Below are 72,089 nucleotides of genomic sequence, written 5' to 3' on the forward strand. Positions count from 1 at the left end.
CAGGGATAAGTATTTGATCACCTGTAATACATTGGTCAACAATCAATAACTGTTGAGTAAGGCTTGAAAGAGAGTTAGAGAAAGTGCAGCATGCGGACTGAATCTTCACTAGTTTATGGTGTATCTCAAATGGTGTCACCTTTCATCTTTTGTCAGAAACACTTGTAAATCCTGATGGAGATACAAAAGGACTTCGTGGCATCTTGCTGCTGACTCTTGAATATGGTACAGCTTCTCAATGTTGTAGTCACCTGGACGTTCAAGACCACTTGATACACAAGGTAAAAGGTCATATTACAGTTCTTGAGCTTTGCTTTTAAATAACATGCTTCTTCTTACTGAGTCTGTAGCTAACATCCTTAAATCAGGAAGAAGTACGTGGGTGATTATTTTCACACGTTAAAGCATCACAAGCCTTCCAGTCTGTGACTACAATTCTTTCCCAAGAAAAGTCCAATTCCAGCACAATTTAGAGAAAGGGTGGTTGTCACCATGCAGGAGGGTCCAAAATTATTTCAGGCATGTGTCACATGGGGTATAGGTGCCACTGATCCAAACAGAAAGGTAAGGAGTAATACACTGACATTTAAGTTCATTTTTAAGTGAAAATAACACAACTTTTGAACTGTAATGTTGATTAGGCAGTTGGAGATATTTGGAGCTTGGAGGAAACAGCTGTGTTTGAAATTAAAATTTAGAATTGGTCAACATAAATATAATTTGAGTTGAAGGTATAAGATTCTCACTTTGAGGCTAACCACAAGATGCCATTTCCAAAGCTGGAGTTACAAGTACAAGAGAAAGATAGAAAACCTCAAAGTTAAGAAAAGGAAAGAAAACCTTCCTTATTTTGATGACCCAAAATCTTAGGAACCCCCGCCAAAAAAATCTTGTGAAAACTCATAGTTACTGAAGAACTTGATTATCATTAGCACAAATATTGGTCTTTATATTACTTCTTTTTAAGTTAAAGCTAAGTAAACATATTTGAAAATGGTGATGGAATGGTTTCACATTTGGGGAAAATATGGATTTGTTAATTGTTTATAAAATGTAAATATACTTAAACATATTTAATTTAGAGAATACCAAACGCCTTTGTAAAATATTAGGATGTTAAAAACAGGAAATATTTCTATTAACTTATCCCTGAGATAAAGTATTTACCATCATAGTCTCAACTTCTTCTAAAAGTAAATTTTATGCAGAGGGTTGAAATAATTTTAAAGATTCACTGCAAAAATCAGAACCTTTTCATGATACCCTTGCACAGTTACAATTAAACTTATATTTAACTTTTGAAAATGTGTAAAATAATTAATTAAAAAATCTAAAAGTGGGTATTCTCTCTTTCCTTTTGCCTCCTTCCCTTCCCTGCTTCCCTCCAGCACTTCCTTCAACAAATATGTGTGTATGTATGTTCAATGTACTAAACTAGGTTCTTTGGCTGATGAAAATGAGATAGAGTAATATAAAACATGTACAAAGATAATTATAATACACGTGAGAATATTTTCTGGTTCATTAGATATGAATTATTGAATGGTGGTTATAATTGTTGAATGAGCAAATTCTCTGTGCGTTTCTGATTGATTATGTTTTGGTAGTAATGAAAGACAAGTTAGGATGGAATGATGGAATTTCATCATTCCACCAAATTAGGATGGAATTTCAAAAATCACAATGCTATAATTTAAAAATGGTAAATAGGTATATTATGAAGCAAATAAGCTTGCTGTGCACTTTTGAATTCCATATTGATTTACCGTCCTGCAGAATATTTGCAGCAATGAATTAGTTTTGAATGTTCAGATAATGTTATTGTCAGGCCATACAAATTTAATTCATAGCAAGCTCTTAGAAGCAAGAAATACATAAAATCCAAGCTGTTGACTGTTAGTTTCAGTGAGTGCATTAGGGCAATTTTTAACAAGTGCTCTTTAGGTAATTCAGATTTTCAGGCTTGATTATGAACCTTTCTAGAGCATTTCTAGCCAGATAAAATTTAAACACCAACATTTGTAGGCCAGTACGTCAATAAAGTCTAGTTCGGCATGTTAAGGAAAAAAATAAACATTTGTTGAGATTTTAAAAGCTAAAACATTGCTTACGATGCACTAGTCATAACTGAAAAGAATTCCTAAAGATTATGAATTCACTTAGCAGTGCACACACATCTTAATTGCATAATTACTTGAAGCAACCACTCTAATCCATCTTGTTCGTTTTACACTGTATAAAGGAAACAAACTAATTACGGCTTTTCATTCAAGAAAAATACAAACCAGTACCACATTTACTGGGTTCATTCAGTCTCATACACTCTGCTGCCTAGACAGGCAGGAAATAGAGAAAAAAACCCAAAAGTGGTCATTAAGCTGCTGGCTATCAGCGTTCTTAAAATTGAACCAACCCTCATGGAAGGTGGAAGGCATGCTGGTTTTCTTCCATGTTGGAAACTGACAGCAATGTGTTGATCAGGGAGCCACACTCGAGGAGAACAACTTGAAATGGGCTAATTTGAACAGGGTGAAGATTTACGTGCAGTGACAAAAAAATGAAGGAATTGTTAGCACAAAGCACAGGCCAAGCCTGGTGACAAGGGAAACATTAGTGTGTTAACAAGGAGTACGACAGAGAGGAAATATTTGAATATCTACTTATGCAGGCTCATTCTAAAGAAAGGCAACTTTGCCTCTACAAAGTCTTTCAATTGAACTGTAATGACCTGGTATGTGGTCCCTTAAACATATGCTTGGAAAGGAATAGACAAATCGGGAGCACAGGAGCTAAAGGAAACTATTAGAGTTTGGAGTTTTTAGAGCCTTGAAACCATGGATACAGTCCTGGATAATAGCATGGAGCTCAGGTGGCCCAAAAGGTTCAATCCAGTCTGACGCCCACCAGATGTGGCCTTGGATCAGGTTCATGCCGGATTAGCAACTGGCGTATCACTCAAATAATGTACAGCAATTCTATGGCGGCTCCTAAAAATGCCTCTCTTGTTTAGGGTCCCTATATGAGATGCCAACCTAGGGAAGATAAGACCTTGAAGTTATAGGGGAAGGCAGGGACCAATTTGTGCCTGAAGTGAGAGATGAGGGCCCTGCATGAGCAGAAGTAAGTTTGGAAGTGAGGTCATCGCCTGTTCCACAGTGGTAAGCACAGCCTCTGTGTGAGTCATGTGCATGGTAATGGCATTTTACACACCTGACAAGTTTATAGTAAAAATATTGGAATTACTTCAATCACTCTATTAAGTGACTGAAGGGGAGTGCGGGTCAGATTTTATTTCTAGTTAGCTGTAGCATACTTTTAAACTACTATTGATTATAGATTTACGTTATAAAATCTGAAGTGAGCTGTCATTTGAGGGCATAAATATATGATGCTTATTTTAGTCAGTTACCTATTTTATCTAAAATAAAGCTGGCTTTCTGGGTCACAAATAATTAAAATAAAAATATTTTTTACACATTTGTCACAAAGGCAAACCAATGTACTACACCATCTTTAAATGGTTGATTTCAGATTGATGAAGCTGCTGCTCTAATTATAAAATTCTTCCCGGATTGTTTTCAATGTGCGTTCCACTCTTGGAATAAGATAGGGATAAAATGGCCACTACTTCCTTTTGAAATTTGATTTTCTGAATTTATACATTGACAGTATTTTTTACCATTACATGACAATAATCAGTTAATATTATTACATTCAGAAATTCTCAATGAGAACATTTATCATGAAATCTATTGATCATTATTAATTTAATTGGACTTCTATGACTTTTAATATAATCAACCCATATTGACTTAACAAATAAGAATCTGTTGTACACATCTGTTGAGAGATAATTTTCCATGTGTCTCATTTTTACATGTCTTGTGAGCAGAGGCATTGACTGCTATTGTTCTTGTACTGTTTTTCTAAGGATTTTAAAAATATTAACTAGCCTTGGAAGATACAGATAGTGTCTCTAGAGCAAAAGGCAGATTTGCTTAATATAATAATAATAATAATAATAATAAAGATACTATGTATACCATATTATATTATACCATACCATACCATACCATAATATATTCCTGTAGCACAAATGGGCAGACACGTTTACTGCCCATTATAAAAGACTTGAATTCCCTAAACCCAGTTTTCTTCTCCTCTAATACAACCCACTGCAGGTACAAATGTCACTTGAACCTCTTTGAGTTGCCCTTCGGGAGTTAGGCTTGTGGAACTGGAGCAGGAAAATGCGGTTATTCTGGCTACTGTTATTTCTTGAATAACAAAGTCGTTTGTCACTGACCTATGAGTCTCATGACTTTTGACAGAATCCATGGAACTTTGGTGAGCTACCTAATTAGCTTCTAGTTAGGATAAAATCTCAGGCCCTTCATTGTTCTTGACAACTTCGTGAGAAAGACAAAGAACAATGGGACTTCTTTAGGAGGGGAAAAAGGAGACGAGGTTTTCACTCCATGCACACTTTCTGGATTTCCACTTTTGGTATAAATGTGTGTATGTGCCTTAAATTAAATTAATATGATTTCCTTAGTTTGTCATAGTCGTGTGTGTGTGTGGGGTGTGTGTGGGATATGTGTGTATGTGGGGTGTGTGTGTGGGTGTGTGTGGGTGTGTGGGGAGGGGGTGGGGTGGGGTGTGGGGGTGGGGGTGTGGGTGTAGGGGTGTGGGGTGTGTGTGTGGGGTGTGTGTGTGTATATGTATGTGTGTGTGTGTGTGTGTGTGTGTTTAAGTGTAAGAGAACAGTCTCCCGACAGTTGTTGCAAGGATTCAGGAGCTTAGCTTTTAGAAGCAGCTGGTTGATATCCCCCCACCCCTACCTTGGCTAAGAGAAATCAGAGAATGTACCAGGTAGAAAAAATACATATTATTTTTAACTTTAGGTCTATAGAATATTGAGGAATATTGAAATCAGGTTTGACAGATTTCTGAACTATTCTATAAAATGAACTGCGGGCAGTTCATTTAATAAACCAGGTCAAACTTTCTCTCAAATTCTCTTTGTCTAGAGTGGGCCTGGTGGGTGGAATAGAGGTGGTATGACTTCCGAAAAGGGGGGATTAGCCCCAAACACATGGTGGGCTTTCAGGAACTCTGGGAAAAAGTCTTCCTGAAATAACTCTTCCATTTGCTCTCAGATGCCTGAAATTCTTTATCACCAAAAGGAAATCCTTTCATCCAATGTTTGTAGTAAAGGATTAAAATGCACATACATTGGGAAAGGTGACCCCTTGCTTAAAATGACACTATGGAATACATGAATAATAGATTCCTGAAAGCAGGCTTTCTGTCTTAAACTGATAGTAAGGTTTAACTTTATAGAGAAGAGAGAAAAGGGGTCATAATGATTTTATTAAGATAATTATCACTAACCTAATCCAGGCTGGCAAGTAGATTTTATCTTGCATGCAAACTCTACTTAATTGTCAGTGGCTTCCTAGAGAGCTGTTCATGAAGAATTCTAGGGCACATCCAGGTTTAGTAAAATTCTGTTGTCAGCTAGCCATGCCTGCCCAAAGTATGGAGGGAGAGTTGACACACATGCTAGATATTTGGAATCTCTGACCTACATTCTTAGTTGCAAATGACTTTCTAAGAGTAAATGTGTCCATTTAGGATATGATAACATCCATCTGTTGGCCAGGAACGGACGTTAAAAATTTATGAAACTTCTTCATTTCTTCCCTTTTCAGTTCCCCTTTCACAGCACATACACATTGTTCTTGCTTCTGAGTTTAATATCCACGTTCTAGCCAAACCAGAAGGTCATAGATATCAGGTGACTGATAAATTGTGATGCAGCAAATAAGCCAGCAAGTATCTACTAGTGACTGCTTAAACTGGCTAACTCTACTACTGTTAGAAATATTTTGCCACAAGTGACAGAAATTCAACTTTAGCCAGCTTCACCCAAAAGAGGAAATTAGGCTTCCATTACCAAGAGGGGCAGGGTGTGGCCTCGGAGCTTGCTGGAACCATGGATTTGAATACCATCAGGATGCCCCTCGTTTCTTACTGCTGCCAGTTTTTGCTTTTCTACTTAATTTTCGTAAACAGACATTCTCTATGACACCGGCACCAATAAAATTAGTGACTTTTGGATTACCTTATCTTTTCAGTTTTACCATCAAACAGAAAGGGGATCTCATTTCTTAGTCCCAATTAGAGAAAAAAAAATAGTGACAAAGGACCAAAGACTTTGGACCGTGTCATGGTTACTATGATTGACTTTACTTGGCTTAAGAATATCCCTGGATATACCTGTGGCCAGGAAGGTTTGTCTGTAAGATTATATTGGCTCCCTCTTGAACCGCAAAATTAAAAGAAATCTTTCCCAGAAAGTGGAAGAGTTCTGCTCTTCTTACTTATTCAATTGATGAGCAGTCAAAATCAGTGTCTTATAGTAAGTGTCTTATTAATTCCTAGATTCCGTAGACAATTTTGATCAGAGACGGAAATCTTATCTAGAAGAGTTGTGTTTTATTTCTCTAAAACAAAAAGGAGTATGCTAATTTTCTTAAGAAAAACTTTAATAGCGTTCTGTCAAATACAAAGAAATGTATCTCTTTTTTTTTAGCATGGCCTAAAGGGCTTTAAGGAGTCCTGTTCTCTGCCTGTCTTTTGAGTCTATTTTCTACCATTCCCTATCACTCCAAATGCCTTTCCTCCCATAAGTCTCTCTGTCCTCCCGCTACTCAATCATTCATCAAATAAACTATGGTTTTTTCCTGTGTTCATGCTTTCGCCTCTCTGTCTAACATGACAAATGTTCTCAACTTAGAGAATTTCTACTAATTCTTCAAGATCTGGCTTAAAAATGTTCTCTTCTGGGAAACCTCGAATATTCCGTTTCATCCCTTGCCCTACCACACAAGGAATTACTTATTCTCTTTTCCATCCTCAGGAGTGCTTTACTTTTTATTTTTATTTTATAACATATTGCCTTGTATTTTAATAGCTTTATTGATACATGATCTATAAGATGTGTACTATAACATTTACCTGTTTAAATGTATATTCACAGAATTGTGCAGCCGTATCATTTAGATTTAGAACATTTTTATTGCCCCCAAACCCTACTGCTCATTCTCAGTGACTCTGCACCCTCCCCTCCACCTCCACCTGCCGCTTCTTCCCCCTAGACAACCACTAATCTACTTTCTTTCTCTGTAGATTTGCCTATCCTGGGCATTTCGTAAAAACAGATAAATATATGTGGTCTTTTGTCACTGACTTCTTTCAGTTAGAATGCTTTTGAGGTTTAGCTATCTTGTAGCATGTATCAGTAATTCATTTTTTTTCTTGATGAGTAATAGTCCATTGTATGAATATATCACGTTTAATTTATTCATTTATCAGTAGATGGACATTTGGATTGTTTCCATTTTCAGCTATTATGAATAAAAGCTGCTATGTGTACAAGTTTTTGTATAGATATAAGCTTTTATTTCTCTTGGGTGATACCTGGATAGTGTGGTAATTCTATATTTCACATTTTGAGGAACTGCCAAAATCTTTTCCAATCTGGCTGCACCATTTTATATTCCCACCAGCAATGTATGAGGGCTACACTTTCCACATATCATAGCTCGTATCTTTATTATTATTCACATATATCTCTTCCAATAGACTGAAGAATGGGCTCTATTATGAGCTGGCTTTCATTCATCTTTATATCATCAGGATTCTCTAAAAATATGTAAAAATTAGAGGAGAGAAGAAAGACTGAGTCTGGATATAACTCAATAATTTAAAATTAATCTAAAATTTTTTGTTGTTTTCCATGAACTAATTTTTCCTGACATTCTTAACAGGGTGGGTTTCAGTGTGCTATTTAACCAGATTGCCACACATATTATTATTTGTATTTAATATCTTAAAATAATAACTTTGTCAATATTTTCTCAGGATTTTGACCAAGGTGTCATGAGAATGTGAAGTTGCAATATCATTTCTGGACTTGGTTTTTTTTTTTTTTTTTTTTAAGTAAGTCATATTCAAATGACTGTGTCCTTAGAAGTGATTTCATTAAGGAAAGGCAAATTTACGTTCAGCAGTGGTTGTGAGAAAGAAACACAAGAGAATTTAGAAAATATAAATAATGTAAACTATTTAATTTTTCTCAATTAAAAGCTTTTTTTTTTACATCTTTATTGGAGTATAATTGCTTTACAATGGTATGTTAGTTTCTGCTTTATAACAAAGTGAATCAGTTATACATATACATATGTTCCCATATCTCTTCCCTCTTGCATCTCCCTCCCTCCCACCCTCCCTATCCCACCCCTCCAGGCGGTCACAAAGCACCGAGCTGATCTCCCTGTGCTATGCGGCTGCTTCCCACTAGCTATCTATTTTACGTTTGGTAGTGTATATATGTCTATGCCACTCTCTCACTTCGTCACAGCTTACCCTTCCCCCTCCCCGTGTCCTCGAGTCCATTCTCTAGTAGGTCTGCGTCTTTATTCCCGTCTTACCCCTAGGTTCTTCATGACATTTTATTTTTTCTCAAATTCCATATATATGTGTTAGCATACAGTATTTGTCTTTCTCTTTCTGACTTACTTCACTCTGTATGACAGACTCTAGGTCCATCCACCTCATTACAAATAGCTCAATTTCGTTTCTTTTTATGGCTGAGTAATATTCCATTGTATATATGTGCCACATCTTCTTTATCCATTCATCCAATGATGGACACTTAGGTTGTTTCCATCTCCGGGCTATTGTAAATAGAGCTGCAATGAACATTTTGGTACATGACTCTTTTTGAATTATGGTTTTCTCAGGGTATATGCCCAGCAGTGGGATTGCTGGGTCATATGGTAGTTTTTTTTGTAGTTTTTTAAGGAACCTCCATACTGTTCTCCATAGTGGCTGTACCAATTCACATTTCCACCAGCAGTGCAAGAGTGCTCCCTTTTCTCCACACCCTCTCCAGCATTTATTGTAAAAGCTTTTAAATAATATTCTCTTGCACAATATACATTGAACTTAGCCATGGCCTTGTCTGTTTTACAGAAAATTTTCAGAATTTACATAGATGGTATGAATTACACACAAGTTCAGAGGGGTGACTTTATAATATGTACAGTTCCGTACTGCAATCTTCGTCTTGCAAGAAGGCACAGGTGACTTACAAACTCTTCTGTCCAGGACCAAGACATCAATCAGTCAATCATCAGCATTTATTGATCACGTCACAGAGTATTGGTGCACTTTATAAGCATCTTTGGGAAAATAACTAAAACAAATTTTTAGTGCAGTGAAAAAGAGGCTCAGAAATTGTTGTGACTACAAATTTGGTTTTAAAAATATTTCAAAATGCTTTACATTGTAATGACTGAATACTTGACTGTACTAGATGTATATCTACAAGTCTCCATGTTGTTTCACGATAAATTGTTCTAATTTTGTGTCATTGATTTTAACAAATTGACACTTAACTTTTATAGGTTTAATATTTTCCCAAACCTTCAGCTGTGTAAGGACGTGCTCTTGATAGTAAATCTTCAATGTAATCCTATGGAATTCCAGCACGGCTATGTCAGATTTTCAGAATCAGTTTTTCTTGGAGGTCTGACTTGAATGATATTACAGTATAGAAAGAGAATTAATTATCTTTACAGTGAAAAAAAAAGATTCTAGGTTAGCAAATCCACATTCCCCCACATCTGTCCACCTCTTATAGTAAAATGAACCCTGGTTCTGAAATTTCCTTATTATATTTTAATCTAATTTTCTTTTTTTTTTTTTTTGAGTACAGATATTGAAATGAATCACATAGCTCTTCATCACTGGGGTTTAACATAAAACAAAAATTTCCCCAGTGGCAAGACCAAGGAAAGGTGTAGAGTTTACAAAACATAATTTTTATATACTGTTTTTTTCTCTTAATACAGAATGAATTCAGACAGCTTTGTTCTATCCAAAATATATGAAAATGCCTATTGTTAATCTACAAGTGAATTTTTCTAGCTTGCTACCTAACGTTCTTAAAAATACGGAGAAAAATAATGTGTTTTAGGCAAGTACTCTTGAGACATAATTTGAAACATAATTCAATCAAAATCCTTTCAAACAATCATTTCCTTTAGTTATATTATGGTTTTGAATCATATAATAATTTATCACACTTTTAATAGCAAAAAGTGGATTAGCCAGGAAAAGTACTTTAAGAGTCATGCAACTCAGATTTTGATTTTATGGCTAAGAAAATACCATTCATTTTTTAAGGTCTTCTTTTCAATGAGAATTCAAAATCATATTGTGCAGCAACATTTAACACAATTAGAACATAGATCAAAATGAATGATTCCTGTTCTTTTGTATTATATTGCTTAATTCGTTGTTCATAGGTGACCTACCTATGTGGGAACTAGGTTATGAGTTTTTATTGCTCTCATCTACTTTGATCAATTTATAATTGCTATGTTTCATGAGTTTACAATGTGGATAGAGTTAGTGTGTCTCAATCTGCAAATTCATTTTTAAAAAAAACAGGTAACAACTCTAAATCAATTACTTAGGAATTTACCTTTGAGCCAGTTGTCACACAGAGAAGCCATTTTACCTCACTGTAATACTGTGCGTTTGCCATTGTTATGTGTGGGTCCTTTGCATATTCTCCACACTTACAAAGATGGTTATTATATGTACAATTCCAGGAAGATTAATACAGGTCTGAAAATTCAAGTGTGTAATAAGTACTGCCTGGTAAACTACAAATACTTCTATGTAAAATTAGTCTTGGCGCTTGGTTTGCAGTTGGTCACCTTTTCATTTCTATATAATCCTTTACAACAAAAACATGAGCATTTCATTTGTTCATTCGTTCACTGATTGGATATTCATGAGTACCTACTATATGCCAAGCATGATTCTAGGCACTGGAAATAGTGAGGTGAATCAGAAAGGCAAGTTCTCAGCTCTCATGGAGCTTACAGGCTAATGAGAGAGACAGACAGTCAATTAACAAAAGAACAATAAATTAAAAAGTGCTGTAAGAACTAAACAAGGTAATGTGGAAAAGGGAGTTTGGGGTGTTTCATGAAAGGCGATAGTTAAGAATGGCCATTCTCAGTAGATGTCATCTGAACTGAGCCCTCAAAAATGAGAAGAAAGCTGGCAAAGATCTTAGGAAATTTCCTTCCAGAGGAAACAGCAAAGTAAAGATTCTGTGCCTGTGATTTACCATCATTTGCATTTACTTAGCTAAGGTTCTTTCCATAAACATTTTACTCATGCTAATAGAGCATAATTGTGTCTGTAATTATTAATTTTACTCAGAGGATTGTGTAGTTTGGAGGAAAGATTAATTGATGATCTTTATGTATATTTATTTGCAAGGATAACATGCTGTCTTTTACTGGTACAAATAGCAGGTAGGGTTGAACTTACCTGAGTTTTCAAACTAGATCGCCTGGAGATTTGTGGTGCTGAGAGGCATCATATAGAGAGCAGTAGGAGAAAATGGCTTTGAGGGATGAAAAGAGAAACCAGAAGAAAGGCCAGGCTCTGGTCTAAAACAACAACATCTACTTTTTTTTTCCTTTACTCTCCTACTTTGATGATTTTTTTCTTGCCATAGTAGTAAGTAGGATATTTTGACAGGCGCTTAAAAAGAGGGGTGCCAGCTAAAAATGAGTGAGTCAGTGGGTGACTCACTGCAGGACTGGTGAGGAAGCAGGTATTGACCACGTTTAGAGGCAGAAAGGGCCGTGGCTTCGTGAGCCCAGTGCTGCTGATAACCCTGACCTTCTTGTTTCTCTGTTGGAAAAAAATTGTAGGGCTGAATTGCTCTCAACCATGTTCTAAGGGGGAAAAAAGATAGTGTTTGAAGCACTGTACTTTTTCTTTTGCTTTATTTTATTTTTAAATTTCTCCTTATTGGGCTTCCCTGGTGGCGCAGTGGTTGAGAGTCCGCCTGCCAATGCAGGGGACATGGGTTCGTGCCCCGGTCCGAGAAGATCCCACGTGCCGCAGAGCGGCTGGGCCCGTGAGCCATGCCATGGCCGCTGAGCCTGCGCGTCCGGAGCCTGTGCTCCGTAACGGGAGAGGCCCCAACAGTGAGAGGCCCGTGTACCGCAAAAAAAAAAAAAAAAAAAAAATTTCTCCTTATTGGTACAGCTTTTTACATCATGGTTGTGAAAATTGTTCCATAATGTCAGGCTTCTCTGTATGTTTTCTTATCTTGAAAAATAGTAATGAATAATGACAATTTTTTCCAGTGTCTTATCACTCTATTACAACCAATTATATGTAGTCACAAACCACTCTTTTTAATGCATAATGCTTTTGAATAGTGTTAGTCTTAAACTAGATATCTTGTTCCATAGCTGGAATTGTAGGGACTGTTTTTGAATGTTCTCTGGAACATTTCTTACAATTCAAATAAGGCTAGCCAATACCACTGTTTCCTCAAATCTTCCTTGTATTGAGATTCCTTTTCAGCCTCCTGAACTTCAATATTGCTAGTAACTGGCAAATTCTAAGAGGTATAAAAATATATGTATGCTCTGTATGAAGGACCTGAGAGGATTATGCATGCATTTTCAAAATTTATACTCTGTAAAGTATTTCTTTGTCATAGGGTTCCTTGCTCTAGGTGATTATTTATTAATCTGGGACAGTGTAAACTCCTGGAGAAAGGGTCTGTGGGTTATTCATCTTTCAATGCCCAATGGATAGCCCAGATTCTGGCTCAAGGGCAGATTCTTAATAAATGTTTATGTGATTCATAATCATACATGTTCTGCCATCTTCTTATAGAACAACTTTCATCAACCAAAGTATATATATATCTTTGTAAGTGAAGTATCTCATAAAATCAATTATCTGATGCATAGTTTTGCTGTGTATTCCTCTTTTTGTAACTGAATTGTTGCAAGTGATAAGCACTAAGGTCACTGAAATGACATTAATGACTGCCTCATTGTTTCAGTTATATAGTCTCCAATACGTGCATTTTATTTACAACACCATTCAGAGGTCTTATAATAATTGGCAAAAGACCACAAATATGGTTCCCATTACCCTGAATATCTTTCAGAACTCACCTTGTGAGTGACTCCTTAAACATGGATCCTCCTCTGCCTTTCCCCACCAGCCAGAGCCCTCTCAGTTTCACCCAGACTAATTTTACCAAAAAAAAAAAAAAAAAAAAAAGACTCAATCAATTGGCAAGTGATTACAGGTCATTAGCTTCTTGCTGGGTTAATTAGAAGTCATTAACTTTAAGGGTTAAGACACACCGAATATCCTTGCCTTGAGTTTCTGAACTCAATTTGAAGCTATACATGAAAGAGAACTTTTAAATATCCTTAGGAGAATATATTTAAAAAGTAATACAAGTTAAATCCTGAAAAGTCCCAGTGGAGTTCCAAAATAAATAAATAAACATACAAAATTAAAAACTCGTTTTTGAAAAATGTGACCTCCTATTGAGCTGGATGCTAGCCAAAAAGACTGTTGGATCAATTCCTGTTAACCAAGGTAGTTTTCCCAGAGGCAACCAGGTACTAAAGTTCCAGCTCCTTTGCCCTAGAAATGTCTTGGCTATGGAGCACTTGTAGAATCACCCAGTGTTACCTGCAGAACACACACCCAAACACACACACACACACACACATTCACACTCACAAATACCCATACACACCTAATTTCTTTACTTGATAACATGAAAATAAAAGGCAGAATAGAGCTAAAGATGGAAAGACAATCTTTGGAAGGTATTTGCTTTATTCTACATACTTAAGTCTGTACTTAGCATTTGATAACTTATATACTCATTCCTAGTATAGTTAAGCTAACTTTGTTAGGCATTCACTGGGCATTTGAATTATTAGATTTAATAGTTCTATAATAGTATTAATGTCTGTATGCTAAGAAATTTATTCATTCAGAGAAGAAGTTAGTATGAAAATTTGATAAAGAGATTTGAAACTGTAGTGATTTTAGACATTAAAACCATGTTATGAAAATTTACAATTTTGGTTCAAAGCCTACCTACAATTAGAATTTGAATCTCACTCTCACTCATTGTATGTATCTACCTCAAAAAAAGTATGTATTGAACACATGCTATGTTTTCATTAGCTGAAAATAATTATAGATTATTGATTAAAATGATAAACTAAGGGACTTCCCTGGTGGTGCAGTGGTTGAGAGTCCGCCTGCCAATGCAGGGGACCACGGGTTCATGACCCGGTCCGGGAAGATCCCACATGCCGCGGAGTGGCTGGGCCCGTGAGCCATGGCCGCTGAGCCTGCACGTCCGGAGCCTGTGCTCCGCAGCGGGAGAGGCCACGGCAGTGAGAGGCCCGCATACTGCAAAAAAAAAGATAAACTAGGGAATTGGACAATCCTGGTTTTGAAGAATCTCCCAACCAAGCATTGGATTTTCTACATATACAGTCCTGACGTGATTTAAGTTTACTTTCTTTCCAATCTTTATAACTTCATTTATTTTCCTTGCTTAAGTGAACTGGATAACACCTCTGGTACGATGCTGACTGGTAGTGGTGTTAGTGAACATCTTAGTCTTATTCCCAAATTCATGGAGAAAGTGTTCAAATTTTCTCCAATAAAAATGATGTTGCCACCATAGTTTTTTGTAGATGATCTTTTTCAGATTGAGAAAGATAATTGAAAATTACCTAGAATAGAAGTTACCAGAGTGTGTTGCTATTGGTGTGGTACCATTTTGTAAACATTCTCTTTCATTTTCTATATATACCTAAGTAAGTATAAACACACACACACAATGTGAGTTTTTGGCTTTAAAAGAGTTTGAAAGCTATTGCCCTAGAAAAACTGAATTCAAAACAATTATCTCTGTAACCTTGCTGTTGTTGCCCTTTCTTGCCAATTCATCATTGTACCTACACCTTCTGTTCTACCAAACTTCATGTTTAGTAAGATGCTTCTTGTATCAAAGCACAGTATGCTTATACACAAACATACAACCAGAAAACAGGGCTCAAAGACTGTTCATGTTATAAACTTCTGTAACCTTTATCCGGGTCAAAAATATTAGAACCTTAGACATTTCCTCTTTATTCCTTCCCAGTCTCTGATTCTCTTTCCACATAACCACTATCCTGACCTCTAACACCACTGATTACTTTTGCCTGTTTCGATCTTCATGTAAATTTATATACATAAGTGCTCTTGTATGCCTGATTCTCTCTGTCATCTTTTGCTCAATATTAGATTTATGAGATCCATCCACGTTATAGTGAGTAGCATGATTTTGTTCATTTTCATTGTTGGATGGTATTCTTTTGTATAACTATCTGTAAGTCTAATTATCTGTTATACTATTGATGTGCATTTGGGTTGATTACATTTTTGGTTATTATAAATAATGTTACTATAAATATTCTTGTACATATCTTTTAATAAATGTAGGTGTACATTTTTCTTAGACATATATTAGAAGTGGAATTTCTCAGTTTTAGATGTTTCACTAATATTAGCTTTAATAGACCCTGCCAAATTGTTCCTTAAAGTGGTGTCACTAATTTACTCTCCTATCAAAAAATATGAGTCTTTGTTCCTACATAACCTTGACAACACTTAACTACTATAATTTTTTATATTAAATTTAAATAAATTATATTTATTCTGATAGGTGTTTAGCCCTATCTCTATCCTTAACTGTGGCAAAACGAAACCAAAACCAAAACAAAAGCTAAACACGATTTTCACTCTGTAGTTTCACTGTTATTGGTGTTGTTTGATTTACTGGTGTTGAACAGAATATTATAATTTTAATGTAATTTAATTTTAAAATATTTTCCTTTATCTTTAATGCTTTTTGTGTTCAGTTTAAGTAGTCTTTGCCTAGACCAAGATCATTCAAATATCCTCCTGTGTTCTAGAAACTCTATTATTTTATAATTAACATTTAGATCTATAATTCATCTAAACTTATTCTTGCATATAATGTGAATTAGGTGTACAGATTATATATATTTTTTTTTTTTTTTTTTTCCAATTTCAGTTTTTGAAAGGTCTGTATATTTTCCTCTGAGATCAAGTGCTACCTTTGCCATAAATTTAGTTCCATCTACGTGTGTCTATTCTGGACTCTATTATGTTCAGTTTGTGTATTTTTTTGTCCTTACATCAAGCCATATTGTTTTAACTGCTGTAACTTTGTAATGTCTGGAAATACAAAGTTAAGCTCCTTAGCTTTGGTTTCCTCCTTAAAGGTTGCTTGGCTGACTTATTGTTTCAGCCATGACTGACTAGCTTGTAAGACTCTCTTGCTGACAACAAAGTGAAACCTTGACAAAATATAGAAAACAGCTCTTTGAATACATTGCAGAGCAAAGGCACAGAGAGTACTTGAGAAAAAGAAATCAGAGAATTACCTTGGTTTATTACCAAGGTAATTCTGAGAATTACCTCAGGGCAATAGCCCCAGGAGATAATAAGAGCTTCACTGTGCTCTGGAGGCAAAGGTAGGTAACTGAAATTATTAAAACCTGAGGGTCAGAGACAGAAAACCACAACAGCCCCTGAATTTGAAGACACATTTCTCTTAAATCTTTTCTACTTACCCACATCTTTACCATTTCAGGTATTTGCTCTTGTTTCCTTTCAAGTTTTCCTTAGGTGTTATTTTCCTTTATTCTGAAGAATTCCTTTACTGTTTCTTGTGGTGAAGATTTACTGGCAATGGATTCTCTCAGGTTTTGTTTATTTGAATCTCTAACTCATAATTTGAAGGATACTTTTATTAGAAAAAAGAATATTATAATTCTGGTAGTTTTTTTTTTTTTCTTAAAACCTTTTAAAGATGCCATTCCATTGTCTTCCGGACTTTATTGTTTTTGATGAGAAGTAAGCTCTCAATTAAATCATTGTTCCTCTCTATAAAAAATTGTCTTTTTCTCTGGCTGCTTTTAAGATATTTTGTTTATTTTTGATTTTCAGCAGTTTGATTAAATGTGCCTAGATGTGGCTGTCTTTGCATTAATCTTGTTCTGGGTTTGCTGCAGTTCTTGGATCTGTGTTGATGGTTTCTATCAAATATGAAGAAAATTTGAGATATCATTTTTTTCAAGAATTTTTTTGACTTCTCTCTGGCACAAAACATACATGAATATTATATTGCTTAATGTCATTCCACAAGTAACTGCACTTTAAAAAAATATTCTATTCTCTGTTCTTCAAATTGGATAATTTCTAATTCTTTGTCTTTAATTTCATTGTCCTTTCTTTCTGGTCTCCAGTCTACTGTAAAGTTCATCTGATGAATTTTTATTTCAGATAGTGTAATTTTCAGTTCTAGACTTTTCCATTTGATTCTTTATAATAGATTTAATCACTGTGCTGAGACTCCTCATATATTTACTTACTATGCCACCTTTTCCTTTAAAGTCTTAAAAATATATATTATACTTGGTTTAAAATTATTGTTTGCTAATTTCAGTATTTCATATTAAATATTACACATCTTCTGTCTATGAAAGGATAGACTACTATTTACATTTATTTTGTGCATTCATGACATTTTTCTTAAGTTTTTCAATATTTCTGGGCCACAAATTTCACCTGAGAGTTTTTTCAAATTGTAACAAATCTCAAAAAAAATTCCAATATATTTATTGAAAAAAATCTGCATATAAGTGGACCGGCACAGTTCAAACTCATGTTGTTCAAGGATCAACCGTATACTAAAGTAAACATGTTGACTTTTTGGTATGCTTAGAATCCTTGCTTCTCACTGAAAATGTTCATAAAGGCACCCATATCATCAAATGAAAATGGAAAGCAATGTTCTAGAGCTTTGTTAAAAAATTCTGTCTTCCTCTTCATAAACAATGATAATTTAGAGAGCAGGCAGACAATAAATTTCCAAAACAAAAAACTAATTTGGTGTCATAAAAATATAATTGAGCTCTGGATCAGAAGTTTTGAGTTCTACTAAAAATGAACTATAATCCTGTAGGCTTCAGTTTTGTTATCTATAAAGTGAATGGATTAGATTAAACCATTTTGAAGATCTAATTTAGACTCAAAATACCATGATTCTATAATAATTATGTTTTCATTTTTTAAGTTGGGTCCAAAGACAGGTGAAAAATAGGAAGGAATCACCAGAAGCAAGAATGGGGATCTCACAGTGAGTTTCATAAGCCAGAGGAGATCCTGCAACCCATAGGTATTTTTTCTTGCCTAAAGGTATAAGACATGTGGATGAATCAGAACAGAGTATCTTAATTCCTGTTATATTGAATACAGGATCTGTGAATGCAACCATGTATACTGTTTTCTGGGTAGTTTCTGTGGTTGCCTCATGATCAGTAGCATGTGTGGATTAGCATAAAGGGATTTCGTTTTTTTGAGAGCTTGGAGACATTATCTGATTATTTAACACTTCTTTGATTGATGCTGAAACCAGATAATAGTAACCTGGTATTTGTCACTATCCAAATCTTACTTCAAGTGCTCAGTGTAATCCTCATAATCTTAGCAAAGAGTTACAATAAAGATCAAGCTAACACCTGACAACGGTTCAACATTTCATTTGTTTTTAAAATACAAAGCAAACATTCAGATTGAATTATTGCCTTAATCCACATGGATCACTTCAGTCATGGGCAAACTAGATGAAAGTCAGCAAGACTCAAAACTATAGCTCTCAAAAGATTTTGCTACTCTAATGTTTAATAATATAACTTCAGACTGCACACATTTTTTTTTTTTTTTTTATTCACAAGGTTTAAAAAAAGCCACTGCCAACATGTGGACCCTTTAGTCATCCTGTAAAGGTAACTGGGAGGGATGTATCAGACAGAGATTAAGTATTTGTCCTGGAGTCTCTCATTGACTGAAAAGTGAAATTCCCAAGGAGTTATTTTGGCTCCAAGATAGGTTTTTTAGCAATTATCACAGAGCTGGCTGCACTTAGCCCCAAGTAGGCCAATTAATTGTCATGACCCAGAAGGGAGCATGGAAATGGAAATATTAGAAAGCAAACCCCTCAATTTTCACATCCTAATCACAGCAGTCTGATTTCTAGAAAGACTTTTATAAAAGCAGTTTTGTATTTCTCCAGATCCTTTCAGGCAAATAACCCCAGGGCTCTGATTTCTGCATCCATTTTCTGTAGCCACTGTGGAATGTACCGTCTTTTAACAAGCCCAAGTAGAGCTGTACTGTTTTTTATGAAACAAACTTTCATTTGTAAAACAAAATATAATCTTAGAAATGGGGAGTTTGCAGGACACCCAGATCACAGCCTTGCAACTCTCCCTACATGGTGAAGATTTTTCCATAGTGGTGTTCAAGCGGCTATCTGAAACAAAAAGTACCATTTCATTTTCCCCTGTGACACCAGGTCGTGGAGTTATTCTAATGTGCTCTGAGAATTAAAGGAGAGAAATTAGAGCCTCTTTCTTTTTTCTATCTACTCCTGTGGGCTGGACTCATGGTACAGTGAACTGGGCCTTGAAATACAGTTCAGATAACTTTAGGATCAAAAATATCACGGTATTGGGCTTCCCTGGTGGCGCAGTGGTTGGGAGTCTGCCTGCCGATGCAGGGGGCGCGGGTTCGTGCCCCGGTCCGGGAGGATCCCACGTGCCGCGGAGCGGCTGGGCCCGTGAGCCATGGCCGCTGGGCCTGCACGTCCGGAGCCTGTGCTCCGCAACGGGAGAGGCCACAGCAGTGAGAGTCCCGTGTACCGCAAAAAAAAAAAAAAAAAAAAAAAATCACGGTATTAAGCACATCTATAAAAATGGCATGTGGCAAAAAGGCATATAGGTTGGTTATAAGTGTCTGTAAGTGGACTAAGTATTATAGAAGTCAAATATTTCCAGAGACAATGGCCTAACTTGGTGACTTCCCCATTATTCTCTGGGTTTATCAGAATGGTATAAGCCCATGCTAGTGCATGAGATTATTTGTTGTATAGACTGACATTAATTTTTATTTTATTTTTAAAAATTAATTTATTAATTAATTTATTTTTGGGCCACATTGGGTCTTCATTGCTGCGCGTGGGCTTTCTCTAGTTGCGGTGAGGGGGGCTACTCTTTGTTGCGGTGCGTGGGCTTCTCATTGCAGTGGCTTCTCGTTGCGGAGCACGGGCTTTAGGCACGTGGGCTGCAGTAGTTGTGGCACATGGGCTCAGTAGTTGTCGCTCACAGGCTCTAGAGCGCAGGCTCAGTAGTTGTGGTGCACTGGCTTAGTTGCTCTGTGGCATGTGGGATCTTCCTGGACCAGGACTCGAACCCGTGTCCCTCCATTGGCAGGCGGATTCTTAATCACCGAGCCACCAGGGAAGTCCCTAGACTGACATTAATTTTAGATAAAGAAAAGTCTCTACAGTTATTCCAATCTGGTTAAAACTTTTCAGAGAGATTATTCTTAAGGCTCTATTCCTTTCCTTCTTTTGTTTGCTGGAACATTGCTAGATTTAGTTTTCTCTCAAAATATGGATTTATAATAATTAAAAATGTATTTTATGTTATGTAGTGACTCACAGTGAATTAATCATTAAATTTATGGCAAGAGAAACAGTAAGTTGATCAGCATAGATTGGCATTTTTAATCAATTAAAGCATGTATATATTAGCCTGGGTTAGTCCACTATATAACAGAATTACTCACAAATTTATGAAGTACAAGGCTGTCAAAATTTACCCTCCCCCAGTAAATCAGGCTGGCCCTGAGCATGTGTTTTTCTTTTAATTATCACTTAATAGTAATTTTGGGCTTTGCTTTTAAAGAATATTGGCAACATAACTTGGCATAGAAGTTGGCATACTTTATTTATTGGCAAGTTCCATCTAGCTTCTTTCCTGTATTGTTGTTTCTTTAAACAAATCTCTCAATATTCACAGAATTAGATCAATTAGAATTGGAAAAATTTTCATGGATGATTGAGACTTTCCTCTGACTCATGACAGATTACTGTCTACAGATTTTTTTCTTATTGTTTGGCCTGGTTTTATGACAACACTAAGAGTAATGTATGTGACATCACTTTCTTTTTTCAAACTCATGTCAATCCAGGATTCCCTAGTTAAGTAATGACTATTTTTAATATTTCTGTTTTGTTTCTCATTACATATTTTTCCAAATTGGAGTCTGTTAAAATTACATTAAATAACTGTTTCCTTTTTGGTTTCTAGGTTTTCACATTCCACCAAAGAAATTGCATATGGTAGTGTTGCTGGGGAGCCCATCCAATTTATGGGCTTATGGAAAGATCTACAGAATCATTTCATTGTAAATTATTAAGTTGCCAGAATTTCTTTCTAGAGCAAAGTGGAATAGAAATGCATAAACAGATGAAACTTTTTTACCTCTAAGATGAACCAAAGTTTTAGGACTGATCTTTCCACTCTGCTGTCCTTTCTTTCTTCATGGGTCCTCCTCCCACACCTATACTGATGTCACATTGAAATTTATGCTAATTGAGGGACCCGGAACTCCTCTCTCAAGCTTCCATGGCTTTGCACATTCCTTTCTCTCTTCCTGAGACAGTCTTCCCGTTATTTTTAAAAAAGAATTTACTTATTCATTTTTAACAATTTTATTGAGGTATAATCGGCACACAATAAACCGCACATATTTAATGTATGCAATTTGATGAGTTTTTGTTTTCCAATTTTATTGATATATAATTGACATATAACATTGTGTAAGTTTAAGATGTACAAACAGAATGATTTGATATATGTATTTACTACAAACTGATTAGCACAATAAGGTTAGTTAACACATCCATAACCTCACGTAATTGCCACTGTTTTCTGGTGAGGAATTTTGAGATTTACTCTTTACTCTCTCACAACTTTGAAATATGCAATACAGTAGTGTTAACTATGGTCACCATGCTCTATATGACATCCCTAAAGTTTATCTAATAACTAGAAGTTGGTGCCCTTTGGCTATCTTTACCCATTGCTCCCACATCCCTCCCTGCCTCTGGTAACCACCAAACTGTTCTCTTTTTCTGTGAGTTTGGCTTTTTTAGATTCCATATGTTAAGTGAGATAATACAATATTTATCTCAATGTGTGACTTATTTCACTTAGCACAATGCCCCTTAGTTTCATCTGCGCTGTCTCAAATGGCAGGATTTCCTTTTTTATGGCTGAGTAATATTCCATTATATATATATTTTTATATATATATATATATATATATATATCACATTTTCTTTATCAATTTGTTCATCAGTGAACACTTAGGTTATTTCCATGTCTTGGCTATTGTAAAAAATGTTGCAGTGAACATGGAGGTGCAGATATCTCTTCAAGATGGTGATTTCATTTCCTTCAAATATATACCCAGAAGTGAGATTGCTGGATCATATGTAATTTTATCTTTAATTTTTTGAGGACCCTACATACTGTTTTCCATAGTGGCTGCACCAGTTCACATTCCCACCAACAGATAAGGGTTCCCTTTTCTCCACATCCTCATCAGTACTTTTTCTCTCTTGTCTTTTTTTTTTTTTTGCGGTACGCGGGCCTCTCACTGTTGCAGGCTCTCCCGTTGTGGAGCGCAGGCTCAGCGGCCATGGCTCACGGGCCCAGCCGCTCCGCGGCATGTGGGATCTTCCCGGACCGGGGCACGAACCCGTGTCCCCTGCATCGGCAGGCGGACTCCCAACCACTGCGCCACCAGGGATGCCCCTCTCTTGTCTTTTTGATCATAACCATTCTAACAGGTATAAAGTGCTATCTCACTGTGACTTTAATTTGCATTTCCCTGATGATTACTGGTATTGAGCATTTTTTCATATAGCTGTTGGCCATTCAGATATCTTCTTTGGAAAAATGTCTATTAAGGTCCTTTGTCCATCTTACTATTTGTGGACTTTTTGTTTGTTTTTTGCCATTGAGAAGTATGATCTCCTTATCTATTTTGGATATTAGCCTGTTATTGGATATATAGTCTGCAAATATTGATATTTTCTTCTCTTTTGTAGGTTCATTTAGTTGATTGCTTCTTTTGTTGTGTAACTTTTTCATTTGATGTAATCCCACTTGTTTATTTTTGCTTTTGGTGTCATATCCATTACATCTTTGCAAAGAGTAATGTCGAGGAGATTTCCCCTATGTTTTCTTCTAGGAGGTTTTTGGTTCCAGACCTTGCATTTAAGTCTTTGATCCATTTTGAGTTAATTTCTGTGAGTGGTGTAAGATAAGGGTCTAGTTTCATTCTTTTGTGTGTTAAGATGTAGTTTTCCCAGCATCATTTATTGAAGAGACTATCATTTTCCAATACAGTATTTTTGGCTTCCTTGTCAAATTAATTGACCATATATGTTTGGGTTTGTCTCTGGGCTCTCAACTCTGTTCTTTTGGTCTATGTGTCTGTTTTTATGCTAGTATTGTACTGTTTTGATTACTGTAGATTTGTAAATAGTTTGAAATCAGGGAGCATGATACCTCCAGCTTTGTTCTTCTTTCTCAAGATAACTTTGACTATTCAAGATCTTATGTTTATCTCCATATAATTTTTAGGATTGTTTTTGCTTCTGTAAATAATACCATTGGATTCTTGATAGAAATTGCATTGAAACTATAGATAGCCTTGGGTAGTATGGGCATTTTAACAATATTAATTCTTCTAATACATGTACACAGAATATCTTTCCATTTATTTGTGCCTTTTTCAATTTCTTTCTTATAGTTTTTTTGTGTACAGATCTTTTATCTCCTTGTTTAAATTTATTCTTAATTATTTTACTGTTTTTGATGCTATTGTAAATGAGATTGTTTTATTTCTTTTTCAGATAGTTCATTGTTAGTGTACAGAAACACAACTGATTTTTGTATGTTGGTTTGGTATCCTGCAACTTCACTGAATTCTGGTATTAGTTCTAAAAATTGTTGGTGGATTCTTTAGGATTTTCTATATTTAAGATCATGTCATCTGCAAACAGGGACAATTTCACTTTTTCCTTCTCAATTTGGGTACGTTTTATTTCTTTTTCTTGCCTAATTGCTCTGACTAGTACTTCCATTTCTATGTTGAGTAGGAGTGGTGAGAGTGGGCTCCTTTATCTTGTTCCTGATTTTAGAGGAAAAGCTTTTAATCTTTCACTGTTGAGTATGATGTCAGCTGGGGGCTTGTCTTACATGGCCTTTATTATGTTGAGGTACGTTTCTTCTATACCTAAATTGTTAAGAATTTTTATCATGAATGGATGTTGAATTTTGTCAGATGCTTTTTTTGCATCCATTGAGGTGATCGTATGATTTTTATTTCATTCTATTAATGTGGTATAACACACTGGGTGATTTGCATCCTGACATCCCAGGGATAAATCCCACTTGACAATGGTGTATGATCTTTTAAATATGCTATTAAATTCAGTTTGCTACAATTTTGTTGAGAATTTTTGGATCTATATTAGGCAAATTGCTGCAATTTTATTTTCTTTTAGTGTGCTAATCTGGCTTTAGTATAATGGTAATTCTGGCCTCATAAAATGTGTATGAAAATGTTTCTGTTCAATTTTTTGGAAGAGTTTAAGAAGGACAGACATTAATTCTTCTTTAAATGTTTTGTAGAATTGTATAGTGAATCTATCTGGTCCTGGGCTTTTCTTTTTTTTTTTTTTTTTTTTTTTTTTCGGTACGCGGACCTCTCACTGCTCTGGCCTCTCCCGTTGCGGAGCACAGGCTCCGGACGCGCAGGCCCAGCAGCCATGGCTCACGGGCCCAGCCGCTCCGCGGCACGTGGGATCTTCCCGGACCGGGGCACGAACCTGCGTCCCCTGCATCAGCAGGCAGACTCTCAACCGCTGTGCCACCAGGGAAGCCCCTGGGCTTTTCTTTATTAGCAGGTTTTTGGTTACTCCTTCACTCCTTACTCATTGATCTTTTCAGATTTTCTATTTCATCATGATTCAGTCTTGGTAGGTTGTATATTTCTAGGAATTCATCCATTTCTTCTAGGTTGTCCAGTTTGTTGGGGTAGAATTGTTCATAGTAGTCTCTTATGATCTTTTGTGTTTCTGTGGTATCAGTTGTCTCCTTTTCCATTTATAATTTTATATACTTGGATCATCTTTTATTCTTGTCTACTCTAGCTAACAGTTTGTCAGTTTTGTTTATATTTTCAAAGAACCAACTCTTAGTTTTGTTAATATTTTGTATTGTTTTTCTGTTTTCTTTTCCATTAGTCTCTGCTCTAATCTTTATTATTTTCTTCCATCTGGTAACTTGGCACAATGACATTGACTCCTTCTTTTCTTTTCTTCTTTTTTATTTATTTTTTATTTTATTTATTTATTTATTTTTTGTGGACTCTCAAGAGTCCAAGAAAGACTCTCAAGCACCGTGCCACCAGGGAAGCCCCTATTTTTATATTTTTTAGTGCTGCAGAATACAGTCACTTATCTTTCTCCTAGGTCTACATATGTCAATCTGAACAGTTAATAACAAGTGCCACGAAACTCTTAAGTGAATATAAAATTTAGGGAAATACTGTATTCCCTATACAACAATACAGATAAAAACAGGTTAAAATAAATTATAAGGGTTTATTTGATGGAGAATAGATGTTTTAAACAGGTGAAGTGTATCTTGATGGTTGTTTATAGAAAAAAATAAAACTGCTCCTATAGTCTCTCCTTTGTGATAATATATGGAGGTTTAAGAATAATAGTTTTATCAGTTTCGTATCCTACAAGTTAATGTCTCTACCTCCTTCTCCCTAACCAGCTACTCTTCTAAGAGACTTTGTATCAATAAATAAACTTTTAAGGTAATATTCTAAAATTGTTATAGTCTGGATAAACTCCACTAACAACACATACCAAATAAAGTTCTTAAAATAAAACTTGAAAAGAAACATCAGTAATGGAATCTGCATGGTCCTTAGCTAATCTTTTTATACTGTTCTTGTGACATGTGCCCTCCTGTACTTTGAATTATCATTAACTGTACATTTATCTCTCCCTACTGATTATAAAGCACCCTGTGAGCAGGGACTGCTCAATCTTTGATGCTTATCAGAATGCTGGACAGTTAGCAAATAATCAGTAAACATTTAGCTAAACTGAGAGTTAGGCCCAGGGTAAAAGCATACAGATCATGCTGACGGCACTAGCTGAATGGAACTGAACTAAGGAAATAGTACTGATTCTAGAATTAGACTCACCTCTTCTCACTCTGCCATGGAGTTAGGTCTTAAATTAAGGTTATTTTGAAAAATTTTAAAAGGTGTTACTTCATTTTATTAGGTAGTAGATTTTCTGGATTAGATCCATGTTTTTCATATTATTCCTGTACAAAAATATTTTCCAGTTGATAATGTAATTGGGCGTAATCCAACTAAATTCTTCAGTGTTTCTAAAAATTTTTCGTGGTTGTTATTAGTTAATACTGCAGTGCTATTTTCACTGTTATTCTTAAACATTTAAGGTAATATCATATGAATGATTTTTTCATGATACAACCACTATGATATTTTGAGAAAAAAATGTTTGTGGTTGAATACCTCATGCCTTCAAGAGCAGACTTTGCAGCTGTGTTCAACCACCCTTATGGGAAGAGTGTTTCACAGTGGTGAGAATCCTGATACAGACATCTAGAGAAGGACTGACATTGGCTGCTTTAGGTTCCGCTACGACTTCTGATGTCGCCTGTGGTTAAAAGGATAATTCAGTTTCACCAAGTGTTTTCTTCTTTTGGACCCGATTGTAAAGCCACTCATTTGCTATATAATGAGGAAACATTTTTTTTGGCAAAGCCTCTATTCGTTATCCAGCCTCTCTCTCTGCACCTTGTCCACCCTCAAGGCCTGTGGAAGGAAGCGGAACAAATGTACCTTGAGAAAGAAGAGGATGTGATATAGTGTGAAATCCTTCTAAACCAGAAGACAAAAGAGAGGGGAAATCTGCTCCTTAAATAATGGTGAAATGGTGACGAGGAAAAGGATAAGAAAAGAAAGTAGGTATGTTTCTCTTTCAACTCTCTCTTCTAGAATGAAAGGGAAGGCCGGGGCTCTTAGATCATTTGAAGGGGAAACAAATCAAAGGGACTTACGCTCCTTTTTCTAACTCGAACTTTGGGAGAAGGCTGTTCACAGGCAGGTCCCATATTAACAATGGAGACCGCAGAGGAACTGCCACCAGCATAATAAAAAGCGTGAAGCCCCAGGGCCCATCTGCCAAGGGGCAGCTGTATCAGGGCCACTGAGCTGTGGAAGCAGCATTGTTGACTGAGGCAGAAAGTGGGTCTGAGTTGGCATTTTCAAGCTTCTGTGTGTCATGGAAAGGATTCAGAAGCAGGAGGTCCCTGAGCTAAGGGCCAGCAAGTCTGCCAATGAAGCACCATGGTGAGAGATCCACTGCTGGGCAGAGGCCCATGAGGTGCCACAGCATGGCTGAGGCTCAGACTCAGAGGCATCAACAGCACCAGTCACCAAGGGATGTCCTTCCAGAGTAAATAGAACAAGCCACAGTTTCAACTGGTACTTCGGAACAAAGACAAGTGAAGCTGCAAATAAAAGCTTGTGGACTGAAGTCTCTCTCTCCCCTTTGCTAAAAAGGCACCCAATTTCCTCTTCACTCACCTGGACACCATCTTGTGGAGGAGCTATGTGTATGTATCTGTGTGCACATATGTGTGCTGTGTACATGCTTGTGGGAGGGTGGCATGAGCTGCAATCGAAAAGACCGAGTCTTTATCTGAAGTAGGGGCAGTTAGTGCAGTTACTCTTTAAATACTAGAAGAATGACATGCACTCTTAATGAACAAGTGAAAGTATTCTTTTCTTCTACTTCCCAGTTGAATGGTGTAGAAGAAATATTAGCCTATTATAGAAAAAAATTTTTTTACTTCCAAACATGTATAACTGTGGTTGTCACCCTGCAACCCTGAGGTTAAATATACAATTTATTTTGGGAAATAAGAGTAAAATTATATTTAAAAAATTTTTTTACATTTTAAATTATTTATTTACTGGCTGTGTTGGGTCTTCGTTGCTGTGGGCGGGCTTTCTCTAGTTGCGGTGAGTGGGGGCTACTCTTTATTGCCGTGTGTGGGCTTCTAGTTGCAGTGTGTGGCCTTCTCATTGTGGTGGCTTCTCATTGCGGTGGCTTCTCATTGCGGATCACAGGCTGTAGGCACACGGGCTGCAATAGTTGTGGCACATGGGCTTAGTTGCTCTGCAGCATGTGGGATCTTCCCGGACCAGGGCTCGAACCAGTGTGCCCTGCATTGGCAGGTGGATTCTTAACCCCTGTGCCACCAGGGAAGTCCCAATATATTAAAAATTTTATGTGTTTGTTTCTAAAAATGGAATCCATTACTATGGCCACATCCATCCAATTTTCTGTCAGGATGTTTCAGGATATATCCTGAAATAGTCATCAGTGTCTGAGAAGGAGAAGTCATCAGTGTCTGAGAAGGAGAAGATGAAGTGCATTTCTCTGTGACGTGATTTTGTTTTCTTCGGGCTGTGCTTTCGTGGATCCAGTTTATCTTGCCATCTCTGGTCCTCCTTTGGGATCTATCACAGATCCAGTTTATCTTGCCATCTCTGGTCCTCCTTTGGGATCTATCACACTTTGAAGGAGACAAGTTGAATAAGACAGGATCCCTGTGCTCAAGAATTTTATGCCTTATTAAGGGAAATAAGACAAATCTATAAAATCAGGAAGTAAGGCAGTGTGACAAGTGCCAGGTGAACAGAGCAAACGAAGTATATGCCTCAGGCAGGGGCGACCGAATCTTCCTGAATTTATTTTCACTTAAGTTACATCCCAAGCACTCTACCTGTATATCGTGAAGAGAAAAATAAATGATAAAGGAAGATTTCTAAGGCCAGATGATTTATCGACCCTTTAAAAGAATTAGTAAAAAACATATTTTGGTTCACAGCATTAGCTGTATAGAGAAACTAGGTTTTCCCAGTTTTTCTATATTTGATTTTACATGTTCCAGAATAAATTGGGTTTTCTTTTGACTTTCATTTTGATTTTCTTCTCTATTCTTTCCACTTCTGCTGACCTATGCAAATACCCCTTCTTTCTATCTGATCCACAAGCCCTCTGGGTCACCTCTGAAAAAGACTGGCCTTTAGAGCAGCATCAAAGCCACTGGCTTCCCTCAAAGAAGAGGAAGCAAGCTGGCATGGGACTATGGTCCCTGGTGGCAAAATTTTTGACCCTGGGATTCCCATAGTCATAAAATTCTTATTTTTGGAATACTACGTAGCTATTTCAAGAGCAGGCTGAGTTCTTTCTAGGAGTTGTAATACACAGCATTACTTCTTCCGTGAGAAAGTAAGCTAAGCCCCTCAGGGAAGCTGTGGGAATAATAGCCACAGTGTTATAACTAATCTGCTTTAAAAGTCAAATTCTTAAAAGATGCATTTTACAATTTTTAAGTCATATTATTTTCACAGTTGAAGCACTCAGGGTAAAGGGGCATCCAGGATATTTTGAAAAGATTATACACTGTATTTTGTCAGAACATTTTTTCCCTATGATTTCATAGCCTCTCCTTCATAGAAGGGTAAATTTTTTTTCCTCTTCTCCCCCTTTTCTTGCTCTTGTAACTGTACTCAGCGGTCTTGGGGAGAGGACGGAGTTTAAAGATGCTCCAGCAATTTGCTGGTCTATAGTTAGATTTTGTGTTTCCTATTTAAAGTGTGTAATACTTTGTAAATGCACTGATATCTAGGCTAGATGCCCAGTGGAAATTTCAGAAACAGAAGACAGTGTGTCTCTGTACCTTGTTTCAAATAACTCTCCTCGCTTCTTTAGGGAGATATAATAGGCATTCACATTAGGCCAGGAGGTTATTAGATCTCCACGAGGCTCTGTCCAGCTACATGCCATGAATATTATTCTGTCAACACAAATGTCATTAGAATCTGCTAAAACTGAATTACTCTTAGCAGTTTTACAGCTGTCTCACAACATTTGACAACCACCAAGAAACGCATGTTGGTATCAGTGAGAATTCTTCACTGGGCTGATTTATATTTCAAAACCATGGGAAATGAAGTGGAATAATGGTATCACTGTTTCAATGTATAATGTTTACAAAATAAGTATTGAGTTTTTTCTCTCCAAGTCTGGGGTTGATTTTTCTATGCCCCCCACACCCCTCTCCCAGCACCTTTATAGCCCTGGCTACTCTAAGTAAGTTGCAGGAAAATTACTTCTCTACTGTTTCACAATACTTTTCTTATCTGACTGCCACAGCTGTCACGTATCAAATGCTCTTATTTAAGATGTCTATGGCTGGAAACATTATTGCTTGTGTTCTTCAGCAGCTGAAGAACATTATCATAGTATTTTGTGAATTTAATTCATTTCTTCTCTTTTGCTTCACTACGCTTTTAATGTCTAGTTCTCTCTCAAACAAACTAACATAGATGACCTTCAGTCTCCTCCATTTGATTCCTCCGTCTACTGTTAATATTAAATCCCAAAGAAAAATTGAATTTGGGATTTTAAAAGAATCTGAGCTTCACAACTTGCTCTTAGATTTCAATATTCCTAATGTGAACCCACAAATAATGCCACCTTTTCATTATTAGTAATGAATCTTCAAGGTCAGTATTCCAGCTCCCAAGATACTCAGCAGTAAACATCTCGACATATTCTCCATGTAGCTCTGTTTGCTTTCTTCAAAATTAGATGCCCTTAAAATGCACATAGAAAGTGACATATTGCATACAATGAAACAGAATGGTATCCATTTGAAAACACTTAAGATTAAAGACTTTGCATGCGGTTAAATTCTGTATACTTATATTTCCTTTAAAAATTACTACAGTTCAGTTTTCCCTTTAGCCAATATTATTTATTCCATCTGAGGGTTCTTTTTGTCCAAAGTATACATTCTGAGATTAAATAAAACAGAATGCAGTCAAACTATCGCATAGAAGACAGTAAATTAGTATTTTAAAGTATGTTGTTCCAGATCTAGAAGGATCTACACCAGTACAAATTTTATTAAATATTCTTGTTTAATATATGTAATCAACTCTGTTCACATTATTTTTAGAATGTGACTCGGGTATCTAGCATACTTTGATAACATTCTCAGGTAAATTAAACTTATTTTTAACATCATTTTATCTTGTTATTGAGTCTTAGAATGAGGTAAAAGTTAATTTCTCACAAGAATCAGGGCAGACTATTAGTGAAGGTTATGGAAATATCCGAACTTTACATGGAGCACTGCAAGTTTTCTGCTTCATAAAATTTCCCCCAAAATTATTTGTGTGAGAAATAGATCATCAATTAAGTAAATGATAAATATCAGGTGAGGGTCAAAGTTATTACAGAAAGAAAACACCCAAAGCCATGGTGAAAAACACTGCAAATCTTATAATGGACAAGAATGCATTACTAAATTATTTCCCACAATGCTTCAAAGACTACAAAAAAGCCCATGGTGTCAGGTAGAAAGAAATAGAAAACCCAGCCATTATTTTGAGGATTTGATCAAACTAGACACTCAACTGGGATAATTTTAGCCAAATTTCTCCCACTTTCTCCACTGTAGAACTATTCTTTAGTTAAGTTCCTTTTCCTGTCTAAGTTGTCAGAATAATTGGTTCAGCTCAAGGCTTTCCCTTTTCCAGCTCAACAGTGGATTATTCCTAACACTTAACTTCTGAGTATCTGGGTGTCATGTTGTGATTGGTTTAAAAAGACTTTCTATTCACAACACCTATGTCAAACAGCATAAAAATATTATCAAGTGTCTTTCAAAATATATAATTGCTGGTATTACTAGAGAAGATCCTGTTAATTTTGGAGGAAGATATTGGATTAGTTCTGAAAGTGAGGAAGTAATTAAAAGAATTGGCATCGGGTTTGGAGTGTCACAGAATTAAATTTTTCTTTATTTGGAGGGAGGAGTCTTGGTTTATAAGTAATAACAGAGATTATAGAAATGTAGAATAAATGGTTGGGAGGACCAAATTCAATTAGATTTCATACTACAGGTTAACTGGAAGCTACTAGAAGGTCTACACTAAAACAAGAGAAAGGAAATGTAAAGAGATGGTTTTTATAAGACAAATAAAAAATGTGTAGCACTTACAAGATTTTCAAAATATGTGTTCACATCAGAATGACTTTAGAACATACTACACACTCTGTTTATTCTTAGAGATGTATTTTAAAGTTAAAAAATGTAGGGGAGGCTTCCCTGGTGGCGCAGTAGTTAAGGATCTGCCAGCCAATGCAGGGGACACGGGTTCGAGCCCTGGTCTTGGAAGATCCCACATGCCATGGAGCAACTAAGCCCGTGTGTCACAACTATTGAGCCTGTACTCTAGAGCCCACGAGCCACAACTACTGAGCCCTCGCGCCTAGAGCCTGTGCTCTGCAGCAAGAGAAGCCACTGCAATGAGAAGCCTGCTCACCACAACGAAGAGTAGCTCCTGCTCACCGCAATTAGAGAAAGCCTGAGTACAGCAACAAAGACCCAACACAGCCAAAAATAAAAATAAATTAATATTTTTAAAATGCAGGGGAATCTTAAAATTATCTTGGTTGTTTTGTGTTCATAGTAATTGTTGTATTATTTAAGACCCAAGAGTTGCAATAAAATAGAAAAGAGATATATGTATAAAATTTTTTAGGGGCTTCCCTGGTGGTGCAGTGGTTGAGAGTCCTCCTGCCAATGCAGGGGACACGGGTTCGTGCCCCGGTCCAGGAAGATCCCACATGCCGCGGAGCAGCTGGGCCCGTGAGCCATGGCCGCTGAGCCTGCACGTCTGGAGCCTGTGCTCTGCAATGGGAGAGGCCACAACAGTGAGAGGCCCGCATACCCCAAAAAAAAAAAAAAAAAAAAAAAAATTTTAAAGTCAAATAAAACCATGTAATGTTAAAAGTTGAAAATACCAAATAAAAATATAATTTTACAAGATAAATTTTCTAGCTCTCTCCACTGAAAAACATCCAGAAAAAATAATGTTCCTTGTGGAAATCAGCACTCCTCACACCCAGATTTCATTTTCTAATTATTATTCACACTGAAGGAAGCAGAGACCCTTAGGAAATGGCTGGTTCTAAAGGAGGGAGTGGGAGGGAGGTGGCAGGGTGCGGTGACAGCCTGAGCCTTTAACACCATGAGTGTTTTACATATTCTGAGAAAGAACTATTCAAGGACAAATGGGTTGTGTTAAAAGGATGCAGTTGCCAGCCTGAAGTGACCCTTCCTGATCCAAACTGGGAGAGTTCAAACATCAATAATAATAACAATAACTATAATTCATTGGAATCTATTATATAAATACATATCATTGAGTTAATAGTAATACTAAGAAAAGACACTATAAATCAAACAAACTGATTTATCACCACTGGAGATGAATAATATACCAATTCCTTACTTTGAAGATTGGTAATTAAAAGATGAGAACAAAATAGAATATCCTGTTTTTTCAATAAGAACTGTAGGTTCAAGGATTTTAAAAAAGTGACCCTAGTTGATTAAAAAAAAAGCTTTTACTTATTTACAGAATAATAATAATAAATGTAAAAAAACGCAGAATTGGAAAATCACCATTTGCTAATCTTAATGAAAAACCTAAGGGAAGAGACTTCAATGGATGCTAACACTTTTCGGGGAAATGTTGGTAAAAAAATATTCACATAATGCTAAGTATCTCTCCACAGATTACTTGTTAATTGCAAAGGAGAAAGCATACATTTATGGTGGAAAGATCTGACTAATGACATTAATTCAGTGGCACCACTTAATCATGAACAACTCAGACATTCTGTAAATTAAATGCAACAAGAAAACCAATTTTCTTCATGAAATTTTTTTTTTTTGCGGTATGCGGGCCTCTGACTGTTGTAGCCTCTCCCGTTGCGGAGCACAGGCTCTGGATGCGCAGGCTCAGCGGCCATGGTTCATGGGCCCAGCCGCTCCGCGGCATGTGGGATCTTCCCAGACCAGGGCACGAACTCGTGTCCCCTGCATCGGCAGGCGGACTCTCAACCACTGCGCCACCAGGGAAGCCCTCCATGAACTATTTTTCACAAAAGTATTTAACTTGTATCTAATCATGATGTTAGTTTTAAATTTCAGCTTATAGAAAATACAGGTGATAGAGAAACATAAATCATAGATGAAAACACAAACACAGAATGTAAGACATTCTATAGGACATTGGGTTTGATGTCTTAAAAAAGTTAATAGCTTGGGGAGAAAAAAGAGGGAGAAACTACTTGATTTAGAAAGACTTAAGAGACAAACGTATTGAGTACTTATTCAACGGATTGAATCCTGGTGGACAGACATTTGGGAAAATTGGAATATAGAACAGGTATTTGATGTTATTAGGGAATTGTTGATTTTGTTAGGTATATGATCATACTAGGAGAGCATTTCTTCTCATACTAAAGAATTTAGGGGAAAGAATCATGATATCTGTAAATTATTTTAAATGATATAGCCAAAAAGATAAACATAAGTAATGATACAAGCATAGATTTGGATATAGAGTATAGATCTAGATTAACAGAAAAGACAAAATGTTAACAGGTGTTGAATCTGGATGATAAGTATATGTCTTTTTTGCATATTTTTTTCTGTTTTTCTGTATGTTTTAAAATTGTTATGATACAATAGTTTTTGTTTCTTTAAGAATGTGTCTAGAGTAATGAAAATAAAAACAAAAATAAACAAATGAGACCTAATTAAATTTAAAAGCTTTTGCACAGCAAAGTAAACCATAAACAAAACAAAAAGACAACCCTCAGAATGGGAGAAAATATTTGCAAATGAAGCAACTGACAAGGGATTAATCTCCAAAATATACAAGCAGCTCATGCAGCTCAATATCAAAAAAACAAACAACTGAATCAAGAAATGGGCAGAAGACCTAAATAGACATTTCTCCAAAGAAGATATACAGATTGCCAACAAACACATGAAAGGATGCTCAACATCACTAATTACTAGAGAAATGCAAATCAAAACTACAATGAGTCAGAATTCTCCCACCAGTCAGAATGGCCATCATCAAAAAATCTACAAACAATAAATGCTGGAGAGGGTGTGGAGAAAAGGGAACCCTCCTACACTGTTGGTGGGAATGTAAATTGATAAAGCCACTATGGAGAACAGCATGGAGGTTCCTTACAAAACTAAAAATAGAGCTACTGTATAACCCAGCAATGCCACTACTGGGCATATACCCAGAGAAAACCATAATTCAAAAAGATACATGCATCCCAATGTTCACTGCACCACTATTTACAATAGCCAGGACATGGAAGCAACATAAATGTCCATCGACAGAGGAATGGCTAAAGAAGATGTGGTACCTATACACAATGGAGTATTACTCAGTCATAAAAAGAACTAAATAGTACCTTTTGCAGAGATGTGGATGGACGCAGAGACTGTCATACAGAGTGAAGTAAGTCAGAAAGAGAAAAACAAGTATATAATATCGCTTATATGTGGAATCTGGAAAATGGTAGAGATGAACTTACTTGCAAAATAAATAGAGTCACAGATGTAGAGAACAAACTTACAGTTACCAAGGGGAGAAGGGGGGGAGGGATGAACTGGGATATTGGGATTGACATATATATATATACACAACTATGTATAGAATATATAGCTAATGAGAACTTACTGTATAGCACAGGGAACTCTACTCAGTGCTCTATAGTGATCTAAATGGGAAGGAAATCGAAAAAAGAGTAGATATATGTATACATATGACTGATTCATTTTGTTGTACAGCAAGAAACTAACAAAACATTGTAAAGCACATAGACTCCAATAAAAATTAATTAAAAAATTAAAAATTAAAAAGTATAATTGACCTACAGCATGTTAGTTATGTTAGTTCTTGTTACACAACATAGTGATTCACTGTTTCTACACATTTCAAAATTATCTCCACAATAACTATAGTTACAATATGTCACCATACAAAGATATTACATAGTTATTGACTCTATTCCCCACAGGGTATATTTCATGCCCTGACTCATTTATTTTGCAACTGGAAGTCTGTACTTCTTAATCTCTCTCATCTATTTCTTTCCTCCCCTGACTCCCCTCCAAAAAAAAAAAAGTGTGTAATCACAAAGCCCCAGAAGTTACTATAAAAGGTACAATAGCTCCATTCTCTGAAAGCCTTTGCATTAGTGATTTAAATAGTCTGCTTCTAGGATTGAAGTTCAAAGAGATAAACATTTGACTTGGGCAAATCAGTAGCTCTAAAGGGAGCTCTGTATTGGAAACACTGGAATGCATACCTGTAAAATGAACAGTATGTAATTGCTTCAACACTTATCTGTAGGACTTTAGAATATCCTGAAGGATTCTTGACTCTAGAAGTTCTCTGGGTGTAGTTTAAAAATGGGATGGCCCCAGATGAGTCTGCACTCTCTCCCTGGGCCTTCCTGGAGCCATGCTGTCCCAGTGCAAGTCCTCCAGGCTAGCACATGTCTGGGATCCTACCTGCCAACCCAGATATTCCTAAACCAAAGGGAAAGCACTAACTGTCTTGGAATTTGCTTTTGCTTCCAAGAGAGTGGGAGGAGAGCTTCTAAAGGTCTCATAGCCAGGCTATCCAGTGCCCCACATGGAAATTCCCTGGGATGTAGGTCAGTCAGATTCTTCAACTCAGTAACACTTGACTAGTCTGTAAATGCCCTGTCATTGGGAAAATACATGACAGAAAGTGTCTTGTCCATAAACTTCCACCTCGAGTCCATGCACTATAAATCAGCTGTGCTTTCAGCAGCCTCCTTTTAACCATTCCAGACTTATGACTGATTCTCTGCTTCCTAGTTCTTTGAATAGTAATTTCAGTGAGGGTCAATTATTTTATTGGGAAACATGTTTTTTACTAGACAGGAAATTCTTTTTATCTTACTAAAGTTGGAACATCATAGTCTAGATATTTCCATTCTCTAAAACATAAAACACCTAGTACATAGCTGTTACCCTAACTACTAAATCAAAATGCTCCTCTAAGGTAGAATATATTAGTACTTAGAAAACTCACTAGGTCAGAAAATATTCACTAACCTCCTACAGCCTGAAGAGTACAGTGGCGGTCACTTAGGGGACTGTCAGTAGTAGCTTGATTCCGTGTCCTAAGGGAGTTACAAACATTTGTGGGAGAGAAGGTAATCAATCTAATAAGGTCTTTCTTGAATTTCTCCATAAAATATTAATTTTGCTCATAGATTTTTAAAAATAAATTTATTGATTTACTTATTTTTGGCTGCGTTGGGTCTTCGTTGTGGCATGCAGGTTTTCTCTAGTTGTGGTGAGCAGGGGCTACTCTTCGTTGCGGTGTGCGGGCTTCTCATTGCGGTGGCTTCTCTTATTGCAGAGCACAGGCTCAGTAGTTGTGGTGCACGGGCTCTAGAGCGCAGGCTCAGTAGTTGTGGTGCACGGGCTCTAGAGCGCAGACTCAGTAGTTGTGGCGCACGGACTCTAAAGCACAGGCTCAGTAGTTGTGGCGCGCGGGCTTAGCTGCTCCGCGGCATGTGGGATCTTCCCGGACTAGGGCTCGAACCTGTGTCCCCTGCATCGGCAGGCGGATTCTTAATCACTGCACCACCAGGGAAGTCCGCTCATATAGATTTTGTTTGGTTTCTTCAAAACTTCAATTCTGAAAGTTCAAAACATGAATGTAATTTTTGATAATGGTATGTATACATACACTTTCTGTAATCTTTGATTCTTAAATGTCATGAAAGAAATCTTACAGGTGTCATATTTAGTCACTAAGAGTTTGGGGCATGCTGGTACATGTATTAAGAAGTAAAATCTGATTCTTCTAGGCCCAAGCAGTTGAATTTAGTTGGCAGTTTCAGAAAATGAATTGCCTAGTCATTACCTGTTGCTTTTCAAATTATATATATATATTTCAAATTGTATATATCAGTGTTTAGTAGTTCATATTTATCAAAGCTTCTAAGAAATCTCTATTCAGTATCCAGTGTAATAATTTCTGAATAAAAACATTTGATTGTGCCACTCCCCCATTAAAGTGCTCTTACGGATTTGTACTGATTGTAGGATAAAAACCAAATCTCTTTAACACAGTCCATGGATTTACCACCGTAGCTGCATCCCAAACCACACTTGCTCTCATTCCTCGCTCTAGTTACCCAGGCTCCCTTTGATCAAGACTTGCCACAGGTTCTGCACACAATGCTTTATCTCTTTGGAAGGTACTACTTTCCTTTCTCACCTACTTAGATCCTGCTCATTCTTTAGCTCTCAGCTGAACTATCTTTCCCTCCAAGATCCTTTCCCTGACTTCCCTGATTAGATCAATCCCCCTAATACATAGAGTAACTTTATCTTTTTGTCATACCACTTTCCATATTTGGAGTTGTACATATCTATTGTGTGATATGTAGAGCATAAGTACAGAGTCAAAGCCCGTGTCTGACTGGTTCACCGCTATACCCAGCATCCAGCATGGAGTGTCCCACACAGAAGATCTTCATAAATCCTTGTTGAATGAATGAATGATAAACCCTCCCATTTCCTTAAATGCACTGTGCTAATATGCTCTGCACACTTCCTCATGCCCTGGGCGTGTGCACTGCTCCCTTCTTTGAGGTCTGCAGCCATCTCCCCAAAAGGGAGTTGCAACAGTGGTGGCAGTGGTGATGGCAGTGACAGTGATGGTTCATAGACTGGTGGAAAGTGACATCACACAATTCCCATGGGGTTGGAAGGACAGACAACTCTGGGCTCCTAAAAACCTCATATTGTTAGGAACAAACTTCCTTTCTAAGTCTGCTTCTTTTATGGTTTATGTCAATTCCAATTTCAATACAGTCAGATTCCCCTGTGTCTCATTCAGGGTAAATTTAAAATTCCATATTTGACCCAATCTACAACCTTGTTACAATGGACTGAATACTTGTCCCCCACATATTCTTATGTTGAAATCCTAAACACCCCCCCACACCCCCAGGTTATGGTATTAGGAGGTGGGGACTTCGGGAGGTGATGAGGTCATGAGGGTAGAGCCCCACGAATGGGATTAGTGCCCTTATATAAAAGCCAGAGAGGGTTCCCCTGCCCTTTTACCATGTGAGGTTACAGCATGAAGACAGCCATCTACCATCTGGGAAGGGGGCCCTCACCAGATACTGAATCCATCAGTGCTTTCATCCTGCACTTCCCAGCTGCCAGAACTGTGAGAAACGTTTGTTGTTTAAAAGACACCCCGTTTATGGTATGTGGTCATAGCAATCCTAGTGAATTAAGACACTGTACAATACATATAAAATCTTTCAACTATTCAAGTTATTATATTAAGCTCAGTGGCTTTGGAGTGGGCCCCTAGAAATCCTCTAAGGATTTTTTTAAATATGTTTTTTGGCTTCTCCTGTACTTTTGATGATAAGGATTTTTGAGAAACTTTTCATTTCTAAGCACTACCCAAAAATCTTGAATTATTTTAGTGAAGAGACTGTAAAAATCTCTTGATTGTACTAGAAATTTCCTTCCTGCATTTTTAATCAGAGCCATTGCAGTGAAAAAAATATTGACATCCAGACACTTTGTTTTCATTTATTTTGATGCTTATTTATCTGTATATGTGATGTCTGTCTCCCAGAATTTCTTATAAATAATCTGAAATTGATTTACCATGTAGTTGCTAACTTTGTTCCAGATGCACCAATAATTAAAATTAAAAAAAACAAAATTTCCAAGGGATTGTGTGATACACATGAAGCCGTCGTACCACTTGGGAAAACTGTCTGGAAAGTTCATTGTTTGGGGGGCTGGGGCATAAGGTGTCTGCTTTTTAAAGAAATAGCTCTATTTTGGGAAAAATATTTCAGGCTGTAGAAAGGATGTTTCATAAGGTACTGCAGAGATAGGAGTTGATTAGAGCTCCTTTGAGACTCTATCATTAGACAGAAGAACTTGTACTATCCACACCATAACTCCTAAATTCCTCACTGAGCCTTCTCCCCTTGAGTCTTATAGTGACTGTTCATAGTAATTATGGCTGAGTGAGGGTCACCTCCTGCTTCAGGTGGAGGAACTAATGCTGATTTATGGGTCAGCTTCTCCTGTCTGTGCTGTTGTTGAAAGGCTTTTTGCCCCCCTTCACCTTCCACTATGATAAAATGAGGAATTTTAGGCACAGTCTATGAATGCAATTAATGATAAGGATGACTACTCTTTGGATTCAGAATTCCTAAAGTACCTAGTGAGAACTTCACGAGAAACAGAATTGTTCTTGATTATAAATACAATTAAAGTCATATTGTGAGTATCTAATAGGAGAGTATTTAATAAGATACTCTCAAGATGCTCTTAATTGTATCAAGAGAAGAGAAAGAAGGAAGAGGAGAGAGAGGTTACTTTTGATCCCTGATTATTATGGAACTAATGATAATATTAACATTTAATTTTAAAATCTACATGTGCTTTTTTATAAGATGAAAGGAAAACTTCAGTGCCCATCAGAAAAGTTTCTCAAAGAAGAATTCAATGGAAAGATATAAGGTGAATGCTCTGGACTAACTTGGTAAAATAAAATATGTGCAAAAGCATGCTTCTCAAGAGTCTTAAAAGGTATTCTACACTTAAAAAGCAAAGATTCATTGCTCTGCATGCATTTAAAATATGAATAATTTCTTTACTGTGGAAGAATGTTTGATTTTTTTTTTTTTTTTTCTTTGCGGTACGCGGGCCTCTCACTGTTGCGGCCTCTCCCGTTGCGGAGCACAGGCTCCAGACGCACAGGCTCAGCGGCCATGGCTCACGGGCCCAGCCACTCCGTGGCATGTGGGATCCTCCCGGACCGGGGCACGAACCCGTGTCCCCTGCATCGGCAGGCGGACTCACAACCACTGCGCCACCAGGGAAGCCCAATGTTTGATTTTTATATCAGGAGATTTTATAAGTTAATATTTTACACTTTAAAAAATGTTTAAAGTATTAAACATTTTTTATTAGTTTGATTTTTGTATTAGTTTATTTTAGTCCCTAGAAAATAAACTGAAACAAAAATTGTATCTACGATTTGTAAATAATAGCATAAAATACTTTTTCCTACTGTGCATTGACATTTAACTTTATTTCATTCTTATAATTTGACTATGAATTTCCTTGTGTGTTCTCTCCTAATTTGTCATTAAATATTGGAATCCTCCTTTAACCCATATAATCATAAATAAGAGGGAATTCTCCCTGAAATCAAAAGGATCTCCTTTGAATATCTCTATTTTATTGCTAGTTCTGATATGTTCACAACTGTACACTATATAGCAGGATCTTTACATTGTAAAGCTTGTTTACATATCAGTGTTCCCCATGTTAATCAGTCTGATAACTCTTTTGATACAACAGATTCTTTTATAGTGATAAACTGATCAAATTATGTTTAAAAAAAGCCTTCTGGCATATTGTTTTCTGATTCATTCTTATCATTATGCCTGATAAATATTCCAAGAAGGTATTGTTTTACCATATATATGCTTCCACATATTTTTAAGTCACTCTTCATTGAGTGTCAGGTCCTAAATTAAGGGACTGCCTTCAAAAACTGTATTCCTGGGCTTCCCTGGTGGCGCAGCAGTTGAGAGTCCGCCTGCCGATGCAGGGGACGTGGGTTCGTGCCCCGGTCCGGGAGGATCCCGCATGCCACGGAGCGGCTGGGCCTGTGAGCCATGGCCACTGAGCCTGTGCGTCCGGAGCCTGTGCTCCGCAACGGGAGAGGCCGCAACAGTGAGAGGCCCGCATACCAAAAAAAACAAACAAAAACCTGTTTTATTCCTTCAAATAAAGCAGTTAATAATAAAATAATACAAAAAACTGCCAAGTATGAAAGGTACTTAAATAATTATTCTTATCTACTTAAATAAGAAAATTTACATAATGTGTGCAGTATAGTACAGGCATACGTGGGTTCAGTTCCAGACCACCAAAATAAAGTGAATATTGAAATAAAGTGAGTCTCACAAAATTTTTGGTTTCCCAGTGCCTATAAAAGTTACGTTTACACTATACTGTAGTCTTGTGTGCAACAGCATTATGTCTAAAAATCACAAGTACAACCTTAATTTAAAAATACTTCATTGCTAAAAGATGCCACCATCATCTGAGCCTTCATCGAGTTGTAATCTTTTGCCACAGTAACATCAAAGGTCACCAGTCACAGATCGTAATAACAAATAATATAATAAAAGTTTAAAATATTTCAAGAATTACCGAAATGCGACACAGAGGCATGAAGTGAGCAAAAGCTATTGGAAAAATGGCACCATTAGACAGCTCAATGCAAGGTTATCATTAATCTTCAATTTGTAAAAAACGCAATATCTTTGAAGCATACTAAGGCAAATTGCAATAAAACAGGGTATGCCTGTACCTAACATAATCATATAATTAAAACAATAAGTGGTGGGACTTCCCTGGTGGCACAGTGGTTAAGAATCCACCTGTCAATGCAGGGGACACGGGTTCGAGCCCTGGTCCGGGAAGATCCCACATGCCACGGAGCAACTAAGCCTGTGCGCCACAACTACTGAGCCTGCGCTCTAGGGCCTGCGAGCCACAACTACTGAACCTGCGTGCCACAACTACTGAAGCCCGCGTGCCTAGAGCCCGTGCTCCGCAACAACAGAAGCCACCACAGTAAGAACCCTGCGCACCGCAATGAAGAGTAGCAGCCATAAATTAATTAATTAATTTAAAAAAATAAAACGATAAGTGGTCACAACTTTTAACTAAATAGAAAAGTGGGGTTTTGCAGGTGTATTAGGAAAAGCTAACTTCTATAAAGACACTGGTCCAAAAATCTCATTTATTTAACAAAATAAAGGTTTAACTCTTGCATCCGTCAGAGTCCCAATCAGCACGGTCAAGATGAAGGATGGTGTCTCTGTTCCATGAAGTTACTCTGGGACGTAGGTTCCTTCTTTGCTGTGGATCTGAAATCTTTGGACTCCTCCGCTGGAAGCCTCCAGCTTTGCCCAGCAGATGAGGAAACAGGATCCTGTAAGGTGTTATAGAAGTCAGACCTGCAAGTGGTGTACATCACTTCTGCGCACATGGGTCATATAGCTCCACCCTAACTGTAAGCAGGACTGGGAAAGTCTCATGGTGTGCCCAGAAGGAAAATGAGAAAGGTTTGGTGGCCATATAGCTTTGTCTCTGCCTCAGGAAAGCAAAATACATCATTGTCAAAATCATGAATGGGGATTGGAGTTTTGGCAATGAAATTGAAACCCCAGTAAATAGGGATAATGTCAGAGGTGAGAATAAAATTCCTCCTTTCAAGAAGAAAACTAGCCTTGTTTCCAAATTATAAAATGAGTTACCAAAGATTACTTATTTATCTTAGTATAAAAATATGTCTTACTAGTTTGTCCTCTTTTACGATGCCAGGGTAGGCTAAGCCCGAGTGTTTTAATTACAATAGTGATTTTGTTGCAAATTTAAATAAAACTGGAGGGTTTAATAAATGTCCAATTTATGACATCGTTTTAAGGGGCTATTAATTCACACCTTATTAAATGTGAATATTATAAAATTAGAGCCTATTTTTAGAAATAAAACGAGTTTCTTAAATTGTAAATTGTGTCTTTCTTGAAAGGAAGAAAAAGACTAATGATACTATCCTGTGCCCAAATATAATAGAAGCAGCAGTTGAAAAATTGTCTCCCTCCAACTTTGCCAGTGTACACCATTTCTTAGATATATCACCACACTCTATTTACTGTCCTTGGCTTGGCTTCAACTGGAGAGAGCCAGTTCCTTTTGAGACAGCCTGAAATTTGTGGCAACCTTATTACAAATGGTCTATTTTTTTCTCATGGAAATATTTTACTCCCTATATTTTTCCATACTATGACTTTAAGAAGAACTTTGTTCCAAGATGGTGGCTGTTGAACATCTCTACTGTTATGCTTACCTACTAAGCTCTAAGAAAATAATTTCTAGAAGGGCATTTGTAATTTTAGTACTGTTGATATTTTAATTCAAATTCCAAATTTCATTCATCCATGCATTTATTCACTCCAGAATATTTTTGGCTTATCACCTATGGGACAGGCACTGTGTTTAGGGAATCTAACTTGAACAGGTCCTGACTCAGACTCATACTCTTCTCGGGGAGAAAAACAAATAATCAAATAAAATCCAGACTGTGAAAAGTATAACAAAGAACAAAAATGGTATTTCCGGGTCCTTATTTAATAATAATTAGGTCTTTAAAATAGAGGGAAAAACATCTAGAGAATTTACTTTAAGATGGTTTGGAGTAGGGAGCCCTTTATGGAAGTAAGGTTTAAACTGAGACTCAGATAAGAAAGATCCAGTCATATGAAAAGACAAGAGAAGAGAAACTTTGAAGATCATGAGATTGGAAAGTCTGGTGTATGAATGGAACAGTGAGTTCAGTGGCTGGGGAAATGGGGTGACTAGAAAGAAAAGCAGGGGTCAGGCCATGCAGGGCCCTCTCAGTCATGGGAAGCCACTGAAAGACTTTAGTGGGAAGTGTCTTGCTCCTAGGATAGGATTTACATTTATTTATCTATCTATTTATTTATTTATTTAAACGTTTTATTTATTTTTGGCTGCGTTGGGTCTTTGTTGCTATGCTTGGGTTTTCTCTGGTTGTAGTGAGTGGGGGCTACTCTTCGTTGCAGGGTGCGGCCTTCTCATTGTGGTGGCTTCTCGTTGTGGAGCATGGGCTCTAGGCGTGCGGACTTCAGTAGTTGCAGCACATGGGCTCAGCAGTTTCAGCACGTGGGCCCTAAAATGTACGGGCTTCAGTAGTTGCAGCACATGGGCTCAGCAGTTTCAGCACGTGGGCCCTAAAATGTACGGGCTTCAGTAGTTGCAGCACGTGGGCTCAGTAGTTGTGGCATGCGGGCTCAGTAGTTGTGGCACATGGCTTAGGTGCTCCACGGCATATGGGATCTTCCTGGACCAGGGATCAAACCCCTGTCCCCTGCCTTGGCAGGTGGATTCTTAACCAACGCACCAGGGAAGTCCCAGGATTTACTTTTTTTTTTTGCTGTACGCGGGGCTCTCACTGTTGTGGCCTCTCCAGTTGTGTAGCACAGGCTCTGGACGCGCAGGCTCAGTGGCCATGGCTCACGGGCCCAGCCACTCTGTGGCATGTGAGATCTTCCCGGACCGGGGCACGAACCCGCGTCCTCCGCATCGGCAGGCAGACTCTCAACCACTGTGCCACCAGGGAAGCCCTACATTTAAAAAAATTATTTTTTCAGCTTCATGGTTGAGAAGGTTGAAAAGGGCAAAAGTAGACTTCGGGAGAGCAGTGAATGAATAATCCAGGAACAACGTAACTGGGGGTTGGACCGGGGTGGTGAGAGTGGAGGTGGAGGAAAGTAGATGAGTATAAGATCGATATGGAAAGAAGCACCAAGAGAGGCTGAGGAGTGGTTGTGAGGTACGAGAGAAGGAAGGGGTCAAAAGGGAATCTTGGGTTCTTGGCTGGTAACTAAATGAATGACAGCACCATTCACTGAAATGTAGATGGCCATGACAGGATATGTCTGGGAAGGTCAGACAACATATTTGGGACAATCAAGCTATCTGGGATGCTTAAGAGGCATTCATTGTAGATTTCAAATGGATATAAGCCTAGATTTAGGAGGGCATTTTGGGTTAAAGGTATAATTAGTATTTCTCAGCCTACAGATGGTATCTACGTTCATGGGGATAGTTGAGATCAACTGGAGCAGAGTGTGTATGAGTAAGAAAAGACTACTTAGAACCTAGCTGTGAGATACTTCAATATTTAAAAGGTAAGCAGAGGAAGAGGTTCATGCATAGAGTCTGTATCCAAATGGCAGTGACTGAAAGGAAACGGCATTAAAATCAATCACATTTTCTCTCTACCGGGAACTGTCTAAATTGTGGATGCTTGAGAAAATAGATGTGATCATGTGTACTCTCCAGATATCTGGGTCAGGTTCTTTACTGCAAAAGTCATAAGATGCTGTTTTAATGTTCATAACAGACTTCCTACATAATGTATCTTATAATGTTCACGTGTATTAAGATTTCCACAAAACCATTACCGTTTTTATTTATTTTGTCTAGATGTAAAGCAGACAGCATGTCACATTACACGTATTGTTAAAATTCCTGCAGCCTAATGTATACAGATTTGTGAATTTTGAATGATTTGAAGTTCATGAATATCTCAAGGTTGGTTTGTTTTGTCTTGTTCAGACCCTGGATATCATGTTTTTGCAGTTTAATATATTTCTTGAGTGGAAAGAAATGTTTAGATTTCCAGCTAGATATAAGATTGTCAGAGAGGAAAAAAAAAGAAAGATTGTCAGAGAGAATAGAAGTTAAACACATAGAGAAACAAAGGTAACACATCTTGAAAAATATTTTAAAAACCTTCAGGGCTTCCCTGGTGGCGCAGTGGTTGAGAGTCCGCCTGCCAATGCAGGGGACGCGGGTTCGTGCCCCGGTCCGGGAAGATCGCACATGCCGCGGAGTGGCTGGGCCCGTGGGCCATAGCCGCTGGGCCTGCGCATCAGGAGCCTGTGCTCCGTGGTGGGAGAGGCCGCAGCGGTGAGGGGCCTGCGTACCGCAAAAATAAAACCAAAAAACAAACCTTCAAATAGTCTAGACAAATGCATTCAAAGTGTTTTATTGTTATTCAAAACCCTAGAGAAAAAAAGGTTAGCTTTGGGGAAAATTAATGTATTTTGTGGGCTTAGACATAAAATGATTGCTTAGTACTCCAGTTTTTAGAAAACATATAAGTTTTTGAACAGTACTACAATAGAAATATATAGGGATAAAATGTATACGGAAATTTTAATTTGATAATTTTTACCTCATATGCCATTTCCATAAAAACCTGATTATCCACACCTGTCAAGTTGACAGGCGAGAAAGTCAACTTGCTCTTGAATGCCAAAGACTATTTCAGACCTTTGAGTTGTCCCATTAATCCAGTCCGATTTGCGTGCTTCTTACATGCCTTTTAGAAGGCCAATTTGCTTATATCCCTTCCTTAAAACCTATTTACTATAGTCCTCATTTACTAGCTGAGAGAACTGAATACCTTAGCCACTGGGACTGTTGGGTGCTGACATCTCATAGCTGAGTCCTTACGTGAAAATCTCCCTTGGCAAAATGGAATCCCCCAGTCCAATTTCATGTCTCCATCCCAGGGGAAGCCTGCCTCCAATGGTGATCAATGAGGGCATATAAAGGACTGTTCACTAGAGGACAGCTCTGTAGGGATCTCAGTTCTAAAACTCCCTGAAGAATCATTTGAGGTCCATGTTGCAACTGCATCATGGTTCAGCCTTGCCCTGTGCTAAATCCTACTTCTTTTACTCCCTTGCATGTATAATTCCCAAGACCAATCCCCAGTAAATCTCAAGCACACAAGTCTCCAATTTAGAGTCTGTTTCCAGGGAACCAAGCTAAGACAGCATATATTCATAATCGACATTAACAGCCTGTTCTCACTCTTGCCCCTGCATATGGGAGAGATTTGTATGCGTGATACTGTGAGTCTTTCAGAGCTCAGTTTCTTTTCTGTTTTCTACTATCTCCCTCAGATTTACTGAAATTAATCTCAGTATTTTAGGGATGTATTCAGTGGTTCTCTAAAAAGTTACTTATGTCTCTTGCACCTTTGAAGAAGTAGCTTGGCTTAAAAGAATAAGCATAGTATGAAGGACTCAGAAAACTTGGATTATACTTTATACATTATACTTTTTACTCTTAACTTTTCTATGTATCAGTGTTTACACTTAAAAGTCAGCTTAATGGCATCTACCCTGTGTATTTCTAATAATATTCCAAATGAGATTAGACACAAAAATAAATTTGTAAATTAGAAATAGGTTATAATCTATGAACATAATCATATTTTTAAAAGAAAAATACCATTATTAAAAAATAATAGGTGAATTTTTCACAATCATGCACTTTTAACCTCTTCTGATATTTTTCAATCTGAATTTGTATATGACTTAAAAGTATATATAAATTAAGAGTCTCAGAAGACTTTAGAGATTGTCTATTCAAATTCTCTTTCTCCCAGATGAAATGGAGATAACATAATACTGAGAAATTGGTCTATTGTTATATGGTTAGTTAGAAAAAGATTCACAGCTAGACATAGGGGGGCCCACTTCCCCAGTTCTTCATAGTTATTTTTTAACTTACAATGATAACAGAAATTTGGTCAATTATTTTTGACTTGTAATCCTTACTTACCAGTATTTATTGCTTTGCAAAAATTTTTCCATTTTGAGTAATTTAGCTTTGTTTTCTTTTTCATTTCTGTTTTTCCTTTTGATTGAAATATAGCCTATCAAAATGAGCTTACATAGGACTGTACTGAATATTGTCTCCAAAAAGAGCATGTAAGCCCTTTAATATGAAACTGAGGCAGTACTAAATACAGACTTAATTCAGTAAACTGACATCTTAGCAAATGGTCTTTTTACCTCTGTGGACAAGTTGGTGTGTGTGTGTGTGTGTGTGTGTGTGTGTGTATGTGTGTTTGCATTTTAAAGAATGGCATTTACCCATAGCCACAAAAGCACTCTATATAAGAAAATAAGTCACATTTGCCACGTAGAAGCAGGAGCTATGGGACTGGTTATAGCTGACTTCTGTCTCTGATTTCTCCATTCCCATTATTCTGTTTGACATTTCTGAAGCCAGTTTTACATTTTAGTAGAGTCATAAATAATGGCAATAACCTGGAAAGGTTGGAATATACAAGAATGGAGAAAAGAGATAAATAACATATGCATGTCTTTATGTTAAAAGGGCAAGGGGGCATTAAATGTTGGGTGAACCCAGTTCCAAGCAGAATACACTGAGAGACTGGGAAAAGATACATGTCAGTCCCTAGACTTCCAATTCAATAGGAGGGTGGGTCCTTCCCCATCTTGAGGCTACTTTGAGGGTGTTCTACCAGGGCTCTTGCACTAACTGACAATTAGCACAATTCAGTCAAGTTTAAGCTGAGAAGGGATCTGTTCCCCGACCTGCCTACTCCTCCAAAGCTGAGGCCACTGCACTGAACAACGCCAGGGAGAACCACTCCCAGCTCCACCTTTGCTATATGACCCACTCCTTCACCCGCACAGCCCACACAGCTATACTGCAGCCCCGCGTTAGGCCTTGTAGAAAAAAAAAATTATTGCAAATTGCTCTCATTTTATTTTCTCTGGATTATCCCTTCTTGCGTTTATTTTTGAGGAGCAGATATTTAAAATTTAGATTTTCCTTTTCCACAACAATGGAAAACATATGCAGTTCATTCACAATTTACAAACTCAGCAAATGGAGGCATTTCTAGGCATTGCTTTTTTTTTTGTTTTCAAATGTAGTTAAGAAAATGGCTCTGTATGGCTTCTGTTGGAGCTTGAAGGGCGGCAGGTCTTGCCTCTGTCCCCAAACAGTATAACTAAAGATTCTGAGGCTATTCAATACTCTATGCCAAGAAGTGAGTGATTTCTGTGAGAAATAATAGCCAGCATAGATATAGCTAAAGGAAGGCAGGAGTGGAGCCTCGAATTTGCTTGGAATCTAAAAATCTCACCTGAAGGTTGTTTACAAAGGGGCTGGAACTGAGATAAGGCTGGATTTGAGAATGGCCTGGGGAAGCAAGGCTACCAAGGTGACAGCATTCAGTTGGGAAACCTAAGACGAGCACTGTCTGATGAGGATGCTGATCTGACTGAACCTGAAGACTAAATTTGCAGGATTGAGAGGAGATTAGAAGGAAATGATTATAAAGATTACAGAAAACACAGTGGCAATGCTTCAAGAACAAAACACTGCTTTCCTGTCTGAGTAATGACAAGAATATGAAATCAGCAGCCTCAGTTGACATTCATGTCCTGCTGTGGGGAGAGGACAGGAATTCGGGTTTGCACTGAGCGATCCAGTTCATCTCCACTCCACTGGACCCGAAACTGGATAATTATATTCCTCTTTTCTTTCTGATTCATCTTTCATCAAAAAGCTGTATGACCCATCGTGTCAATAAAACCAACAAAGATGGCTGGGAAGGAAGTGTCCAGATATTTCGAGGCTTCCCAAACCAAGGAAATTATATATTTCAACCACTTATACTGATTTTTTTAAAATGCCAAGCTATGCGGCTCAGCTGTCAAGAGCTGTGGAGTGAAAATAAAATTAGGGGCCAAATGCCTAAACCCTCAAGAAATGTCATGGAGAAGAAGCAAAGTAAAAGGTTTTCCTTATTATTATTTTCTTAATGTTTAAATGTATGGATTTTGTTATCAGTGCTCTGAAAATGGAGCCATTGGACCAAATGCTTATGTTTAAGAAATGCTTTGGGGGCTTCCCTGGTGGCGCAGTGGTTGAGAGTACGCCTGCCAATGCAGGGGACACGGGTTCGTGCCCCGGTCCGGGAGGATCCCACATGCCGCGGAGCGGCTGGGCCCGTGAGTCATGGCCGCTGAGCCTGCGCATCCGGAGCCTGTGCTCCACAATGGGAGAGGCCACAACAGTGAGAGGCCCGCGTACCGCAAAAAAAAAAAAAAAGAAATGCTTTGGACTTAAACAAACACCATTTTCTTTTCTCTTGGATTAATTTACTTGTAGATGTGTGACATAGTTCAGGAATATATACCCAGCTGAAAAATACAGACGAGGGCAGGGCAGAACCTAATTTCTTACTAGTCAGACTTTATTGAACAGACAACAAAGCTTTCAAAAGAAACATGAACTTCTCTTTCTTATTCACTTCAGGGACAGAGAGATGGAATTGAAAGCAGAAATCAGTTTCCTCCAGTGACCAAAAATAGCATTTTAAAATCTTGTAGTGTTTTGTATTTGCTGCTGTTTTGATTTTTTTTTTTTCTTTTCCTTGGCAGGCTTGTGCATTACTAAGCAGTCCAGTCCTACTGCATCCTTGGTCCTGCACTTATTAGCGGTAAGGATGCATTAACTGGCTATGCGGCAGTAGGGAATTCACATCACCTATCTGGGCCATAGCTTTTCTCTGTAAATTGAGTGAGTTTGGCTAAATCATACCCTGTTCCAGTGTTTTGGTCAATTTTCTAGGTCTTTGTAGGTTTATCGTTTGCATGTCCCCCTGTGGGAAGATGGAATCTCTTACTATAGCCCGAGATACTAGAAGATCAGCTAGTTAACGGGCTACAGCCGAAGAGAACATTCCCATCGAGTTGAGAAAGAGACCATGGGTGGTGAGTCTAGTATAGAGCCCTAGGAATCTAATGCCTCTTTTTCCCTTTCCCATTAGATGGTTTTTTCCTGTTTTCAATATAGTATTCTATAGATTTGTACTTCACTTTGGTATCTAAAGAAAACACGCATTATCATTCCCATGGATGATTAGAAAACAAAACTTCGAAAAATTAAATTCATGCCAGGATCTTCCCATCTCAGAATAGCTGGGAAAATATTTATATTGGCTGTTGAGCTCATGTCAAATGGCCAGACAATGATTATAGGGAGGTTGTTGTCCTGATTATACATTATCTCCTCGTTATGATTCAATAGTTTGTTAAATAATCTTAATATTATTTAAAATATATTTTGTCCTATAATAACTATAATTTTAAATCGTGTTTGTGAAGTAACTGTATTTACAAGTAACCTCTGTCTTAGTGAAATAATTTTGCTTATTAGTAAAACTAAATATTGCCCCTGTTAAACAGAATGAATTGCAAGACTTACGGGGTATGTTAGTTTCCTAAGGCTGCTGTAGCAAACTGCCACACACCAGGTGACCTAGAACAACAGAAATTTATTCTCTCACGGCTCTGGAGGCCAGAAGTCCAAAATCAAGTGTCAGCAGGGCCAAGCTGCCCCTGAAGACTCCAGACTCCAGAAATTCAGAATCAGATTGCCAATACAATGGCAGAGTGAGTGATAAAGAAAAGCTGGAGGTGGAAACGGGACTGCTGTGGGGTTAGAGATACAGATCAGGAACGTCATTGTAACAACTCTTTGCTCTTCTCCTAACTGAAGGTGTAGCCTTGTTGATCATTGGTTTCCGTCAAGAATCCAGAGGGGCACTGATGTCTGCCCATAAGTGTGTAAATTTTCAGCATGTCTTTCCTGAATGGGCATGAAAAAGCTGTGAAACACCGGGAAACTGAGATGCTCTATTCTAGCAAGACGCCACCTGGTAAGAACCACGTCTACGTCTGTAGCTAAGTATCAGGGACTTCGTCTCATTTTGTAGTGGTTGTGCATGTGTTGTTTCTTCCAGCCTACCTTAAATAATAAACTTTCCAATTCCTTTGTCCATTCTGGGTTCTGTGCTGAGGCCGAGTGCCATTTTGATACAGATAATGTGGGCATTTTTCTGAGGATTGTGAAATATTAGTTTTGAAGTTTTGGGAGATATTAGTTTCCAAACCCCTGTCTTAGTAAAGATGTAGGAAGAAAGTAAGGACAGCACTGACAGATCAAAGCAGGGCTGGTAGGCATTATAGGTTTGGTAAAATTGGGAAGTTTGAGAATAAGAGACAGAAGAACAAGTTTGTAAAACCAGCTTCTGAGGTTTAACAAATGAAGCCACTTAAAAGGGAATGTTGAAATCACTCAGATACTAGAAGCTGGGTAGAACACAATTTATTGAACAGATGTATTTGGAATGTATTGAATTTGCATTTTCTCTCTGTGATTTGTACATTAAAATATTTGCCATATCCTTATTTGTTGTGAAGGTGGAATGAATGTGCTTTCCTTTGAACATGTGCTTCACTTGCCTTTCACTGAGTCAAAGTTATTTTGCAAACAGGGTTCCATTCAAACGTTATTGCCTGATCCGATAACAGTAACAGGTAGGACCTCTTGAAGCTTTTCTAATCATGTAATAATTCACTAAATTCTCACAACAATCACAGGAGAGAGTCAACATTACCATTTCACAGCTGGGGACGCTGAGGCTTGGAGAAGTTCAGGAATTCTTCCAAACCTCACACAAGTCGTAAAAGTCGTAGAACCAAGATGTGAACCTAGTTAGCCCTGCTCCTGCCTTCCTGCTCTTAACCAACTTATCAAACCAACTAGCAGAGCACATTGTTTTATTGAAACTGCACGTTATTCTAGAGTTTGCAACTTAAATCCAAGACAGCACTTTTTCCCCCTTACGTTCTCAGGTTTTATTCATCTAGCTCTTTTCTACAGGGCAGTATATTTCTATCATAAATATACTGATGTGTAAGTATGCTGATGCCAATGCAGCATCTCTAGGCACGAGAACGAAATGTATTACCTTGAACCACCCAAATTTGGTCAGTGGGTTAAAGAGTAGTATGGCTGCTTCTTGTCCTCTTGACACTCTGGCACAGCCCTTTTAAGCTATGAGAGAATATTGGTATTCATGTATATCCAAGTCACAGATGCCTTACCTTTTCTTGAATGCTCTCCAGTGCCTCAGAAGCAACGTGATGCTGAAGATAAACTATAAGAAGAGGGCTGGAGGTGTGAGAGGGCTACACGTACGGGAGATGTGGACCAGAACAAGAAGGCTGGAGTCACAGTGGATGTCTGGTTTGGGAACTCGCTGCAGCTCCTAGAGATTACCAGGTGGCATGTTAGAACTGAAGTCTGCTGAGCCTGTTACGTGAACTGCAAACATAGTTTGGAGTCAGACGGTCCGGCATGTGGGCCAGCCATGGGGACACTCTTGGGAAAGGGCAGTCTTACCAAATCAGCCCCTGCAACAGGGAGCAAGGAGTCTTCTTAGTTCATCCAAATCTCATCTCTAGCCATCTGGCGTGGATTCCAGAGAGTTTGTGTGGTACCCTGAGTTAGAACCCTGAGTTCCCAGTAATAAAAACAGGATGAAATGATTGAAGGACTTGACTTTTCCCTAGCAAGCCGACTTCCCTGTATCCACCAGCTCCTTCCTCTTCTCCAACATGTTATGAAAGCTAAAGGATCTGTGTTCATAGCAATGTCTTCTGTGCCTGACCTTCAGATGACATACCATAGGCTTCCTTTTGAAGCATCAATGCTGTTTGACATCCTAAGTAATGTGGACGTAATATGTAAAGATGTACAGTGGAAGTTTTGATTTGAAGCCTGGTAGTAGGCTTCACAGTTTTGTTTCCTGGTTAGGAGTATTTTCATGGTTGCCACCAGAATGCCTACGTAGGGAAAAAAAAAGGGGGTGTTGAGGAAGAAATGACAGGGGCAAATCTTGATAAAAGTTTAATTCACTGACAGACAGTCAATAGGAGAAAAGACATTACCAGCTGCATATATTAGCACATTATTAACACACCCACTCAGGTTTTGAAATATCCATTTAAAATAACTTAATTAAAACCCAGTTATAGAAACTTTCCACACTAACAATGAAACATCTATTTTATGATCATTCTACGTCAGTGGACTTTAATTTTTAAAAATGAACTGCAGTGCCTTTTAAAAAGAGCACTAAAAGGGAAAACCTACATAATACTCATACTGTTTCAAAGATATTTTTGCCTTGATTTGAGAACATGAATTCTAGTCGTCCTCTCTAATATGGGGAAAACAGAAAGCATTCTAAGCAGAGGATGGCTGTTAGTATTTGTCCTGTTTTAAGAAGTTTTCATCTTAGGCACATTAAGGAACTAAACTACAAAATTTGTGTTTTGACAACTGTGTAAGAAATTAATTTTTAAAATATATACATATTATGTGTGATGTTTTTATAACATGCCATCCAATTATAACTTTTTAAAAGTATTCAGAAAAAAATTTATTAAACATTTTAGAAACCCTGATAAATGTAGTAATATGAATATAAAGCAAGCTTTCCAGAAAATCACTTCCCATTTTCTATTTTTGGCCAGAGTCCTCTTTCAGCCAGTAGAGGGGTGAGCCAGACCTCACAAAGTGAAGATGGTGCCTCTTGTTCCTCTGCTTGTCATAGACCTCAATCTGGTTCAGCATCCACGTGTGTGCTGTGCCCAGCTTCCCCTCTTGGGAGCCAGCATCCGTCACAGCTTCCATGAATAGCAAGTTATCCTAAACTGTCTATTGGATCCTATTAGATTGTAGGCTCCTTTAGATTTCTTTAGATTGTGCATTTTAGGACTTCCGAAATAAGAATGTAATTCCAAACCAAAAATAAAGTAGTACCAGTGTCTATTTTACCTAAATGCTCACAGATACAGTATCTCCTGTGCTCTTTACCTTTGTTGTTTTCATGATGTACACGGAGCTGTCATAGCTGTTGGCAGAACTAACACGTGACTGGATTATAAGCAAACTTTGAAAAGAAGGGTTTATGCTTTTAACGTTAATGCAAAATTGAAAGATTTGAGTTTCTCACTTAAGAATGTCAATAACACATTTGTTTATTTCCTACCTCCCTCAAACAAATTTTTCCTTGCACAATATATTTGTAATATATGAGTGCACAAACACGTCAGTGTTTACACATTGGAAAACTGAGATTTTAGTATTAATGTTGCCATTCAGCTTTTCGTCAGGCTTTTCCTGCTCAGAAACATTTGAGTTTTCCCTATTTTCTACATCATCAATCCCAAACTCCTCTATCTGGTCGTCAATCCATCCCCTCTCCAATCAGGCTCCACCCGTCCCATCAAATATATTCTTTGAATTCCCAGTGAGCACACACTTATCAAGCCCTTCTCCCTCACCTGTGCTCACCTGCACCAATCTCCAGGCAACTCTCTCAATTCAAAGATCAAACATTCTCTAGCTCAGTCCTTACATAATCAATTTCCTAATTTAGCACTGAATTTGATATTTAGTTATACATTGCATCAATTTGTAATATGATGCTATTATTAAATTATTTTCTATGTCTCACTCTGTTTTCCTCAACTGTTCTGGAAGCATAAACAACTAAATCATGAAGGGGTAAGTATGAAGTTCAGAAATAATCGAACTGTTAGCAATGCCATTTCCCGGGTTGGGGGCCGAGCGGGTTGGGATGACTGAAAGCAGAAGACAACTCCGGAACCTGCTCATTTCCAGCAAGGACAGCAATAGTAACTTCTCCTAGCAGCAGCCCCATCCTATAAATATTCAAGCCCTCACCCTACCAAGGGGTCGCTTGCGGTCCTGAGAAATCAGGGTTGGGGAAGTAAAGAGAGGAACAGTCTCTCATCAGTTTAGGACTTTCCATTGTTATAATCTCATTGCTCCAAGAGTTGTTTAAAGACACGGTTGAATGGAATTAAGTCTGCCCTTATTTTTCAACCCAGATGGAAAAAAAGTGAAGCATTCATGAAATACAAATCTAAGATGACTTTTCTGAAATTGTATTTTCTTCCTGGAAATGGCATAGCAAAAGCTATAACAAAATGTTTATAGAATTTTAATATATTAAGTTGTAAGTAAAATGCATGCATTTGAAATACATTTATCATAATTTTATATAGTTTTATAGAGTTAAGCATATATATATATATATATATATATATATATATATATATATATATATATACCTCTGTATTTATATAGATTTCTTTGTATGGATCTATCCAGACACGACTCTTTAAACTTTTATATATTTTAATCTCCAGTGAGAAATACCGAAGTGAAATAGGTCATTTCTTTCCATGGTGGAGCTGATGGCTGACTCCAAGCTATGACCAAATGATCTCTCTTTGAAGCCAGATGAGAAATATGAACATGGGCTTATTTTTCCTTATGTGTATCTTCAAGAGTCCATTAATAATTCTGCTTTCATAATGATGAGAGTTAACTTTTAGAACAATTTATGCAAAAAAAAAAAAAGACTAAGAGAAGAGGTCTTTGTCTCTTCAAGATGACATAACTTTGGCTGTGGAATTTTTTTAAATCTTAGAGGACAATTGTGTGTTTGGGGGGAAAAATGGGGACTGACTCAGAACGCTGTAGTTAAAACATCTCCAGTTACCTTACTGAAGGTAATGAAGACATGAAATACGTTCCAACTGTTGGAAACTTTCAGTTAAAACCAATTTGAGTTTTTCTGCTCAAAGTCATTAATTCAGTTTGTTAGACCCAGATTCTCTCTTTCTTAACAAAGTGGAACATAAACAACTCAGACTTCCCTAAGAAAATTAAAGAGTGGTAGATAAGGTCCTTATACATAATTTCTAATATTTATTTATGCTTACTCTATATCCTGCACTGTGCCAAATTCTTTGCATGCATCATCTCATTTAATCTTCACAGCAATCTTATGAGGTAAATACAACTAACAGGACCATTTTCTGAGGAGAGGACTAAAGTTTAGAGGGTTTTAGATGCTTAATGTCATAGAATTTTGGCAGATCTAAAATTCATACCTGGACATTCTGACTCAGAAGTTAAAGCCTTTAATCACTATTCTATTTTGCCTCCCAGACAAAAATAAGCCTTAACTTTCACCTTATTTTCAGCTGAAGATGAGAATCTCCTTGAGAGCACAGTTCTATAATGATAGCCCAGAAAGAAGCTTAAGACTTTGCACCTAATTCCAATGTGTGGGTCTCTGCCCACAGGCTGAAGGCAGACCGATTCTCAAGCAGACAAGACAAAGCCAATCTTATTTTCAAGTCCTAGAGGAAGATGATCCACCAAGGAGGAGTGAGAAAGAAAAATTCTGTTCCTGTAGAGGATGGAGTTTTGAGTCACTTCACTTGGCCCCCATCCATATAGACGACCTCACATTGCACTTATTTCAGAGCCTTTATCGTGCCTGTGTGGCATTTCCAGCCTCCCTGTCTGAAGTACTCAAAAGTTAAGCACAGATGCTTCAACTGTATCTCAGTTGCTTCCTAGTAACCACTGCTGATTCATCCTATAAATAGTGTCTTAAAGAAGCCTTTTTCCAATGTGCACCTGCAAACCCAGACCACAGCTTGTTACCCTGGAGGTGATGTCTTTCTCTCTCTTACCTGGGAAGAGTCTGCTGACCTTGGTCCTCTGCTCTGAGCATCTTCACTCTTCAGTGTCACCAGGAGTGACTTTATAGACAGACTTAGCTGTTTGGGGCAGAAAGACGCAACTTTCAGGCTGAGCACAACCTGAAAAAGGTTTTTATCGTTGTTGCTTGCTGTGGCACACTGGCAAACTCCCCCAACGTCATCTTTACTGATCTGTTGCTATTTGAGGTCAGGGACCTTATTCCTCTTGTTTACCACTATATATCCCCGTTCAGCAGTGCTCGGCATGCTGTAAGTGCTTAATCAATACTTAACGAAGTTCATGAGTGAGCGAACATACTCCCTGTTGTCAATTTCCTCAGATTCTCCTGCTTTGTGATCGCGTTCCTAAAATATCCTCATTTGGGGAACCTGCTCAAAATGAGACAAATTGTTAAATATTATTCACAAGAGAATAAAATTCACAAAACTGAGCAGGAGGATCATGCAGTGGATAGATGAGGGTTTTGAAAACACATATTACATAATGTTCTGTTTTCTCTTGAAGAAAAGTTGGTTAAACATATATTACCTATAGTTCTGTTTTCTCTTTCTTGAAGAAAAGTTGGTTAAACATATTACATATAGTTCTGTTTTCTCTTTCTTGAAGAAAAGTTGGTTAACCAAAAACAAAAACTCCCGGAGTAGATGAAGCTGGACTAGCAAATGCATTTTTCACAAGCTTTCTCCGTGGCTTCAAGATGAGTATCATCAATAATCAATCAAACACCTGACATTACTTGGTAGTAGAGAGAGGTCACTGTCTTCTCCTGGTCCACAAAGTTCTTCCACATATTTCCCTCCTATTTTTTAAAAACTTGTTTTGACTCCCAGCGATCAATAAAAATTCACCTCGAATATATACAGTGATGAGGATGCCACTGTACCTCTTCCTTTCTATTCTGGCCTTTCTTTGGACCAAATAACTTGGCCTTTCTTTGGACCAAGTTACTCAGTAAGTTAAAGTCAAACGGTTACAACCTAAAAACATTTTTCTAAAAAAGTTCCGGAATCATAACAAGCACGAACAAAACATGGAAATAAGTTTGGAAGGCTTGATGAGTTTTCTTTCAGTGCATCAGTTTGCCTTTCTATTTGGGGACATTGGTTTATGTGAAAACTAGATAATCACAATTATTAATGATTAAATAAAAAGAGAATGTTTTTAAAGCTAAATCTCATGTCTTTAAGTTATCATGAATCATTCATCACCGTAGCAAGCCCCATAGGGATTTAGGTTCCATAGCTGAATGGCTGGAGCATTCCATAACAATGAACATATACAGACAGAGGAGAGAGTAAAAATGGGCAGATCTCATGCTTTAAGATATAATCTTCCACATCTGCTATTGTAAATAGTGCTGCAATGAACATTGTGGTACATGACTCTTTTTGAATGATGGTTTTCTCAGGGTATATGCCCAGTAGTGGGGTTGCTGGGTCATATGGCAGTTCTATTTTTAGTTTTTTAAGGAAACTCCATACTGTTCTCCATAGTGGCTGTATCAATTTACATTCCCACCAACAGTGCAAGAGGGTTCCCTTTTCTCCACACCCTCTCCAGCATTTATTGTTTCTAGATTTTTTGATAATGGCCATTCTGAGGGGTGTGAGGTGATAGCTCATTGTAGTTTTGATTTGCATTTCTCTAATAATTAGTGATGTTGAGCATCTTTTCATGTGCCTCTTGGCGATCTGTATGTCTACTTTGGTATGTGTATGATTGATTCACTTTGTTGTACAACAGAAACTAACAACAGCATTGTGAAGCAATTATACTCCAATAAAGATCTATTAAAAAAAAAAGATAATCTTGTCAGCTGAGGGTGTCAGGGAAGCTCTTCACTCCTTATTACACAATGAATATGACTGTTTGCATAACAACTCTTCTTGCCTGTTCCTTAAACTTTAGGCACTGCTTATAGTTAGTTATCAGACATCTTAAAACTGTCAATAATATCGATACTTAAGAGTATTTAATTCGCTAAATTACCTTACGAAAATTAATTTGTAAAAAGGTGACATCAATACTTTGTATTTAGAAAAAAGTAGTTTCTTATAAATACAAAGCAATTTGAAGCCCACATGTGGACAATAAAATTAAGCTGAATGTGAAGTCTGATAAAAGACACAATGAGATTTACTTGGATGATATTAAGTTTTTCCTGAAAATACAAAAAACCTTTTTTGATATATAAATAAAATGAAATACCTTAATACATTTTTTAACTGTGTGGCCCGACATAAATATTAATTACATTTCTTAATGCTTGAAGTGATAAGTAAGCAAAAGTAAATGAGTGATCTTAGAATATATTTTATTCCATTAAAAGAGTGTAATATGAGCATTTTTGATAAATCACAATAATGTACAAAGTTCTGGCTATTTGAGCTAAAAGGCAATACTCTAAATAATAGAAAAAAGTAAACTTCCCTGCATTATAAGGGTGTCTGGAGCCCTTTCAACTAATTTTGTGAGTTAATGAGCCATGATATTTTTCCTTAAAGAACCATTTTTTGAATCATCAAGTGAATTTAGGGGATGAGTTATTTTCAAGCAGTACAGAGTTCTAAGAGCTAAGTGACTTTTTGGATGGTCCTAATAAGAAAGTAGAAATAAAACTGATATCCAGGGCTTCCCTGGTGGCGCAGTGGTTGAGAATCCGCCTGCCAATGCAGGGGACGTGGGTTTGAGCCCTGGTCCAGGAAGATCCCACATGCCGCGGAGCCAGGCATGTGAGCCACAACTACTGAGCCTGCGCGTCTGGAGCCTGTGCCCCACAACAAGAGAGGCCGCGATAGTGAGAGGCCCGCGCACCGTGATGAAGAATGGCCCCCGCTCGCCGCAACTAGAGAAAGCCCTCGCATGGAAACGAAGACCCAACACAGCCAAAAATAAATAAATAAGCTTTCATTAAAAAAAAAAAAACAAAAAAACCCTGATATCCAATGAGAATCTTCTAGTCCTTGCTTTGTACATATACTTCATAAGCTTCCTATATCTTTGTACCGATTGTCACAACCCCAACTAGTATTTGGTGGTTTCTACTTGGTTTAGGGTTAGAATGAGCAACTATCCTCGTTTGAGCACTAAACCTCCCACATCCAAGGACACTCTCCAGTGCCAGATAAATGGAGATGTTTGGTCACCTTATCCTGGCCTCAGAGGCATTCAGCTCTACGTCTCTCCACTGTGGTCTTGGCAAGCTCATCTTACACCTTTTCTTCCCTTTTCTTACCACGTACCACCTTCTTCCCTGCATACAGCATCTCTCATATGCTTTTGGTATTCTTTATTTAACCACAATCCCTCCATGTAGTACCCCACGCAGGAAGCAATCTGTGTCTAGTAAGAGCCCTATTTCCAACAGTCACATCAAAACCTACTCTTTGCTGTAGGACCTCACTCTCTGTGAGGGACTGCAGATTGATACATTAAACTGTGCTAGTTAAAGATACTGCATGGTGATCATTTGTATTTCTGGAGAAACTAGCTTAGCACAAAGAAGTACTCACACCATACTAGACATATTTTTAAAATTTTCTGTAAATGAATGTAGGAAGAAATAAAAGACTGAATTGAATGAGTGCTAGGATTTTAAAGCACAACATAAGAGGTGCAAAACAGGAGCTATTTTGCTATAAGTAGATACATCCATAAGCATAAATTACTAACAGTACTCTTCTTGGAACTTGAAGTTATTTGCAAAGTGGGATATCACCTCTTTTGACTGCATGACTGTAGAGAAATAAAGGATTGTTTTGCATTGTGTTTATCAGTTTGCTTCATCAGCTGGGCTTGGCATTTGGCGTTACCTTAGAGCAGAATACAGTGTCTCGGTGGTAAAATTGCATCAATGTAGATGTATTTCCCTTTCTCATCATCATATATTAGAAAAATACATTTAAAAATAGGTAACGGGGGAGAGTATTTCAAGTTTTGAACCTAAGCCTGGTTCCCCAGAAAATTCAGATGCGTTTGGTCATGTACAAGAGACAAAAAAAAATCCATGGTAGCGGCGAGAGTTTCTAAGAGCACAAGTCAGGTCCCAGGAGAGTGAGTCAGAGTGAGAGATCTTGCTTCTGTGGTTTTCTTGCTCCACTTTCTCCCTGCCCTACCCACACCAGAGACTTGTGTTAAAGCTCTTAAGAGGGGAGATGGCCACAAAATGTATGGAAAAAGAATTTCACTAAAGTTCTACGTGGCCTTCTAAGTTCAGGGCAGCCCATACAGGGACAGTAACAGCATGCTGAATAACCAAATGTGATCCAGGCCTTGGGACAGGCAAAACTGTAACCTGTGGTCAAGGAAGCCATGAGGCCAATACCTGGAAGGGAGTGGGACTCCTGAGTGGTGAGGGACACTAGCTGTATCATACACAAGTGGGGAAAAGTTATTCTGTTTGCCATTCACACAATCTCTGAAGGAGACACCCTTGGCTACATTGGCCTCTTTCAGAGTTTTGTTACAGACCCTTGAGGTATAAGCACCACCTAGGAAATGTTGATTTTATAACTATTTATGAGGATAATTTTAATCTCTTTAGGTTTTTAGCCTGTGAAAACATAGGTGATAGTTATATAATACATTGTATATATAATATATGCGTGTGTATTCAATCTGCCTGGTCTTCTGATTACAAATATGTGTGTGTGTGTGTGTATCTGTATTTATTCTACTTGGTCTTCTGATTAGGGGAGCTTAACCCATAGAAACGACTTTTGCCATCATAGTAGTGTTCAGAGGGAGACTGTGAAGTCCTTGTACTTATAATACAGAGATGGGCTTCCCTGGTGGCGCAGTGGTTGAGAGTCTGCCGATGCAGGGGACATGGGTTCGTGCCCCGGTCCAGGAAGATCCCACATACCGCGGAGCGGCTGGGCCCGTGAGCCATGGCCGCAGAGCCTGTGCGTCCGGAGCCTGTGCTCCGCAACGGGAGAGGCCACAGCAGTGAGAGGCGTGCGTACCGCAAAAATAAATAAATAAATATAATACAGGGAAATGATTCATGTGTTAAAAAAGAAGCAAACAAAAACCATAAAACTTCAAAAAACTCCAGAATATTATCCTTCACACATTGTTAATTTCTGTTAAATTATATTTCACTGTTCAATTTAACTGGGTATTTAATCACTTTTAAATTCTAAAATTAGTGATATATTAAACTCCTTTGGGGGGGATTGAATGACTAGCAGAGAATTAAAATATAATATTCAAAGGAATCAGGCCTCTAATCCATTTTAGATTTTAGTGAACTTTGAGAAGATACTCTTTTTCAAAGCATGCCACATGGAACTTAGTAACTCAGCTGTTCTACATTAATACAAAAATGAATACTCACTTTTTACTTCTGATAGTTAAAAAAAAAAAAGTCCCACAACTATGCAGATATACAGGAGGTACGTGGGGGATAATAACATGCTAAGGCTATCAAATATAAAGTCTTTACCACATTCAAAATCCCACTCAACTTTCTTTTATCTATTCCTCTGAGCAAGGATTTCACTGAAATAGGATGAGACAAGATTACAGCAGCCTTTTAACAGCCAACCCTGCTCCACCTTCATCAAGCATTCTGCTTATTCCTGGTAACTTGTTCTCTTTGATATTTTTCACACATTGATTTTGTGTGATATGCACCCCCCTTGCCACCCACCAGGAGTTTTCTCAGGTAGAGATGCTGTTTATAAACCAGAAATGTCAAGGGTCATTCCCTTAGGCTATCAAACACACTATAGGAAGCAGGGGGAGCCATTGTTTCATCACAAAGTAACTGTCCTTGAGCTTTGCCATGCTACCGACCCTATCATGTTCCCTGGTCCCATCCACAGCCACCTTCCCTCCTCCAGCACTCACGCCCTTCCTCCTACCAAGCAATAGTCAATAGAGGAGAGACAGCATGAACAGGATGGAGGGATGTGTGGATGCTCCCTTAGCCCAGGGTCAGAGTACTTGAGCTACTTTACACATCACCCTCCTGCAGACACCATGGTGGAACTAACAATCTTACTGTTTTAGTGCATTTCTGACAAATGATCCATTCATCCAGTTGTTACTGTTTTAGAATTCGCTCCTCCATATAAATGCTTTCCATTGCCATGAGCAGATTGAGTGAGAGAACCCAAAATTGTGGGAATAATTTCTCATCACATATATCAATCTGTGTGAATTTTCTTCCAGGCAATGTTGCTAAGAATTCTATAAAATTGGTCTGTAATTACAAATGTAGTAAAAGAGTATCTCTCTGTACATCTTTGAAGGGAATTATGCAAGAGAGGTCATCTCATTAAATTTGATCTCACCAGAGGGTACCTCAGCTTAAAAAGGGTAGAAGTGATTTTTGCAAATCAGGAAAAAGAGTGATGATGTATGGCTCACAGATGTTTCCTCATTTGAAAAACAAACATGACAAAAGAGGTCAAATGTTACCTCCTGAGTTTATATATGGAATAACTACATTACATGTTACGTGTGAATAATAAAATAACAAGTCAGAACTCCTCAGCTGAGAAAAACACTGTGAGAAAAGCCTGAGATTACTGTTGAATTTCATCATGACCGTTCACCTGATTCTAATTCAAGTATTATAGTCACAAATGGATTGAACACATCAGTTCTTTGGGGGATGAATATAAGACATCAGAAGATGTCCTTTTCCTCTTTAAGAGTTTGTAGGGGTCACTGCAAACAAGGGATTCTATATTGTCCTTAGAAACATGGCATATGACCTTTCCTGTTCCACATTTTTATTCCTACAACTGTGAATACCTTCTGTTTTCTAGGGAGTGTTTCCTAGTTCCTCCGGGTGTTGTGGTTGGGGGAGGAGAGAAGAGGTTGCCTGTTGGGCCTTAAATCTTGTGTTAATTCATGTCTGTTGATTTCATCAAGCCCAAACAATTAATCAGGGGTTTAAAAAGATATGCCATGTTATTTCCAAAATGATGACTGCATTGCTCGAATATTAAGTCTGTTTCAGAATACCATTTACAAAGTGACATGGATAAATGTTTTGGAATATGTGTACGTATCTTCCATGGACAGTTATAGTCAGGTAGCCATGGATCTCGGTGGGAACAGGCCTGTGGGAAACTGAGCAGTGATCAGGGACTGATAGGAAGGGAAGGGGCATCTCTCCTGCTCTTCTCTGCTCGCACCCACCACCCTTTTCCACCCACTCCTGTGCCCCTAGGACCACACTCTCTAGTAGAAGAGTAGCATCTGCCACCACAGCCTTTGCTATACGGGGACGCACGTTCAGACAGTGATAGTAAAATTTATTTTGTGCTTTGCACTTTGGCCCAGAGCCAAAGTGAACCAAAATAAGCAAACCCGTTTTCGCCTAGTACACTTGGTGTGATGAGTCAACTCTTCTCTTTCATATTGAAAAGTTTGTGACCTGGTTCATGTAAAAGCTGAATCTATCTTCCCACATAGATGGGGACATTTATGACTTTGCCTGGCAGCCGGCCTACCCTTGATGGCAGAAGGGAATAAAAGTACCTTAGGGAGTCACAGAAGGTGACAGGAAATTTTGAAAGAAAAGGGATTGGTTGAGAAGTAATATTCTCACCAAAACTCAGTATCATTAAAAACATCAAGGATTTTAAGAAAGCCTTTTTAAAATATAAACTTATTTTTACAGACTCAGAGCAGACCCCTCGAACGCGCTTTAGGGTAGAGGGTGGGAATTCTGGTGCATTAGAGCAACCCTTAAAGGTATAGCACTGCTCTGGGGGCTTTGGAAAAAGCTCCGGGCACATCCAGAGATATCTCAGAGATGTGTGAAAGGGGAAACCTTTCACTTCCTCAGGCAACAGCTTTCTGTTAAAGAGAAGAGGGACCAGTGAGGTGAGGAAGAGCCCGCTAAGACCTGGAGTGGCTTCAGCCAGGCATCCGCCACGTCAGGTGCTCCGTCTGTCACAAGAGCCACCACTGCGTCCACAGTGGATTTCTCAGTCAACAACGGCTAGAATCTAATGATCCTAGCAATCTCTTTAGACAGAAAAATAGACATTAAGGTGTTCCTTCCAGGCAAAGCGAGTATAAATTTGTGTTGGCATCATGGTAACTTTAAAGCACCTGATTGGGGTTAGAGAATCTTGGGGTCAGTTGCTTCTAAAACAATCCCTCGGGACGTTTTGCCCCGGGGGGCGCATGTCAGTGTGCTAAGTGTCTAGAGGATTCTGAGTTATTACAGTGATGTTATTATAGTGATGGTCTGCGTTCTCCAAAAAAACCTGTTTGACGGTTCAGGCTTCTAGAGAGTTTAATGAAACTTTCCTTGTTGCTTCGTCATTTGTCATGTGGTCAGCAGAGGTCCACTACAGTGAAGTGTCCGCAGGAAAGTGGAAGGGAGGAGAAGCCATCTGATAGGATAATGGGACATACAACAGCTGCCCAAAGCAGTGTCCAAAGCCATCCTGGAATGGATAAAGTGATTCGGTACAGTCGTGTTGCATGCACAAATAGATGTTGACTGTCAGAAAATTTAGCTGATGATCATTTTTCTTCTTCCTTCATATTTGTAAAAAGAGTAACCAATTTTTGTTCCATGACAGATAGATAAGGATGAATATTTTGAGACGAGAAAAATATGGTTCGATATCATGGGACTGGGTTAATAGGGAATACTAAGATACTGAACTGAAGTTTAAACTTTATGTTTCCCAAACTGCCGAAGCCATTTTAGGTTTTCTTATCAGTATTACAAAGATAGATGACTATTTTCACATCTTCCAAAGTCAGATCAATAGTGTATCAAGAATTTATGTGGTGATGCTTAGCTGCCCTCCAAGGGTTATTGAAAAGAATAAAATGATGGTTGTGAACTAGTTTTATAAAAATAAATGTAGTGGCGCTTCCCTGGTGGCGCAGTGGTTGAGGGTCCGCCTGCCAGTGCGGGGGACGCGGGCTCATGCCCCGGTCCAGGAGGATCCCACATGCTGCGGAGCGGCTGGGCCTATGGGCCATGGCCGCTGGGACTGCACATCCGGAGCCTGTGCTCCGCAACGGGAGAGGCCACAACAGTGAGAGGCCCGCGTACCGCAAAAAAAATAATAAATAAATAAAAATAAATGTAGTAAACCAACGTTGGTTATTATTATTGCTGTTACAGTAACAGTTAGGATTCCTCCCAATCTTAAGGGGAAAACTTTAGAATATGAATTGCATGTATTTGTAGTAGCCTAATGACAACTTGTGCATTAGAATTCCTTTTCAACCTCATTCTACTCAGTCTTGCTATTAAATACTTGGTAAATTGAGTTGAAAGTGTTCTAATTGGATCTGTGGACAATCCAAAGCCAAGGATAAATGCTTTAGGAGAAGATTAAAGTATAATAGGATTCTGATAAACTTTGGGCAACAGGCCACTGTCCACCAAATGAGATTTCCTAAATATGTCCACAAAGGCCCAGAGCATAAAATAAAATGAAATGCCTAAAATAGCAGAATGCATTTATCCCTGAGCAATATTACGTTTATGTACACTTACTGAATTTTTATTTCTCTAGCTTTCTTTTATTCTAAACTCAAGTTTTCTGCTCTTCTATTTCTGCTCTGTTTCCTCCACAAGTGTTTCTCCTACACCGAATTTTCTCCATTGTTACTCCTTGCCATATTGAATTAAAAGGTGATTCTATATAGATGGTATTAGTTATAGTGAAGGATTGCATTGGCGATTTCGAGGACAGCTGTCATACGGTTCTAAATTTGGGGATGCAAAAGGAACTCATGGAAATTTCATGCAGACTTTCCACGCATCCCATGGTCAGGAGAGGATGATACCCTAAGACTCACTCAGCACAGAGGGAGCGGGAAGCCAGCTAGCCATTTTCTTCATGTGCATCTTTAACATCAGGGTCTGAATATCATTACTAGTGTCACTACTTGAATCATCTCACAGTTTTCCACAGCCCAAGATCATTTTTTTTTACAGGTGCTTGAGATACGTTGGTCACAATCCTTGCTTTTCAGTGCCTAGAACGTTAGAACGGCTTGAGCTTTCTTTGTTGTATTTGTTTCTGTGTGGGATGCTGTCCTCTACCAGCATGGGGGGATGTGAGGTCAGGGGATAATGTACAGCGCTCCTTCTGTGACCAGGCTCGCCATGAGTCTGCACGGTCTGCTCACCCCTCACATGTCATCTTCCCAGCCCTCAAATGAAGAATTGGGATAGATATGCTTGGTATTTGGGACAGTTCACACTGGGCCCTTTGCCTAGAGAATAAGAGCTTTGATAGTGGGAGGGCCAGATGAAAACCCTTAAAAGTCATCCCTGACACTGCCAAAATAGTGAATCAAAGTAGTACTGCACCCTGGGTGATAGGGAAAACAGCAGAAATTAGTGCCTCCCTTAAGGTCTAAAGGATCATGTCACCATTTAATTTAATGCTCTGGCTCCTGCAGAAAGCAGAAGGACCCGAAGGATGACTGCAGGCCATAAGGAGTAGCCCCAGCTGCAGTGTCCATGCCAGATGTTGCATCTCTGCTTAATAGGACCTGAGGTACAGGGCATGCGTCCTTTGACTTGGCAAACGAGTTTCTTCTCTACCCTTATCAGAAAAGAAAATCAGAAGCAATTTGCATTCACTTATAATACACAAAAGTATACATTTATAGTTTTGCCCTGGGGCTTTGTTAACTCTCTCTCCTTCTGCTGTTAATATAATGTGCCATGTTCAGAACTGTCTGGACAGCCTGCAGACTATCGCACTGAGCTGCTGTATCATGCTAATCAAATCGGATATGCAAGAAGGGGCCGGTATGTTGGAAGCCCTGTTAAGACATATGGGCTCCAGGGCGTGGGATATAAACCTTAAGAATGATCAGAATTCTTCCTCATCACTAAAAGTTGTAGGCAGCCAGAGATCATGGGCACCACGCCAAGACACACCAGCCAAAGTAAAAGATAAATTATTGCATGGCACGTCCCTCCATGAATTAGAAAACACAACACCTGGTAAGCCTCTTTGGGTTTTGGAAGCTGCATATTCCACACCTGGAAATACTAATCCAGCCCATGTACTTAGTGACAGAAAGGGCTGCCAGCTTAGAGAGGTCATAGTGGAAGAAATGGAGGCTATGTATCGACTCCTACTTACCAAGGCTGATTAGCTGTTTCTGCCATCCGATGTCCAACCTGCCAGCAACAGAGACCATCACTGGGACTCAATTATGGCACCATTTCTCAAGAAAATGAACTGGCCACTTGGTGGCAAGTTGAGTACACTGGACCCTTCCACCCTGGAAGAGCAAACAGTTTGTTATCACAGAACTAGACATATATTCCAGCTTTAGATTTGCCTTTCCTACTCCAAGTGTTTACAAAGTCATCTACTGGCATGGGATTCAGCATAAAGTGGGCTCACTTTACAGCAAAGGAGATTTGAAGCAGCATATCATGGGGTCCATTAGTCATATTACAGACTGCTGCAGATAAAATGGAGCATTAGAATGGCCCCCTGAAGGTATAGCTAAAGCACCAGCTCAGTGGTGCTACTTTCTGAGGATGGGTCACACTCCTTCAGGATGCAATATCCACCTTGAATCAAAGAACTTAAATAGGACTGTGTCCCAAATAAGGAAGACACATTGGTTGGGGAACTCAAGGGTGGAAGCAGGGTGACTTTGCATACCATCATTCTTGATAACCCACTAGGCGACTTTGGGCTTCCCACCTTGGCAATTCTGGGCTTTGGAAGGTTAGAGATTCTAGCTCCAAGTCAGGATGTTGGAACATTCTCTATCTGGAAATTTTATGGCCTTGGCAGGGAGAAAAAAATTGCAAAGCACTCACGGGACCTTAAGGCTTTCTCTAAGAAGTGACATGTATCACTGCTACTCATTTTCCACTGGCCAAAATAAGTCACAGGGCCAAGCCTAATTTTAATCCTTACCCAGGGGAGAGAGAGCAAGTATTTAAAAACAAGAATACCTTTCATAAGAATTTATGTTATTATACATAATTACAAAATTCACCAGGACAGAGAAACAGTGAAGGAAACTAACAGATTATTCCTGTTATTATGCTATGCAAATTATTAAAACTATTTGCAGACATGAAAAGCCAAGGCATTTAATGTAATCACATCTTTAAAAATGTTTATTGTTTGTATCATAAAGTGGTAACATAATTAATGCTAGAAAGGCATAATCTAGTTTCTGGAACTGTTTTAATTTTCATAATCTTAAATAAATCTTGATGTGTAAATTTTAAGTCTGGATTTTACTTAAAATTCTAAAGTCAAGTTGAATAAATAAATAACTAGGGGGTAAGGGGGAAGAATAAAGCCAGGGCAAAAAAAAATGTAGTTCTATGGCTGAGAATCCAAATTTACCTAAAAAACTGGTAAACATTGAGCTGTAAAATATGTCAGGTCCTGGGAAGGGTGTTTTTAACTACATTTTTATTATTAAATTTTCCTTAAAAATCCTTGGGTCGGTTAATTTTTTTTTTTTTTGCCACTGAGAAAATATATTGAATTCATCAGCTTCTATGTGGCAGAATTAAGATTTAAACCCAGAATATCTGACTCCAAGTTCATTGCTATTTTTCGTTCAGTCCACACATTTAAGGATTTAAAGGAATGCACATGAAATTTATAAAGGAGTATCTAGGTTTGGGATCAAACACAGAGAAATCTTCTAACATCTGGGCTGCAGCAGCCAGAAGAGATCTTGGCAGTAATTTGGAAGCTGCAAAAGGGCTGCCATCTTCAGCTCAAGCAACTCACAGCTTCTCGCTCAGTGCCACCTGGGCACTGGCCTGTCCAGCCTGGGAGGCTGCATGCTCTTCTACAATAGATAAACAAGTTCTCCCATTACCCCAAAGCTTCAAAGAGGGGCTCACAGTTTGCTTAAAGGAAGGAGCTTGGACAAGGTATTAAATCCAAGCACAGAACTCAGGCTTGGGGCTCTGAAATTTCTCCATGTTGTTGCATCCTTCCTCATTAGGGAGAAGCCTTGGCAAAGGTGTATTGTAGTAAGTGGAATAATCAGTGGTTGATGAAATCGCCTTATTATTCATAGGGTGTGTCATGTGGGAATTTTGGGTTAATGTTTTGTTTTCAGGTTCAATGACAGATGGGTATTTCCCTTCCTATCTAGTCCCATTTATGACCATCAGACCCATTTACAAGATGACTAGCTGGAGGTCATTCCCCCCACTGAACAGAGCAGAGTACACGGGTGCCTGTGAAGTGATTTCACTAAGTGAGCTAAGCATATATATATATATATATATATATATATATATATATATATATATATATATATATAGTGTAATTCCTCAGATGACCAGTGGTGATATTTAGTTTTCACATTTTCCTTAGAATAAAAGGAATCACTTTTATTTGGGACCTCAAGGTCTCCTGTGCTGTAAGTCCTATGTCACAGGTTAGATTTCCTGGGGAACAAATGTGAGACGGAGTTTAGGATGCAGGTTGTTTGTGTCTTTGGCATCAACACTGATGGGAAGGAAGCAGCCTGGGGCCAGTGGCAGAGAGAAAATGACCTATCAGAATCCTTCCGTGTTGGGGTAAAACGGTCAGACATTTGTCCTATCATGTTAGTCATAAGACGTGGGCTACCCTGGGAGGGATGTGACCTTGGGTGAGGCAGCTCTCTGAGGCTGAAGCAAAGCCTGACAGAGGCTACAAACAGAGGCCGTCTCTGATAGGACTCGTAGCATCTGGGGCAACAAGTCCTACCTTGAAGTCCTACCTATGCAGTGGTCCTCTTTGTCCTTCACAGTCAAGCCCTGGTGCCACTGCCTTTCTTCGTACACATTTGAGAAGCAGCAACTGCCTCTGTGCCTAGAGGCAGCTTCGCAGAGGATGGCCGGGACCCCTGTCTCCACCGCGCATCCTCGAGTCCCCTCTTCCTCACCGGCACTGCTGCTTGCCTTCATGGCTTACTGGGAAGGATGCTCTGAGCCCTGCAGGACAAAGGGGCCCACCTGGGTTCCCCACACATTCCTCCACACCCCGCTGTGACCCACAGCCCTACTCCCACTCAGTCAATTACCTTGGCCACGTTGGTTTTTCCTTTTCTTAGCTGCAGGTCTCCGAACACAAGGAACCCAAAGTGGCCAGGCATCGAATAGGACTCTCAGTATGTCACACGCTGATGAAAGTGTTATTTTTTCTATTTTCCTGTGAATGTATTAATATATTTCAAACAAAAATGGGA

General features: G+C 38.2%; 1 long non-coding RNA gene across 2 annotated transcripts; it reads left to right on the forward strand.

The window, feature by feature from the left end:
* Window positions 1-26,537: 26,537 nt before the first annotated feature.
* LOC116746868 lies at window positions 26,538-56,315 on the forward strand. Of its 2 annotated transcripts, XR_004347904.1 has the most exons (5): window positions 26,581-27,611; window positions 50,882-50,940; window positions 52,002-52,161; window positions 52,780-52,822; window positions 53,414-56,315. It is a non-coding gene; the product is annotated as an uncharacterized LOC116746868 (long non-coding RNA). The 2 variants fall into 2 exon arrangements; XR_004347903.1 differs by having other exon boundaries at window positions 26,538-27,611; window positions 52,002-56,315.
* Window positions 56,316-72,089: the final 15,774 nt, after the last annotated feature.

Source organism: Phocoena sinus, chromosome 21 (assembly GCF_008692025.1).
Source record: "Phocoena sinus isolate mPhoSin1 chromosome 21, mPhoSin1.pri, whole genome shotgun sequence".
In the NCBI taxonomy this organism is placed as follows: Eukaryota; Metazoa; Chordata; class Mammalia; order Artiodactyla; family Phocoenidae; genus Phocoena; species Phocoena sinus.